General features: G+C 46.0%; 1 protein-coding gene across 1 annotated transcript; it reads left to right on the forward strand.

Annotated features, from left to right (window-relative positions):
• Positions 1-13,012: 13,012 nt before the first annotated feature.
• On the forward strand, positions 13,013-50,520 carry SMU1 (SMU1 DNA replication regulator and spliceosomal factor). Its single transcript, XM_073636912.1, has 12 exons — positions 13,013-13,170; positions 14,222-14,432; positions 14,756-14,908; positions 24,356-24,466; positions 25,979-26,107; positions 27,020-27,139; positions 28,269-28,385; positions 32,543-32,670; positions 41,837-41,963; positions 44,476-44,643; positions 44,823-44,975; positions 48,108-50,520. Exons 1-12 carry the CDS (start codon positions 13,145-13,147, stop codon positions 48,204-48,206), a joined length of 1,542 nt encoding a protein of 513 aa, XP_073493013.1. The 5' UTR covers positions 13,013-13,144; the 3' UTR covers positions 48,207-50,520.
• The last annotated feature ends 21,569 nt before the right edge of the window (positions 50,521-72,089 follow it).

Here is a 72,089-nt window from a genome sequence, read left to right on the forward strand (position 1 = left end):
AGTTCATGTCCAATGAACTCAGCTCACCTCATCCACGTCACTGACAGCGTGGGAGAATTCTCCAGCGCATGCGGTGAGCGTGAGAATTCTCCTACGCATGCGGTGAGCGCAGGAGAATTCTCCCACGCTGTCAGTGACGTGCATGAGGTGAGCTCATGTCCAATGAACTCAGCTCACCTCATGCACGTCACTGACAGCGTGGGAGAATTCTCCTGCGCTCAGCGCTTGAGCAGGAGAACTCCCCCACGCTGGGATGGCATTGAGATGACAGGCTGGTCGCAGCTGAGCGTTGCCATCCAGCATGCCATCCTTCATAGACACTGCAGAGCGCAGGCATGCTTGCGCTCTGCAGTGTCTCTGAAGGATGAATAGCTGGATGGCAGCGCTCAGCTGCGATCCAGCCTGTCATCTCAATGCTATCCCAGCGTGGGAGAATTCTCCTGCCCAAGCGCTGAGCGGAGGAGAATTCTCCCACGCTGTCAGTGACGTGCATGAGGTGAGCTGAGTTCATTGGACATGAACTCGGCTCATCTGGATGCCGTCACAGCCAGACACTGAGGAACGCAAGCATGCCTGCGCTTCTCAGTGTCTGCGGCATGGCAAGCTGGATGGCAGCTTTCGGCTGCGATCCAGCCTGTCATGTGAATGTAGCAGAGCTGAAGCTGTCCTGGGAACCATGGAAAGGTAAGGATGAGGTTGCTTTATTATTTTACTTTTATTGCAGAAGACATTGGCTTCAGCTGGAATGGGCGTGATGGTAAGTATGGTTTAATTTAGAACATTAAAAAATTGTGTGTTTATTTCAATTAAAGGACTTTATTCTGGGTGTTGTGTTTTTTTTAAATACTTTAGTAGAAATTCATGGCGGTCATGTCTAATATTGGCGTGACCCCATGAATTTCGGGCTTAGGGCCAGCTGATAATACCAAGCTGGCCCTAACCCCTTTATTACCCAGTGAGCCACCGCACTAGGGACCTGGATGAGTTGGGTACAGCGCCAGAAGATGGCGCTTCTATGAACGCGCCATTTTCGGGGGTGGCTGCGGACTGCAATTTGCAGCAGGGGGGGGGCCAGAAAGCTTGGGCCTCCCTGCGCTGCGGATTCCAGTCCCCAGCTGCCTAGTTGTACCTGGCTGGACACAAAAATAGGGCAAAGCCCCACGTATTTTTTTTTTAAATTATTTCATGAAATTCATGAAATAATAAAAAAAAAAGAAAAAAAAAAAGGGCTTCCCTATATTGTTGTGTCCGGCCAGGTACAAATAGGCAGCTGGTGGTTGGGGGGCAGCCCGTTCCTGCCTGCTGTACCTGGCTGGACACAAAAATAGGGCGAGGTCCCACGTCAATTTTTTTTTAATTATTTCATGAAATTCATGAAATAATAATAAAAAAAAAAAAAGGGCTTCCCTATATTGTTGTGTCCGGCCAGGTACAAATAGGCAGCTGGTGGTTGGGGGCAGCCCGTTCCTGGATGCTGTACCTGGCTGGACACAAAAATAGGGTGAAGCCCCACATCAATTTTTTTTTAATTATTTCATGAATTTCATGTGAATGTAGCAGAGCTGGAGCCATCCTGGGAACCATGGAAAGGTAAGGATGAGGTTGCTTTATTATTTTACTTTTATTGCAGAAGACATTGGCCTCAGCTGGAATGGGCATGATGGTAAGTATGGTTTAATTTAGAACATTAAAAAATTGTGTGTTTATTTAAATTAAATGACTTTATTCTGGGTGTTTGTTTTTTTTTAACTTTGACTATGGGGTTAGTAATGGGGGTGTCTTATAGATGCCTCTCCATTACTAACCTGGGCTTGATGTCAGCTGGCATTATAAGCTGACATCAACCCCAGCCCTATTACCCCACTGCCACCCCTACAGGGCAGTGGGAAGAGCGAGACTAAGTGCCAGAATTGGCGCATTCTATGGATGCGCCATTTCTGGGGCGGCTGACGGCTGGTATTTCTAGCCTGGGAGGGGGCCAATATTCATGGCACCCTTCCTGGGCTATTAATATCAGCCCCCAGCTGTCTGTCTAGCCTTTGCTAGCTATTAAAATAGGGGGGACCCCACATCATTTTTTTGGGGGTCCCCCATTTTAATAGCTGGTAAAGGCTAGGTATTTAGCTGGGTGCTGATATTAGTAGCCTGGGAAGCTCCGTGGGTATTACCCCCTTCCCAGGCTTCAAACATCTGCCCCAGCCGTCTGCTTAACCTCCGCTAGAGACTAAAATTACGGGGAACCCTACGCCAATTTTTTTTTAATAAATCCTTTATTTTAACACTAAATGACAAGTACAGTAACCAACACTGTCACTGTACTTATTATATATGTGACTGACATGTTTCTATGTATCTAATCTATGTGTGATGCTCTATTCTTTCTGTTCTGAATTGTCGGGTACCGGTGTATGCCGCTGATGAATTGCCGGCTTTTCATGTTTCACTGTGAGCACTGTTCCCATCGATTTGGGCAATCACTGTAATGCCACAACCACCATGGCTGTGACATTACAGTGAGTGGCAGACAATCCCTGCATGATTGGTGCTCTAAATAGCGAAAAACATGCAGGACTGGGACCCGAGCACCCGCCCGAGCATCTTGAAAGTACTCGGCGAGCTCCGAGCATCTCGAGTACTGAGATACTCGGGCGAGTACCGAGCAGTGGTGAGCATGCTCGCTCATCACTAATAGAGGATAATGCTTCCAGTCACTTAGCCACCACCACCACCACCCTGTCTTCCACACGGTCAAGTCTCAGTAGCCGTGAGTCTGGACCGCATATTCCTCACCCTGATCCTCCTTCCTCCCACCGTGCCAAGTACCCAGAGACAACGGATCCCACACTTGGACGCTCTGAAGAGCTGTTCACTTTTCCATTTATAGATTAGGGCCTCTCGCCCGGTCCACTTGAAGCGGGCAAGAGGAGATCGAGTGTAGCGATGCCCAAATATTTGAGCAGCCACGGCCACACGAAGGCGACGGTGGGAAAGTGTCACAAGAGGTGGACAATGATGAGACACAATTGCCAGAAAGTCAGTAGGAGGACCAGGGTGCGGAAGTGGAAGACGAGGTGGTGGATGATATAGTAACTGACCCAACCTGGCAGGAGGACATGCAGAGAGAGGACAGCAGCACACAGGGAAAGGGAGGCAGAGCACCCCAACAGGCAGGAAGAAGCAGTGTGGTGGCCGCAGACAGAAGGCAGGCAACCGTTCCCCGTAACACCAACACGAAGGAAGTTGCCAGTACAACTGTTAGATCTTCCCGAGTCTGGTTGTTTCTTAAAGACTCTGCCGATAACCTCAAAAAGGCCATTTACACCACCTGCCAGGCCAGCATCAGCAGGGGTGGCAAAACGACCAGCCTGACCACCACCAGCATGATCAGGCACATGGCAGCAAAGCACCCGACTTTGTGGGCTGAACCCCAGGGTCCAGGAACAGTGTCTGTGGGTGGCACCATTGCTTCTTCCGCTGTTGTGCATGCAAGCCAATCCCCTGTCCATGGTGCATGCGAAGACGCCTCCTGTCCTGCACCTGTCGTTGCACACTCTCAAGTAGCAGCATCAGGAAGCACGTCCATGTCCTTGTCCCAGCGCAGCGTTCAGTTGTCCATACCCCAGTCCTTGGAACGCAAGCGCAAATATGCAGCCAACGCCCCACAGTGCACACTATTAAATTCTCACATTTCACGACTGCTTGTGCTCGAAATGTTGCCTTTTAGGCTCGTGGAGACAGAAGCATTCCGCAACCTGATGGCGGCGGCAGTCCCTCGGTACTCGGTCCCCAGCTGCCACTATTTCTCCCGGTGTGCCCGCATTACACAAGCACGTGTCCCAAAACATTAGCCGTGCTCTCAACAACGCAGTTACCGGTAAAGTCCACCTAACCACGGACACGTGGACAAGTTCTTGTGGGCAGGGACGGTACATCTCACTGATGTCACACTAGGTTAACATAGTGGAAGGCGGGACCCAGTCGGACCTTGGGACGGAACACGTCCTCCCGATGCCAAGGATTGCGGGCCCTAGGTCAATCAGGGTTGCCCCCACGGTCTACAGCTCCTACACCTCATCCTCCTCAGCCTCCTCCTCCTCTTCAGCCTCCATCTCCGAAATGACCACATCAGTCACAAGCTGCAAGCACTGCAGCACTGCCTCGGCTAAGCGGCATCAGGCTGTGCTGAAGCTAATATGCTTAGGTGAAAAACCGCACAATGCTGAAGAGTTGTGGAAAGCTCTGAAAGAGCAGGCAGATCTGTGGCTCACACCGCTGAACCTACAGCCAGGCATGGTCGTATGTGACAATGGCCGGAACCTGGTGGCGGCTCTGAGGCGAGGCGAGCTCACACACGTACCATGCCAGGCCCATGTGCTTAACCTCGTGGTTCAGCGGTTTCTCAAATCCTACCTGGAGCTGCTGGATCTGCTTGTTAAAGTACGCCGCCTGTGTGCCTATTTTAGGAAGTCAGCTACTGCTTCTGCAGCCCTTGCAGTGTTTCAGCAGCGTTTGCAGCTTCCGGCTCACAGACTGGTGTGTGATGTTCCCACTCATTGGAGCTCTACACTGCAGATGTTGGGAAGGATTTGTGAGCAGAAGAGGGCAGTTGTTGAGTACCAGCATCAACAAACCCGTCGGTATTCAGTTCAGACTCCACACATAAGACCTCAGGAGTGGACATGGATGTCAGACATATGTACCATCCTCCAAAACAGTGAGGACTCCACCAAGAGGGTGAGCGGCGATGACGCCATAATTAGCGTCACCATCCTGCTTCTCTGTCTTTTGAAACGCTCTCTGCTCACAATCAAAGAGGATGAATTGCAGGCGGAGCACGATGAGATGGAGCAAGAAACCATACAGGGTGATTACACACAGCCAAGCCTCATCTCATCACAACGTGATATCTCTTATTCCTGAGGTGGACAGGTCTACAAAAATTGGGCTGTACCAGAAGGCCCTTGTTGCGGAACTATTAAAAAAATTCCCATCTGAAAATGCTGGCGGCAGAGGGCACACTTCGTTGGACAACCAAGGAGTACAGGCGAGAGAGACACAACTTCAATCCAGCAGAGGCAGGGGAACACTGTCAAAGTTCTGGGAGAGTTTTCTCAGACCCTCCCATCGCACAGGCCATGAGGCGAAGGGGTACTCTCACAAGGAGTGCAAAGTTTGGGAAGATGCTGAGGGAGTACCTAGCCGATCGTACTAACGTCCTCCGTGATTCCTCTGTGCCTTATAATTATTGGGTATCCAAGCTGGATACGTGGAATGAACTGGATCTCTATGCCTTGGAGGTCCTGGCCTGCCCTGCCGCCAGCGTTTTATCAGAGCGGGTTTTTAGTGCCGCTGGTGTAATTATAACTGATAAGCGCATTCACCTGTCAACTGAAAATGCTGACAGGCTGACTCTTATAAAAATGAACAAGGGCTGGATTGGGCCAGACTTCTCAACACCACCGAATGATAGCAGCGTAACATAAACTCAAATCCAGTTTCTTTTCTTGGGAGGTGTATTCCGATGCACCTTTTCACACCCACACATGGGTATACGCTTTCTGATTCCATGGAAAAAAAAAATTATACAGTATGTTCATGTATACCCCCAGGGGTAAATGTTTGTCAGCCCATACACTTAGTGCATGGGCATTACAAGTATAGGAGGCCCGCTCCTTTCTAATGGGAACATTTTTTTATGAGGCCCTCCTCCACGTCTCTTCCAAGGGGCATTGAAGTGCCTCCAAATTTTTGGCAGCCCTTGCATTCACTGCATAGGCCAACACTATGGGAGACTCTCTCCTTTCTAATGGGAACTTGTAGTCACTGTGGCCCTGCTCTGTGTGCCTTTAAATTCTTAGAGGGGTTTTTCCTAAAATTGGTCAGGCGTTGGACTCACTGCATACCCTATAACTCTATAGTAGACCCTCTCCTTTCTAATGGGAACATGTCGTACCTTGTTACTGTGGCCCTGCTCTATGTGTCTTTAAATTCTTAGTGGGGTTTTTCCTAAAATTGGTCAGCCGTTGCACTCACTGTATACCCTATAACTGTATAGCAGACCCTCTCCTTTCTAATGGGAATATGTCGTTCATTGTTACTATGGCCCGGCTCTATGTGTCTTTAAATTCTTAGTGGGGTTTTTCCCAAATTTGGCAGCCCTTGCAGTCACAGCATGGGCATTACCACTATAGGAGACCCGCTCCTTTATAATGGGAACTTTTTTTTACTGAGACCCTCCTCTATGTCTCTTCAAAGGGTTATTGGCTTGCGTCCAAATTTTTGGCAGCCCTTTCAGTCACTGGATACGCAATAACAGTATAGGAGACCCACTTGTTAATAATGGGAACAACAAAGCATAGCCGGCTGATGGCTCTCTAACAACAGCTAGGGCCGACTGCTGGCCTTTTAAGAATAGTAAGGGCTGTCTGATGTCCCTATAAAAATAGGCTTTATGACTTTCAGAGTCCCTCCATTATAAAAAAAAACAGGATGTGTCTGATGATGTGTCACACACCACATTGCAAGATAAGGTTGTAAAATGTTAAAATGACATTTCCCGGTGAATGCATTTGTCTTAAAAAAAAAACGTAAAAAAAAACAATAGAATCTTTCTTTAGTATAAAAAACAGCGTCACCAATTTAACAACAATGTAATCACATTGTTCAGCTCATGCACCTGCTCCTCCATCTCCAAAATGACCACATCAGTCACAAGCTGACAGCACTGCAGCACTGCCTTGGCCAAGCGGCAACAGGCTGTGCTGAAGATAACATGCTTAATTGACAAACCGCCCAGCGCTGCAGAGTTGTTGAAAGCTGTAACACAGCAGCCTGATCTGTGGCTCTCACCGCTGAACATACAGCCAGGCATGGTCGTGTGTGACAATGGGCGAAACCTGCTGACAGAGAAATGACAGCCGGGGTAGATACGGTTTCCCTCTATGCCAGTCCTTTCATCGAGCTAAAGAATATGGCTGTGGTGAAATACAACTCACACTGAGAAGCTGTTTCAGATTGAAAAACATTGTGCCCACCAGAGGATTTGATTCTGAGGGCTAACCTTTTTCCCCCGCTCAAGAGCCCCATAGCAGCTGCAAAGTTAGCGCTATCATGAACTCTCCTGAGGTAGAAGCCAAGCCTGCCAAGAAGCAGTCCTGGCTAAGAAAAGTGTGTGGAAAGGTTCCGGGACACTCTATGGTTGCTTTTTTACTGAGGAGGAAACACACGCAAACACAGGGAGAACATACAAAGTCCTTGCAGATGTTGTCCTTGCTGGGATTTGAACCCAGGATCCCAGCGCTGCAAGTCTTCAGTGCTAACCACTGATCCAATGTGCTGCCGTTCACCCTCTAATATCTAACAGGCTGGAGAAACTTGCACCTACCGCCACTCTATCTTCAGCTCCTTTGTGAGAAAATGTATTTGGGCAGCCACTCAGTCTACCAAATAAAATTCATAAGAAGGAAATTGCGGATGGCTTCGCTACTGGTACTGGAGGCAGTGCTAATACCATGGCGTCGTACCATAGTTTGCTGGAAATGTTCCAGGCTGGTAGGAGGCAAGCAAATTCCCACAGAAAAGTACCAGCAGTAATGTTCAGGGACCCACGCTTGTAGAAGACGGAGACAACACCGGGAGAAATAGTGACGGCTGGGGACCGAGTATGGACACGAGGCATGAGGCATGTGGTTGTGAAAAGCTTCCGCCTCCACGAGCCTAAAAGGCCACATTTCAAGTGAAAGCAGCTTTACAGGACTTCCTGTGAGAAATGACATAGGGTTTCCCTCTATGCCAGTCCTTTCACTAAGCTAAATACAACTGTCAGCAAAAAAAGTTGTGGACTGGCTCCGTACCGTCCCTGGCCACATTCACCTGTCCACATGTTTGTGGTTAGGCGGTCCTTCTCAGTAAGTGCACTGGGGAGGGCACGGGTAATGTTGTGGGACCCGTGCTTGTGGAAGGCGGAGGCGATACCGGGAAATATAGTGGCGGCTGGGGACCGAGTATGGACACCCGGCCGCCGCCGGCACGAGGTTGTGAAAAGCTTCCGCCTCCATGAGCTTAAAAGGCCATATTTGAAGTGCAAAAAGATGCCCAGAAATCTGGCAGTTTAGTGTTGCGGCATGTGGGTGGGTTGGTGGCGGGCTGCATACTTGCACTTGCATTCCAAGTAACAGAAAACTAAGCAGATGGTGGCCTCTATCATCATCATGGCCTCACCTTGGCACTATGAACTCTCCTGAAGGAGAAGCCAGGGTCCGCCGGAGGAGTCTCCGGTTCTCTGGTGGGCCCGTCCAACCCTGCCGAAAAGCAGCCCTGGCTAAGAAAAGTGTGGGGGAAGCATCCCGGACACTCTATGGCTGCTTTTTTAATGTGCATCGGCCATGCTTATGCATGTTATTTCTCAAACCGCATTGTCCAACTCTGTATTCAAGAAATTAAATGCGCAAAGAAAGATGTGTGTGCGTCAAAGCACCACCGACAAGGGCGAGTTGATGTTGGACGGGCTGACATTGCTTCTGCAACAAGCTGCATTACAGGACTTCCTGTGAGAAATGACATGCTGGGTGGATACGGTTTCCCTCTAGGCCAGTCCTTTCACCGAGCTAAATACAACTGTCAGCAAAAAAAGTTGTGGACTGGCTCCGTACCGTCCCTGGCCACATTCAACTGTCCACGTGTTTGTGGTTAGGCGGTCCTTCCCAGTAAGTGCAATGGGGAGGACACGGGTAATGTTCTGGGACCCGTGCTTGTGGAAGGTGGAGGCGATACCGGGAAATATAGTGGCGGCTGGGGACCAAGTATGGACACCCGGCCGCCACTGGCATGAGGTTGTGAAAAGCTTCCGCCTCCACAAGCCTAAAAGGCCACATTTCAAGTGCAAGCAGCTGTCAAAAATTTGGCAGTATAGTATTGCAGCCTGTGGGTGGGTGGCTGGCCGCATGCATACTTGCGCTTGCATTCCAAGGAGTGGGGTAGGGACAACTGAACGCTGCAGTGGGACAAGGACGTGGACGGTGATTGTTGCAAGTCTGCAACGACAGGTTCATGGCGGGAGGCATCTTCTCATGCGCCAAGGATCACTTATGATGGGCCCACTTTTAGGCAGTGACCTGGGAGTCAGAGATGCTTCCAGAGGTCTTCCCCATGCTGTTCCCATGTCTTTTCAGCACTGTATGCATGTGTCTGATGATGTGTCACACACCACATGGCCAGATAAAGGTTGTAAAATGTTAAAATGACATTTCCTGGTGAATGCATTTGTCTTGGTTGAAAGCAATGCAAAAGTGCAAAAACGCATCAAAAACGCTACGTGTGAACATAGCCCAAGGTGTGGAGGAGTATTTTTGTTTTTGGTTATTTATTTTGCCTTATATACAAGTAATTACCCTGGAAAGGATGTTCCTTAATATTTCCCAGGAAAATCCATTTTGGTTTCGTTTTTGTATGTTTTATTGTGAGTCCGTAAAAGTGGCGTAATACTCTGACAACGTTGTTGACAGCAGTGATCTGGGAGTCAGAGGTGCTTCCAGGGGTCTTCCCCATGCTGTTCCCATGTCATTTGAGCACTGCTCCCATCGATTTGGGCAATTTTTAGGCCCTCAGCAGACCGGCGGGGGGAAGCCGCCTGAAGAATGCTCGAGTTTCCCATAGACTTACATTGGGCTCGTTGCTCGGGTCGAGCACCCGAGTATTCCAATTTGCTCGACCCGAGTATTTTAGTGCTTGCTCATCACTAGTAACGACCCGCTAAACACAGCGATCAGATGATTTACAGGAATCAGTAAATGACGTAAAGAATGGCCTCATTTATATTTTTTCTCTATTAAACCCAATAATAAAAATAAAAAAAAAATCTAACACTGAGGCCGTGTTCACACGTAGTGAAAATGCTGTTTTTCTACAATTTTTTTCTGTATGTTTTCTGCAGGTGTCCGCATCACATGACGCTATAACAATCTTCTCGGATTATTGCGTGTTTGCGGCGTTTCTTTTATGCATTTTTTGGTGCAAACGTGAATCCGCGTTTTTGATGCTTTTCTAATAGTTCAGAAAAGCTTGGTTTCGGTACTTAAAAATGCAGCTGTTTTTTTTTCCTTGCCAGTCTCCACATAGAAGTTAATAGAGAACAAAAGCACCAAAACCGCAGATTTCAGCAGCCTGTTTAGACGCACAGAGGGCAGAGATTTCATGGAATCACATCCACTTTGCTTAGACATTTAGACTGTGTTCACATGTAGCGTAAATGCTGAGTATTTTCTGCTGCTTTTTTGCACAGAAATTCTACTGCGTTTAACTGTCCAAGCAAAGTGGATGTGATTTCATGAAAACTGCGCCCCCTGTGGTCTAAAGACGCAGTTGAATTGTGCAGTTTTTGTGCTTTTTATTCTCTACATCAGGGGTCCTCAAACTACTGCCCGCGGGCCACATGCAGCCCGCGGAGGATTTTTATCCGGCCCGCCAGGCTGTGGGCGGAGAGCGGTGTCAGCGCCCGCTCCCTCCTGCTTGCTCAGGGCCCCGGCAGCCGGATACTTACCTCTCCCCGTGCCTCCGCAGATCCGCTGTCTTCCTGCTGTACGCTCCATGTGACGTCTCAGGTCAGAGGGTGCGGTGACGTCTTTCCACAGCGCCGTCACAGGCAGCACAGAGCGGGAAGACGCCGGCGACACTGGAGTACGGACCCGAGCAGTGGCAGCAGGTGAGAAGTGAGGTTTTTGGGGCTTTTTTATGTATGGAGGCATGGGGCATAATATTAGGGGTGACATCCTGCATGGGGCATAATATGGGGGGGGTGACATCCTGCATGGGGCATTATATGGGGGAGTGACAAGCTGCATGGGGCATTATAAAGAGAGGGGGGTGATATCCTGCATGGTGCATTATAAAGACAGGGGAGTGATATCCTGAATGGGGCATTATATGGGGGGGGTGATATCCTGAATGGGGCATTATAATGACAGGGGAGTGATATCCTGCATGGGGCATTATATGGGGGGGTGACATACTGAATGGGGCATTATATGAGGGGGTGACATGCTGCATGGGGCATTATATGGGGGTGACATCCAGCATGGGGCATTATATGGGGGGGTGACATCCTGAATGGTGCATTATAAAGACAGGGGAGTGATATCCTGCATGGGGCATTATATGGGGGATGACATCCAGCATGGGGCATTACATGGGGGGTGACATCCTGAATGGGGCATTATAAAGACAGGGGAGTGATATCCTGCATGGGGCATTATATGGGGGGGTGACATCCTGAATGGGGCATTATATGGGGGGTTACATGCTGCATGGGGCATTATATGGGGGGTGACATCCAGCATGGGGCGTTATATGGGGGGTGACATCCTGAATGGGGTATTATAAAGACAGGGGAGTGATATCCTGCATGGGGCATTATATGGGGGGGTGACATCCTGCATGGGGCATTATATGGGAGGTGACATATTGCATGGGGCATTATATGGGGGGGTGACATCCTGCATGGGGCATTATAAAGACAGGTGAGTGATATCTTGCATGGGCCATTATATGGTGTGAGAAAGGGACATCCTGCATGGGGCATTATATGGGGGGAACAGCCTGCATAGGGCATTATAAGAGGAAAACAGTCTGCCTATTGAGGACCTATGCTGCCTATTGGGGACATTTACCTGCCCATTGAGGACGTATGCTGCCTATTGGGGACATTTACCTCCCCATTGAGGACCTATGCTGCCTATTGTGGACATTTACCTGCCTATTGGGGACATTTACCTGCCTATTGGGGAGCTATGCTGCCTATTGTGGACATTTACCTGCCTATTGGGGACATTTACCTGCCTATTGAGGACCGATGCTGCCTATTGGGTACAGTTACCTACCTATTGAAATACCGGTTGATTTAACTTTACTTGTTCTTCATTTTAAATATTGTATTTGTTCCTGTATTGTTTTTTTACTTCAAAATAAGATATGTGCAGTGTGCATAGGAATTTGTTTATAGTTTTTTTTTTTTTAAAAATTATATTCCGGCCCTCCAATGGTCTGAGGGACAGTGAACTGGCCCCCTGTTTAAAAAGTTTGAAGACCCCTGCTCTACATGCTTCTATGTGGAGCCTAAAAATCTGCAGATACTTTTTGAAGCACAGACTCAAAGTTTTTCTGTGCAATAAAAAACACGTTATAAAAAGCAACTTCCCATCTGCACCAGAAATGCATCAAATAAGGGGGAGAAGATTGTTATGCTATAGTTTGGTGCGGACACCTGCTGAAAATAAAAAACACAGTATCTCTGCAACGTGTGAGCACGGCCTTACAGACACAAAAAAGCCAGATGTTGTATAGTGAAGCTACATAAAGATGAGAAAGTTCTGGCGGCTCCGACTGTGAATGAGGGAACAAAAAATAATCCTCAGGTCCCAACTAGAGATGAGCAGGACGCACAGGTGACGTACCGCCAGCCCTGGGCGATCAAAAGCTGCATCAGGGACGGAGGGTTTGAGATTCAGGGCCTCCCGTCCAGCCACCAGGTACCACTGATCTGGACGCTGGACCAGAGACCCAGGAATCCATCCGCTCATCTCTAGTCCCAACTGTCCAGGATACAGCGGACAGTCCTGGATTTGGGCCTACACCCTGCAGTCTCGGGTGTCTGCTGAATGTCCCTCACTGCCACCGCCCCTCTGATAACTCCTCCTGCCAGGGGAGAAAGAAATGGTAAATTGGCGCAGATTGGGCTGTGTCTTTCAGAGTCAGGACTCGGGTATGCTCGTATGGGGTCAATTAGATTTTAATAAATAACATCTGCTTTGGATTTTGGCTCTCCAGCCTGTGTACTAATATGGCAAAGCAGCGAAGTGTACAAGGTTTGTAAGAGCAGCCATTGCTGGAAACCTCACACATACTGCAGAAAGCAGGGAAAGCGCCGGCTTCTCTCTCGCAGACAGTGCTTCTGTCTGTCCTTTATGCGCGCTCCCCTTATACGTCGCTCCCTCTAGCGGTCCCGCAGCGCAATTACAGGAAGGCACCGGAAGTGACGTATAACGCCAGAGACGGCGTACACAATGTGACGTCGTTGTTGTGAGCCCGGGCCTACGTTGTTGCTGCTGCAAGGACTGTTACATCCGTCGACTTCACCAGGAAAGGTTTCAAGATGTCTATCGAGATCGAGTCTTCCGAGTAAGTATGGCATTGCCTGGTGCAGAGTGTGCCGCCTCCAGCTGCGTGCTCTGCCGTGTCTCACCTCTGAGCATGGTGCCCGGCGGGCCGCCATTGCCGCCTCATGACCGGTGATGGATACAAGACCCTGCACTGCAGCCTCTGCAGACTATGGTGACCGGGAAGAAAACTGATTTAGCTGAAATCAAGATTTCTCTTCCTTGTGACAACGAGAAGGCGCCATTACTGTTTCTAGAGAGATGTCACCTATGTCTTGTGACCCTGAACTCCAGGCCTGCCTTGTATAGCCCCATCACTGTGCACATCTCACCCGGGAGTCTGAGAACCTACAGCTGTTTTCCTTAGTATAACATGTAGGTTATGCCTTAAAGGGGTCCAGAAGACCCCAGTCACCGGGCGCAGTTTGTTTAAAAATAAAAAACTTGCGGTTTACTCACTTTATCCGGGTTCTGTGTCTCAGCCATTCCTGATGTGTGATATTGGCTGCAGCGCTGACGTCATGTCAGCAGGCAGTGGAGCAACCAATCAGTGAGTTTAGCGGCATTGATTGCCACGTGATGTCGGAGCCACAGCCAATATCAGGAGCAGAGACTCGGCACTGGACCCGGTGAAGGTGAGTAAAGCATCTTCTTGTTTTTTTTATAACAAGTTGTAGCCAGGGAACAGCCCCTTGAAGGGGACCTAACAATTGATAATCTGTAAGATCATCGCTTGTTTTCAGCTTATTGTTGTACTGCTGGGTGGTGGAACCCCACTAATCTCGTATTGAGGACCTATCCAAAAGATAATTATTAGGTCTTGGACTAACGTTTTAAAGGCATTCTTCAGGCAAAGATCATGTCCTGCGTTCTGTGTAGTGCAGGACATGACATGGAGTTCGCTTTTTGGCGTTGCGTAGTGTGCAGTGTCTCAGATATAATTTACAAGACTTCACGTCTAACTACTGGAGGTTCCTTCTCAGCCACAAGCTGTATGATCACCAGTATCTCCCCTTATTGTGTGCACTCACACGTAATTCTGCTGAGGTGATAATACATCTTTCTTTCCTTAGTGTCATCCGTCTGATCATGCAATATCTGAAAGAGAACAGCTTACACCGTACATTGGCAACATTACAAGAGGAGACTACCGTGTCCTTAAACACAGTGGACAGTATAGAGAGCTTTGTTGCAGACATTAACAGTGGCCATTGGGATACAGTATTGCAGGCTATCCAGTCGCTTAAACTGCCAGACAAGACACTTATTGATCTATATGAACAGGTAAGGAGGTTTTTTTTGTATTGGAGATATTTCCCGCCTCAAATAATTTTTACTGCAAATAGTAAAACCTCTCATGAAGAGGTATTTGGCACTAGACTGCTGAGCCCATTGATTGGCTGCATTACTCTCCAATAAATCAAGGGACAATTGCTAAACAGCAAGAGTAGAATTGTTGTATAGTACAAGAAGCTAAATCTTTTCAAAAAAGTTGTCCGCCATATACAGAGTTCAGTAAGAGTTCGGTATTTAGGGTGTCACTAGCACCATTCACTTGCTTGCTGTACATTGATGTGTATAACTCTTATATTTTATTCTCATCGCAGGTTGTTCTGGAATTGATTGAGCTCCGTGAGCTGGGAGCTGCGAGATCTCTTCTGAGACAGACTGACCCCATGATCATGTTGAAGCAGACCCAGCCTGAAAGATACATACATCTTGAGAACCTCTTGGCTAGATCTTATTTTGATCCCCGTGAGGTAAGATTGATAGTGTTCTATTATAAAATCAGTGCCTTATGTTTTATAAGGAATAGTTAACTGAACAGATTATGTCTAGTCCAGTTGTGGCATAAGGAAAAAAAAATGAACCAGCCCTAGGTGGTAGCTTTGTCCTGTTTTGAAAAAAAAAAAAAAATATATACAGTACAGACCAAAAGTTTGGACACACCTTCTCATTTAAAGATTTTTCTGTATTTTCATGACTATGAAAATTGTACATTCACACTGAAGGCATCAAAACTATGAATTAACACATGTGGAATTATATACTTAACAAAAAAGTGTGAAACAACTGAAAATATGTCTTATATTCTAGGTTCTTCAAAGTAGCCACCTTTTTCTTTGATGACTGCTTTGCTCACTCTTGGCATTCTCTTGATGAGCTTCAAGAGGTAGTCACCAAAAATGGTTTTCACTTCACAGGTGTGCCCTGTCAGGTTTAATAAATGGGATTTCTTGCCTTATAAATGGGGTTGGGACCATCAGTTGTGTTGTGCAGAAGTCTGTTGGATACACAGCTGATAGTCCTACTGAATAGACTGTTAGAATTTGTATTATGGCAAGAAAATAGCAGCTAAGTAAAGAAAAACGAGTGGCCATCATTACTTTAAGAAATGAAGGTCAGTCAGTGTGAAAAATTGGGAAAACTTTGAAAGTGTCCCCAAGTGCAGTTGCAAAAACCATCAAGCGCTAAAAAGAAACTGGCTCACATGAGGACCGCCCCAGGAATGGAAGACCAAGAGTCACCTCTGCTTCTAAGGATAAGTTTATCCGAGTCACCAGCCTCAGAAATCGCAGGTTAACAGCAGCTCAGATTAGAGACCAGGTCAATGCCACACAGAGTTCTAGCAGCAGACACATCTCTACAACAACTGTTAAGAGGAGACTTTGTGCAGCAGGCCTTCATGGTAAAATAGCTGCTAGGAAACCACTGCTAAGGACAGGCAACAAGCAGAAGACACTTGTTTGGGCTAAAGAACACAAGGAATGGACATTAGACCAGTGGATATCTGTGCTTTAGTCTGATAAGTCCAAATTTGAGATCTTTGGTTCCAACCACCGTGTCTTTGTGCGGCGCAGAAAAGGTGAACGGATGGACTCTACATGCCTGGTTCCCACCGTGTAGCATGGAGGAGGAGGTGTGATGGTGTGGGGGTGCTTTGCTGGTGACACTGTTGGGGATTTATTCAAAACTAAAGGCATACTGAACCAGCATGGCTACCACAGCATCTTGCAGCGGCATGCTATTCCATCCGGTTTGCGTTTAGTTGGACCATCATTTATTTTTCAACAGGACAATGACCCCAAACACACCTCCAGGCTGTGTAAGGGCTATTTGACCAAGATGGAGAGTGATGGGGAGTTACACCAGATGACCTGGCCTCCACAGTCACCAGACCTGAACCCAATCGAGATGGTTTGGGGTGAGCTGGACCGCAGAGTGAAGGCAAAAGGGCCAACAAGTGCTAAGCATCTCTGGGAATTCCTTCAAGATTGTTGGAAGACCATTTACGGTGACTACCCCTTGAAGCTCATCAAGAGAATGCCAAGAGTGTGAAAAGCAGTCATCAAAGCAAAAGGTGGCTACTTTGAAGAATCTAGAATATAAGACATATTTTCAGTTGTTTCACACTTTTTTGTTAAGTATATAATGCCACATGTGCTAATTCATAGATTTGATGCCTTCAGTGTGAATGTGCAATTTTCATAGTCATGAAAATACAGAAAAATCTTTAAATGAGAAGGTGTGTCCAAACTTTTGGTCTGTACTGTATATATATAGCTCAAAAAAATAAAGGGAACACTTAAACAACAGAATATAACTCCAAATAAAACAAATTTCTGTGAAATCAAACTGTCCACTTAGGAAGCAACACTGATTGACAATCAATTTCACATGCTGTTGTGCAAATGGAATAGACAATAGATGGAAATTATTGGCAATTATCAAGACACCCTCAATAAAGGAGTGGTTCTGCAGGTGGGGACCACAGACCACATCTCGGTACCAATGCTTTCTGGCTGATGTTTTGGTCACTTTTGAATGTTGGTTGTGCTTTCACACTCGTGGTAGCATGAGACGGACTCTACAACCCACAGAATTTGCTCAGGTAGTGCAGCTCATCCAGGATGGCACATGAAGGTTTGCTGTGTCTGTCAGCATAGTGTCCAGAGGCTGGAGGCGCTTCCAGGAGACATGCCAGTACACCAGGAGATGTGGAGGGGGCCGTAGGAGGGCAACAACCCAGCAGCAGGACCGCTACCTCCGCCTATGTGCAAGGAGGAACAGGAGGAGCACTGGGCAGAGCCCTGCAAAATCACCTCCAGCAGGCCACAAATGTGCGTGTTTTGTCCACAAACTGTTAGAAACTTCATGAGGGTGATATGAGGGCCCGACGTCCACAGATGGGGGTTGTGCTCACAGCCCAACACCGTGCAGGACACTTGGCATTTGCCACAGAACACCAGGATTGGCAAAGTCACCACTGGCACCCTGTGCTCTTCACAGTTGAAAGCAGGTTCACACTGAGCACATGTGACAGAGTCCGGAGACGCCGTGGAGAGCGATCTGCTGCCTGCAACATCCTTCAGCATGACCGGTTTGGCAGTGGGTCAGTAATGGTGTGGGGTGGCATTTCTTTGAAGGGCCGCACAGCCCTCCATGTGCTCTCCAGAGGTAGCCTGATTGCCATTAGGTGCCGAGATGAGATCTTCAGACCCCTTGTGAGACCATATGCTGGTGTGGTTGGCCCTGGGTTCCTCCTAATGCAGGACAATGCCAGACCTCATGTGGCTGGAGTGTGTCAGCAGTTCCTGCAAGATGAAGGCATTGAAGCTATGGACTGGCCAGCCCATTCCCCAGACCTGAATCCGATTGAGCACATCTGGTACATTATTTCTCGCTCCATCCACCAACGTCACGTTGCACCACAGACTGTCCAGGAGTTGGCGAATGCTTTAGTCCAGGTCTGGGAGGAGATCCCACAGGAGACCATCCAAAACCTCATCAGGAGCATGCCCAGGCATTGTAGGGAGGTCATACAGGCACGTGGAGGCCACACACAATACTGAGCATCATTTTGACTTGTTTTAAGAACATTACATCAAAGTTGGATCAGCCTGTAGTGTGTTTTTCCACGTAAATTTTGGGGGTGACTCCAAATCCAGGCCTCCATTGGTTAATAAATTTGATTTCCATTAATGATTTTATTTTCGTGACTATGAAAATTGTACAGTCACACTGAAGGCATCACAACTATGAATTAACACATGTGGAATTATATACCTAACAAAAAGTGTGAAACAACTGAAAATATGTCTTATATTCTAGGTTCTTCAAAGTAGCCACCTTTTGCTTTGCTGACTGCTTTGCACACTCTTGGCATTCTCTTGATGAGCTTCAAGAGGTAGTCACCGGAAATGGTTTTCACTTCACTGGTGTGCCCTGTCAGGTTTAACCCCTCTTAAAGCCCATGACGTACTAATACGCGTCTGTGCCCTGGGACTGAAGAGTCTGACCTGTATTAGTACGTCATTGCGATCGGGCACGCACACAGGCTGCGATCGCAGTCGATCGCAGCATTGCGGTGGCTAAGGGGAGGTGATCGCAATACTCACCTCCTCTTCCGGCCTCCAGCGCTATCTGCCGCGGCTTCCCGGGTGTTGCCATGACGACCCGATGTCGTCATGACAACATCCGGGTCACCAGACAGCAGGAAGAGTTTTTGGTCATGCGCAGTACATGACCAAACAATCTTCTCACTGTGCAGCGCTGACAGCCTGCATGGCACAGGGATGGTGCTCCATCCCTATGCTATGCAGGCGATCAGAATAAAAAAAGTGAAAGTCCCAGAGTGGGACAAAGTAAAAAAGTAAAAAAAAAACTCAAAGTGAAAAAAAATAAATAAAAAAAAATTGTAAAAATATTTAAAAAAAAATAAATAATAATCCACCAAAAATAAAAATATAATGTAGCCATCAATAAATATTATTATAAAAAAAACAATAAAAGTACACATATTTGGTATCGCCGCGTCCAGAACGACCTGACCTATAAAATTGTCCCACTAGTTAACCCCTTCAGTGCACACGGTAAAAAAAAAAAAAACGAAGCAAAAAACAATGCTTTATCATCATACCGCCAAACAAAAAATGGAATAACACGCGATCAAAAAGACGAATAAAAATGGTACCGCTGAAAACGTCATCTTGTCCCGCAAAAAAACAAGCCGCCATACAGCTCCATCATCCGAAAAATCAAAAAGTTATAGCTCTCAGAATAAAGCGATGCAAAAAAATTATTTTTTTCTATAAAATAGCTTTTATTGTGTAAAAGCGCCAAAACATAGAAAAACAATATAAATGTGGTACCGCTGTAAACGTACTGACCCGAAGAATAAAGCTACCTTATCAATTTTACCACACGCGGAGTAGAATAAAAAAGTAAAAAAAAAAAAAAAAAAACAATTCCTGAATTGTTAGTTTTTGTTTATTCTGCCTCCCAAAAGCTGGAATAGTAAGCGATCAAAAAATGTCACATGCCTGAAAATGGCATCAATAAAAACATCAACTCATCCCGCAAAAAAAAAGCCGTCACATGACTCTGTCGGCCAAAATATGGAAATATTATAGCTCTCAAAATATGGCGATGCAAAAACTAGATTTTACAAAATGTGTCTTTTAGTGTGTGACAGCTGTCAATCATAAAAATCCCATATGATTCTGGTATCGCTGTAATCGCACCGACCCGAAGAATAAGGTCGTCTATCACTTATACCGCACTAGGAACGGCGTAAAAAATAAACGTTGGGGTTAGGGTTGTTTTTTGGCAACTAGTGTTGAACGCAAGTGCTCGCTACTTGAGTTTGCATTGGGTGCTCAGGTATGCATTGAGTATCGCGGGTGCTCGAGTCTCATCCCCATATGCTTCGCGGCCAAAAAAACCTTGCGGGATTGCCTGCCATGCACGAGCGATCCCCCGCATGTTTTTTTTTTTGGGGTGTCTAATAACCGTGAAACATGCGGGCGGGGACTCGAGCATTTCACTTGAGCACCCGTGATACATGGTGCATACCTGAGTACCCGATGCAAACTCAAGTAGCGAGCACTTGCGCTCAAGACTAATGACAACTTATTCAATATGATGACCTAATGTTATCAAATTCTGTGTCGTACCTCTGGGTTCAAAATGTTCACTATACCACTTGATAAAATCCTTGAGGGTGTAGTTTCCAAAATGGGGTCACTTGTGGGGGGTTTCAACTATTTAGGCACATCAGGGGCTCTCCAAACGCGACATGGCGCCCGCTCTCGATTCCAGCCGATTTTTGCCTTCAAAAAGTCACACAGTGCTCCTTCCCTTCTGAACTCTGCCGTGCGCCCAAACACTGTATTTTCCCCACATATGGGGTATTGGCGTACTCAGGAGAAATTGCACAAAAGTTTTTGAGGTCCATTTTCTCCTCTTACCCTTGTGAAAATAAAAAAAATTGGGGCTAAAACATCATTTTTGTGGAAAAAGTTTGACTCTTTTTTTTTTATTTTCACGGCTCCATGTTATAAACTTCTGTAAAGGACTTGGGGGTTCAAGGTGCTCACCACACATCTAGATAAGTTCCCTGAGGGGTCTAGTTTACAAAATGGTGTCACTTGTGGGGGGGTTCCACTGTTTAGGCACATCAGGGGCACATCCGCTAATTATTCAAGCAAATTTTACAATCAAAAAGTCAAATGGCTCTCCTTCTCTTCTGAACCCTGCCGTGCGCCCAAACAGTGCTTTTCCCCCACATATGGGGTATCTGCTTACTCGGGAGAAATTGCACAACAAACTGCATAGTGCAATTTCTTCTGTTAACCTTATGAAAATGCAAAAGTGGGGGCTGAAAAAATATTTTTGTTGGAAAAATGTGAACATTTTATTTTTACGGCTCCATGTTATAAACTTCTGTGAAGCACCTGGGGGTTCAAGGTGCTCACCACACATCTAGATAAGTTCCATGATGGGTCTAGTTTCCAAAATGGTGTCACTTGTGGGGGGTTTCCACTGTTTAGGCACATCAGGGGCTCCCCAAATGCAACATGGCGTCCGCTAATTATTCAAGCAAATTTTACAATCAAAAAGTCAAATGGCGCTCCTTCCCTTCCGAGCCATGCCGTGCGCCCAAACAGTGCTTTTCCCCCACATATGGGGTATCTGCTTACTCAGGAGAAATTGCACAACAAATTTTGGGGTCCATTTTTTCCTGTTACCCCTGCGAAAATAAAAAAAAATTGGGTCTAAAGTAACATTTTTGTGAAAAAAGTTAATGTTAATTTTTTTCTTCCACATTCCAAAAATTCCTGTGAAGCACCTGAAGGGTTAGTAAAGCTCTTGAATGTGGTTTTGAGCACTTTGAGGGGTGCAGTTTTTAGAATGGTGTCACTTTTGGGTATTTTCTGTCATAAAGACCCCTCAAAGTGACTTTAAATATGATGTGGTCCCTAAAAAAAATGGTTTTGTAAATTTTGTTGGAAAAATGAGAAATCGCTGGTCAACTTTTAACTCTTATAGCTCCCCAATAAAAAAAAAAAATTTGGTTCCAAAATTGTGCTGATGTAAAGTAGACATGTGGGAAATGTTATTTATTAACTCTTTTGTGTGACATATCGCTCTGATTTAAGGGCATAAAAATTCAAATTTTGAAAATTGCAAAATTTTCACCCAATTTCCGTTTTTTTCACAAATAAACGCAAGTGATAGCGAAGAAATTTTACCACAATCATGAAGTACAATATGTCACGTAAAAACAATCTCAGAATCAGGGGGATCCGTTGAAGCGTTCCAGAGTAATTACCTCATAAAGTGACAGTGGTCAGAATTGCAATAATTGGCCTGCTCATTAACGTGCAAACTACCTTGGGTTGTAAAGGGGTTAATAAGTGGGATTTCTTGCCTTATAAATGGTGTTGGGACCATCAATTGTGTTGTGCAGAAGTCTGGTGGATACACAGCTGATAGTCCTACTGAATAGACTGTTAGCTGCTTTTTTATTGCCATAATACAAATTCTAAGTAAAGAAAAACGAGTGGCCATCATTACTTTAAGAAATGAAGGTCAGCCAGTCTGAAAAATTGGGAAAACTTTGATAGTGTCCCCAAGTGCAGTTGCAAAAACCATCAAGCGCTACAAAGAAACTGGCTCACATGAGGACCGCCCCAGGAAAGGAAGACCAAGTTTATCCGAGTCACCAGCCTCAGAAATCGCAGGTTAACAGCAGCTCAGATTAGAGACCAGGTCAATGCCACACAGAGTTCTAGAAGCAGACACATCTCTTCAACAACTGTTAAGAGGAGACTTTGTGCAGCAGGCCTTCATGGTAAAATAGCTGCTATGAAACCACTGCTAAGGACAGGCAACAAGCAGAAGAGACTAGTTTGGGCTAAAGAACACAAGGAATGGACATTAGACCAGTGGAAATCTGTGCTTTGGTCTGATGAGTCCAAATTTGAGATCTTTGGTTCCAACCACCGTGTCTTTGTGTGATGCAGAAAAGGTGAACGGATGGACTCTACATGCCTGGTTCCCACCGTGAAGCATGGAGGAGGAGGTGTGATGGTGTGGGGGTGCTTTGCTGGTGACACTGTTGCGGATTTATTCAAAATTGAAGGCATACTGAACCAGCATGGCTACCACAGCATCTTGCAGCGGCATGCTATTCCATCCGGTTTGCGTTTAGTTGGACCATCATTTATTTTTCAACAGGACAATGACCTCAAACACACCTCCAGGCTGTGTAAGGGCTATTTGACCAAGACGGAGAGTGATGGGGTGCTATGCCAGATGACCTGGCCTCCACAGCCACCAGACCTGAACCCAATCGAGATGGTTTGGGGTGAGCTGGACCACAGAGTGAAGGCAAAAGGGCCAACAAGTGCTAAGCATCTCTGTGAACTTCAAGATTGTTGGAAGACCATTTCCGGTGACTACCTCTTGAAGCTCATCAAGAGAATGCCAAGAGTGTGCAAAGCAGTCATCAAAGCAAAAGGTGGCTACTTTGAAGAACCTAGAATATCAGAAATATTTTCAGTTCTTTCACACTTTTTTGTTAAGTATATAATTCCACATGTGTTAATTCATAGTTTTGATGCCTTCAGTGTTAATGTACAATTTTCATAGTCATGAAAATACAGAAAAATCTTTAAATGAGAAGGTGTGTCCAAACTTTTGGTCTGTACTGTATATGTGTGTGTTTGTGTTGCCATTTTCTCAGACCAGTAACTTTATTTTTCCATCCGTGAAGCCTTATTAGGGCTTGTTTTTTATTGTCTGGGCTGATTGCATTTTGATTGCTGTTTACTGAATTTTTGGGGGCAGTACGGCGAATGAAAAGCTGCATTTCTTTCTTTTTTATTTATTTTGAAATTAAATGTTTTTTTTTGTTTTTTTTTTTCAATTGCTATATTTTTAATGGGCAAAAAGGAGGTAATTTAAAATTGTTAGGTTTATTTTTTTTCTTTACATCTTTTAAACCTACATATATTATTTTATTTTTTTCACTTTATTTTTAGTCCCCCTTAGGGGAACTTGCAATTGTTTGAACGATTATACTTCCTACTACAGTATTGCAGTATACAGCAAAGTTGTGGTTCTCCTAATGCAGTGTCTCCTGTGGCCGAGCTTTAAAGAAGGGCCAAAATGGAAGTGATGGGGACTTTCATCAGGCCCCCGACTCCTATGGTATCCCATGAGTTCTCTGTGATCACAGGGGTGAGAAGGTGGGCAGAGATTTACAGCAGCATTTAAAGGGGTATTTCCATCTTCAAGATTATATCCCCTTATGTAGTAGGTGTAATGATACCAGTATTAGCAAATACCTTCAATTAAAAATGTAGTATAGTTCTTCTGATTAGCTATGTTGCTTACCCCATATGCAGGCCATTGCAGTAGCTTGGGTATCCATTGTTACGACCACTCATATAGTGACAGCTGTTAGTGGTCGTAACCATGGATACCTAAGCTACTGCAATGCCTGCACATGGGGTAAGCAACATGGCTAATCAGAAGAACTACACTATATTTCTAATTGAAAGTATTTGCTAATACGGTTTTCATTACACCTACTGCATATTGGGATAGGATCTTTGAGATGGGAATACCCCTTTAAATGCATAAACTGCTCCGGTCGCAGCATATGCCAGCTATGCTACTCAGCCAGCATCTGCTTGGTATGATGGTGGCTCAGCTGCTGATCAAGATTCTTAAATGTCTTAGTGATCTCTAATGAAAATATATGTAATAAGTCGTTAAAGAGTTGACATTTTTCTAACTGTGTCAAATGAATAATAAAGACTTAAAAAAAAGGAGAGTGCATTTTTTTGCAAAAAAAATGTTGAATTTTGCTCCTTATGCATTTTCTGAACTTGGATGAATTTTTATGATTCCTACAGGCATATCCAGATGGCAGCAGCAAAGAGAAAAGAAGAGCAGCGATAGCCCAAGCTCTTGCAGGTGAAGTGAGTGTGGTACCTCCATCTCGTCTCATGGCTTTGCTGGGGCAGGTAAGCAAATAATAACTAGAGGCAATTTTTTATTTATTTATTTTTTTCATTTTTTCAGTTGGACCCACAATGGTCACAGAAATAACTTGAATCTGACAAAAGTAATAATAAATTAAAAATCTATGAAAATTAACAAATGAAAGTCAGACATTGCTTTTCAACCCTGCTTCCACAGAATTTAAAAAAAAATTAAACTCATGAAATAGGCCTGGACAGAAATGATGGTACCTCTGAAAATAACAGATAATGTGACAAAAGGGACTTGTTAAATCAAGTTGTGTCCACTAATTAGTATCACAGATGTCTACAATCTTGTAATCAGTCAGTGGGCCTGTATATAGGTCTACAGATACTCAATGTGCTGTTTGGTGACATGGTGTGTACCACACGCAACATGGACCAGAGGAAGCAAAGGAAAGAGTTGTCTCAGGAGATTAGAAAGAAAATTATAGAAAAGCATGTTAAACGTAAAGGTTATAAGACCATCTCCAAGACGGCCAAGGAGAACACCATTGTTGAAAAAAAATATATAAAAAAGCCAGACTGGAATTTGCCAAACTACATGTTGACAAGCGACAAAGCTTCTGGGAGAATGTCCTATGGACAGATGAGACAAAAATGGAAGTTTTTGGCAAGGCACATCAGCTCTATGTTCACAGATGGAAAAATGAAGCATATGAAGGAAAGAACACTGTCCCTACTGTGAAACATGGAGGAGGCTCTGTTCTGTTCTGGGGCTGCTTTGCTGCATCTGGCACAGGGTGTCTTGAATCTGTGCAGGGTATAATGAAATCTCAAGACTATCAATGGATTCTAGAGAGAAATGTGCTGCCCAGTGTCAGAAAGCTTGGTCTCAGTCGCAGGTCATGGGTCTTGCAACAGGATAATGACCCAAGAATGGCTAAGAGGAAAACATTGGACTATTCTGAAGTGGCCTTCTATGAGCCCTGACCTAAATCCTATTGAGCATCTTTGGAAAGAGCTGAAACATGCCATCTGGAAAAGGCAAACTTCAAACACGAGACAACTGGAGCAGTTTACTCATGAGGAGTGGGCCAAAATACCTGTCGAGAGGTGCAGAAGTCTCATTGACAGTTACAGGAATCGTTTGATTGCAGTGATTGTCTCAAAAGGTTGTTCAACAAAATATTAAGTTAAGGGTACAATCATTTCTGTCCAGGCCTATTTCATGAGTTTAATTTTTTTTTAAATTCTGTGAAATCAGGGTTGAAAAGCAATGTCTGACTTTCATTTGTTCATTTTCAAAGATTTTTAATTTATTACTTTTGTCAGATTCAAGTTATTTCTGTGACCATTGTGGGTTTTTCTTTCATTAAACGAGGGGTACCAACAATTTTGACCACATGTGTACATCCAGAAGTATTTGGACACCTGATGATCACCTCTGTGTCTTAAGCCAGGAGAAGAAAGGGTGTTATATCTGTTTTGTGTAGTACTTCAGGCATATAGACGGCAAAGGAAGTCTTGTTTCACAAATTCTCTCTTTTCCAGGCTTTAAAATGGCAGCAGCATCAGGGACTGTTACCTCCAGGAATGACCATTGATTTGTTCCGTGGTAAAGCGGCTGTGAAGGATGTAGAGGAAGAAAAATTCCCTACACAACTGAGCAGACACATAAAGGTAAAGCAATGAATGTATATTGTAATGCTGCTCTTTTTGTGCTTTGCAATGTCCCCACTGTGTGTTATGAGTCGACTGTGTTTCTCATGACCTGACTGTATTGTGTCTCCAAGTCTCTTGAACATAGAAAAACTGCAGCTGACAAAAGTGAATATAAAAACAGCATATACACTCGTGCTTGAAAGTTTGTGTATCCGTCAGAATTTTCCATATTTCTGCATAAATATGACCTAAAAATAATCTGATTTTCACACAAGTCCTAAAAGTAGATAAAGAGAACTAAATCAAACCATTGAGTCAAGATTGCCAGATGGATCTGGCAGTCTTGGAGGCCAGCGCAACATTGGTGAATTGCCCTAAGACAGTGGAGTCCTTATCCAAGGATATGCGGGGAAGCATGTGGACTACTGCCTGGTCATCTGCGATGTCACCAGTGGAAATCACTATGAACATTTTTAATGTATAGATAAAACTTAGATAATGTGTCTGCTCCTGTTAATACATTTGTGTTCTGTTCTCTCACTTATGAATACTGAGGCTAGTATTTTGCACTATCCTTTTTTATTACCTTGTATATTGTCTGAATATTTAAAAAAAAAAAAAAAAAAAACACTCATTCCTTGCCTAAACCTATGATGAAAAATTTTCCCTGTTACAATATGCCTTTTTATTGTCCGATTTACTAATACTGAATGGCTGGAACAGTCTATTATTCCACCTATAATTAATAAATCCACTTTACATGCTATAAGTAATGTACTGCAGCTTTCTTCAATGGAAAATATGTATAGTATTGTTTGTATGTATGTTTGTGTGTGTATATGTGTGCATAGATAGATCAATCAAGTCCAAAATGGGTTGTCATTGGTTTACAAATTTATTGAAATTTGCCTTTTACTCTCGTCTTTACAGTTTGGTCAGAAATCGCATGTTGAATGTGCCCGCTTTTCACCTGATGGTCAGTATTTGGTGACTGGGTCAGTGGATGGATTTATTGAGGTGTGGAACTTCACAACGGGAAAAATAAGAAAGGCAAGTATATAAAAATAAGTTTTGCTTTATTAAAATAAGGAAATAAGGGTTCTGTTCACATGATTGTGATTGAAATAGTCTATGTGAGGGGGACATATCTAGTTGTGGCCCCTGTACAGCTGAACAGACATAGATGACTGCTCAGGCAGTGGCTTTCACAGTAGAACTTCTGCATTCCCCTCTAGACAGCTACCAAATGCAGATGTGTTCACCAGATTACCTGATAGTGAATTGTGATTCATTAGTCCATTGTTACATCCAGGGCTGTGGAGTTGGAGTCGTGGAATCGGAGTTGTTATAAAATGGACCGACTCCTAAAATATATAATAAATTGGGTACAGTAGTTCAATGCAGTTTGTGGGGAATATTTTTTCATAAGAACTTGGGAAAGCTATGAAATGTCCTATTCCTGATCTAAGGGTCTAGACTTCTAGCTGAGATGAATCTGCGCTACAGTAAATTTATCACTTAAACATGAGCCATGTATGAGGGAGTCGGAGTCAGTGTCATGGAAATTGAGGAGTCGGAGGTTTGGCTTACCGACTCCACAGCCCTGGTTACATCACCGACCACCAAGGCCAGCCCCTGCAAGACTATAGTAAAGTGAACGTAAAAGCACGTAAAAGTATATTTTAATCAATAGATCTTGTAATAAAAAGGAGTTCCACAATTGGATGTGTTTAAAAAATGTTCCTGTTCTGAGATAATCTTATAAATGTGTCCCTGCTGTGTACTGTGTAATGGCTGTGTACTGTGTAATGGCTGTGTCTGACCGTGCAGGAACATGGTCTGATCATACCACATCTCCTGGGCAGGGAGGGAGAAAAAGAGTATACAGACAGAACAACACTGAATAAAATGTACTTTGTTCTTGGGACAACCCCTTTTAAAGCAGACTCCTATAACACAGGCCTAGACCGATCAGTGTGACAGGAGCTGAAGATTGGAGGAGCGGCTCCGTATTTTTTTTATGCATTTATTGTAAAATTTCTATTTCCAGCCAGAAATTCATTCATTTTTAGGAGCCCTTAATACACTGCTGCCGGGGATAAACTTCTACATTGTGGCTTTCAGATGATAAAAGCTGATCATGTAATACTCATAGTTTTCTGTTACACTGTCTTTTTAGGATTTGAAGTATCAAGCACAAGATAACTTCATGATGATGGATGATGCTGTATTGTGCATGTGCTTTAGTAGAGATACTGAAATGTTAGCGACAGGAGCACAAGATGGTAAAATTAAGGTACAATTATTTTATATTAATTATGTGAGCTTCCATTTTTTCTTCACATATATTTGCATTATATAATGTAGAGATATGAAGGGAAACTGACCGTAACTAAAGTTTCTATGAATTCCATATATCAACTTTTTACCTTTTTTCTTTTTCTTGATGGTTCAATGACTGAAGAACACTTGGATGGTTGAATAACAGCAGTCTGAGTCCGGCTTCAGTGACATCTTTTATATTTGAGCATAACGGAATCTACATTACTTTGCAAAAGTTTAGGCAGGTGTGAAAAAATGCTACAAAGTAAGAATGCTTTGAAAAATAGAAGTGTTTTAATAGTTTTTGGATTTTGTTATTTGATAAAAAAAAGTGATTGAACAAAAGAGAAATCTAAACCATATCAGTATTTGGTGCGACTACCCTTTCCCTTCAAAACAGCATACATTTTTGTGGTTATGCTTGTATGCAGTTTTTAAAACAGCAATGAGGAATAAGTACATGGTATATAGAGGCGAAAAAAACACAGGCATTGAATCCGTGCACACCCAAAGTATGAATTAATTATATCAAATTTTATTAAGCCTATATTTGAAAGAACAAAGCAGCTACACAAAACAATTACTAAAAACCTTTAAAATATCTTGGCAAGTGCAAAGGTAGAGTTGCCCATTGCAACTTGCAGCAGGCATGTATATAGATATATTAAATGCAGGTCAGGTCGGCTATAGAAAATCGCATTATACATGAAATATGGCCTAAATACAGATATTAACAGTACACATAGTGTTGGGAAGTCACTAAGCAAACGTATGCATCATAATAGGTCTATGCAAGAGATCACAATAACATCAAGATAGGTAAGTATTCATATTAAAAAGAAGGTTGAACTGTATGCAACAATAAGAGAGACCAATGAGGTTTACCTGCTGCAAGAGAGAGACCCTACACGTATCGCTGCCGGCTGGCAGCTGTGTCAGGGATAAGGCACAAGTGCAACTGAACTCCCTTTTATATGGAGGCAGAGCAGAAGACCGTTGTTGTAAATTGTAAAAGTAGATTATCTACCTAGCATGTCATACCACAACCTGTGGAGGTGCTTTCCGCCTGTCATTGCCGGAGGAGCGCACGCCCAGCTCGACCAAATCCAGCGTGCGTTCCACCGTCCTATAGCAGTGGAACGCAAGCGGCGTCACTTCCGTCAGGATATGACGTGCGAATCGAGTAGTCACAGTGTTCAATGCACACCGTCGGCCAAGAGTATCGGAACACAGAAGATGCCACTTCCGGTCGGAAGTGGCGTGTATACCACGTGTGCATTCTACCATCGTGGAACGCAAGCCGCAATTCAATGTAACGCCGCCAATCACAATTTAAAGGCACAGTATATTACAGAACATGGGTAGAAGAGGAAACGGGGGTAAGGTAAAAAAGGTGCCAATGGGCATGTATTATGATAATCACAAAGTCAAGGGACACATATGGGCTTCACAGTGCCCATGTGATGGTACGCAAGCGCTAAACGGTTAGATTGCTATATGTTATCGGATGGTGGAACGCACGCTGGATTTGGTTGAGCTGGGCGTGCTCTCCTTCGGCAATGAGGCGGAACGCACCTCTATAGGTTTTGGTACCACATGCTAGGTAGACCAGCTGTTGTAAATTGTAAAAGTAGATTGTCTTCTGCTCTGCCTCCATGTAAAAGGGAGCTCAGTTGCACTTATGCCTTACCCGGGCTGATCTGTATTTACAGAGGTGGATCGCTGATGTTTTGGGGATATGTGAGCTACAAAGGCACAGGAAACTTGGTAAAAGTTGAAGGAAAGATGAATGCAGCACGTTATCAGCAAATACTGGAGGCAAATTTGCACTCATCAGCCCGGAAGCTGCGCATGGGACGTACTTGGACGTTCCAACATGACAACGATCGAAAACACAAGACCAAGTTGACCTGTCATTGGCTATAGCAGAACAAAGTGAAGGTTCTGGAGTGGCCATCTCAGTCTCCTGACCTCAATATCATTTAGCCACTCTGGGGAGATCTCAAGCGCGCAGTTCATGCTAGACAGCCCAGGAATTTACAGGAACTGGAGGCTTTTTGCCAAGAAGAATGGGCAGCTTTACCATCTGAGAAAATAAAAAACCTCATCCACAACTACCACAAAAGACTTCAAGCTGTCATTGATGGTAGAGGGGGCAATACACACGATATTAAGAACTGGGGTATGTGAACTTTTGATGAGGGTCATTTGGATGATTTTGGTTGTCATTAAGATTTAAAAAGAGAAAACACATTAGTTTGACAATAAATGGCTTCACCCAACCAATAACCATGAGTGGAGAGAGAGTTTTTTTTTTATCATTCATATTCTCTGAACTGGCCTAGAAAGGAAAAATTCTGCCGGGGTATGTAAACTTTTGAGCACAACTGTATATACATGCCTGGTGCAATGGGCAATTCTACCCTTGCACTTGCCAAGATATTTTAAATGTTTTTAGTAATTGTTTTGTGTAGCTGCTTTTGTTCTTTCAAATATATGCTTTATAAAATTTGATATAATTAGTTCATACTTCAGGTGTGCACGGATTCAATACCTGTGGCATTTTTGTCTCTATATACCATGTACTTCTCTTGCAAGGCAGCCTGTAGCACCCCTCCCTGTTTCATTATAAAGCTGTGCCTAGTACACCCCCTTTTTTGTCTGAGGAATAAGTAAATAGCTCCCCCACAGCAGGCAAAAATCTCGCGAGTGACACCCTGCGACATTGGCCCCGACCGGTTCTGGAACCGATCGGAGCGGATTAACCCCTTAAATACCTCTGTAAATCGGAACAGCAGTATCAAAGTGGTTAAAAGACCCTCTTTGACCGCATCAGTCCCCCCCCCCCCCACACACACCCACGATCGTAATTGCAGGGCCGATGGTTGCTATGGTACCCCGAAGTCATCTGATGACCCCAGGGTATGGTGGACTGTTAGACCCGCTTATAGCTGGATCTAACAGGCAGGGTCAGTGAGATACTGACAGGTCTCATGCACTGCAGTACGTGATCACAGTAAAAAATATTCATGTTCCACAATGGAACAAAATGAAAAAGTAAAAAGAAAGTTAAATAAAATTTATTATAGCAAAAAATCGCCATTAAAAACAGTGTTTGCGATAAAATAAAAATAAATAAAATTGGTATTGCCGCATTCCGAACAACCCGAAATATAACTCGAACTATTAATTCCGAACCGCAAACACCATAAAAAAAATTATGAAAAACATGCCAAAAATTTAGCTTTTCATTATACTGACACACAAATTGAATAAATAGCGATCAAAAAGTTATATGTAAAAAAAAAAAAAAAAAAAAAGGTACAAAATTGGCTCATTCGGCAGAAAAATAAGTTACAGCTCTCAGAATATGGTGATGAAAAAACTGTTATACAAAAAAAAAAACACTTAGTGTGTGATAGTAGCAAAACATAAAAGAACCTTATAAATCGCATGTCATTGTAATCGTATGTATGGTTATATATAAACAAAAATATTACTGCAACACTTTTGTTTTTGCTTTCATTTTTCTATGTACACAAAAGGCCTTTTTCCCTCAAATATCGTTCACAGATTTGTCTAAATCTGTTAGTGAGCTCTTCTCCTTTGCAGGTGTGACATATACAGATGCTGACCAGACGGCAGAATTAGTGCACAGGTGTGCCTTAGGCCGGCCACAATAAAAGCACAGTCTAAATGTGCAGATTTACAGTATTGGAGGAGGGTCAGAAAACCAGTCAGTATCCGGTGTAACCCCCATTTGCATCACGCAGTGCATCACATCTCCTTCGTATAGAGTTGATCAGGTTGTTGATTGTGGCCTGTGCAATGTTGCTCTACTCCACTTCAATAGCTATGTGAAGTTCTTGCATGGCCAGCATACTCATCGGACATGTCACCCATTGAGCATGTTTGGGATGCTCTGGATCGGCTTATACGACAGTGTGATCAAGTTCCTGCCAATATCCAGCAACTTCACACAGCCATCTAAATGCCCATCTCACAGCTTCAACCCACATTTTACATACTTATGGAGGTCTGCAGGGAAGTGAGTGTAACATAGAAGTTCAAAGTTTGATAATCATGTGGGATGATGATACAAGAGAAAGTTACTCTATTTTGCTTTCTCAGGTGTGGAAAATTCAGAGCGGACAGTGTTTGAGGAGGTTTGAACGTGCTCACAGTAAAGGTGTCACTTGCCTTAGTTTCTCAAAAGACAGTAGTCAGATCCTCAGTGCTTCGTTTGACCAGACTATCAGGTAAGCTACTGTTTTCCAGCTTTCAAACCCCCAACATCACTATTCCAAGATTATGCTTATAACTGTTTGAGTAGTCCTAAAACATGTCCAAGAAAATTTGAAAAGGCTAGAAGCTGAAGAAATTAAAGAATGCTTCCACGCTTTACAAGATTGCAAACGTTTCGGCCCTCCCATTATTTATTTTGGGTACCCATGACATGACATGACATGCTGACAGATCAATAACAGACCAGTAACTTTTCTTCACTGCAGCTAAGGATTGCTGTGGTTATTGGTGCATTATTGTCTAGATATCCCTCCTACCACTGAGTACCACTATCCACCTGCACTGCTGACCATAACTTTTAGAAAGTAATTATGTAGTGAAATTTATTGTACTGAAGAACTTTTGTTTTTTTACTAATTTGTCGCAGATCCATTGAAAACTTTGTCGTATCCAGTTGAACTTCTTGAGGACCAAGAATGGTTTTATGGCTACATTTCTATTATAGACTATTTTTATTCTTTAAAAGGGCAAAATGTGTAAAAAAGTAATTCTGGCTTAGTGTTGGACTCAGCCACCCGTGTACGATTGCCACTCCCAGCAACTTTACCCCTTCACGACCTATGACGTATCCATACATCATAGGTCATGTCCATGCAGGCTCCAGCGCTGAGCCCGTATGTTTTCAGGCACATGACAGCTGATCTGATAAGCTGTCATGTGCCCCTAACAGCCACAGATGGAATAGCGATCCACCCGCGGCTGTTAACATGTTAAATGCCGCTGTCCAACTCAGTCAGCGGCATTTAACATGGCCGCACGGGAAGCGCGTCATTAGACCGGCCCATCACGGGTTGGCATGACAACCCGGGGTCTGCAAGAGACCCCTGTGGTTGTCATAGCCGGTCTGCTATGAGCACCACCCAGCGGTTGGCGTTCATACCAGATGAGCATTTCTGCAACACATAGAAGGGCTGAAGCCTTGCCATGTGCAGCACAAGCAATCAGAAGATTGCAGATTCTAGTCTCTCATGGAGACTATTGAAGCAATTAAAAAGTGTAAAAAAAAAAAAAAAAAAAAAAATTTTTATAAATATTACAAAATATAAAAGTTCAAATCACCCCCCCCCCCCTCTTTTGCAGCATTCAAAATAAAACAATAAAGAAAAAGAAAAATACAAGTTTGGTATCGCCACTTTCAGAATCACCCTATCAATATAAACCAAGAATGAATCCAATTGGTAAACGGCGTTACGAGAAGAAAAATCAAAACACCAGAATTCGTTTTTTGGTCGCCGCATCATTGCAATAATGGGCGATCAAAACATCATCTCTATCCCAAAATGGTATCAATAAAAATATCAGCTCGGCGCGCAAAAAAATAAGCCCTCACCCGGCCTCAGATCCCGAAAAAGAGGGATTTTTGGTACTCACCGTAAAATCTCTTTCTTGGAGCCTTCATTGGGCGACACAGGATCATGGGTGTATGCTGCTGTCGCTAGGAGGTTGACACTAGGCAAAAAAAGGAAAATAGCTCCTCCTCCGCAGTATACACCCGCCTACAGGCACCAAGCTCACCAGTTAGTGGCTAGAGCAGTAGGAGAAGCATAAAATAACCAACTATGCAATGCCCAACCGGGCGCAACCATTAAAACTAAATGAGATGCCCAACAGAGCCAACTGGACATATGTCCAAAAACAGGGAGGGTGCTGTATCCCCCAATGAAGGCTCCAAGAAAGAGATTTTACGGTGAGTACTAAAAATCCATCTTTCTCTATCGCTTCATTGGGGGACACAGGACCATGGGACGTCCCAAAGCAGTCCCTTGGGTGGGAGAACAGAAGATAGTCACAGACTAGGTCAGACTGCGGCAACTGCCGCCTGCAGGACCTTCCGTCCAAGACTGGCATCAGCCGAAGAATAAGTGTGGACCTTGTAAAACCTTGAAAAGGTGTGAAGAGAAGACCACGTTGCGGCCTTACAGATTTGAGAGGCCGCAGCCTGATGGCGGACCACCCAAGAGGTCCCCACCGCCCTGGTGGAGTGAGCCCTTACTCCGGGAGGGGGAGGTTTGCCCGAGATGCGATGTGCCTCCAAGATGGTCGAATGTATCCAACGGGCGATGGTTGACTTGGAAGCAGGGAGACCCTTGTGATGCCCCTCAGGGATGACAAAAAGGGCATCCGAGCGCCGAAGGGAGGCCGTTCTAGAAAGGTACACACGTAGAGCTCTGACCAGGTCCAGTTTGTGCAGGGACTTCTCCCGTGGATGCACTGGAGCAGGGCAAAAGGAAGGCAAAACGATGTCCTCATTAATGTGAAAAGCGGAAACCACCTTTGGCAAAAAGGAAGGCACCGGCCTGAGCACTACTTTTTCCTGATGGAATACCAGAAAAGGCGACCGACAAGAGAGGGCTGCGAGTTCTGCGACCCTTCTAATAGAGGTAACAGCCACCAGAAAAGCCATCTTCCAGGAAAGGAGAGAGGCTGGAATGTCCTGAATGGGTTCAAACGGAGGCTGTTGTAGGACGTTTAGGACCATATTAAGGTCCCATGGTTCCACTGGAGGGCGATAGGAGGGCGCCAGGTGGGCCACCCCTTGTAGAAACATCCTGACCTGAGGACGGCTAGCTAAGTTACGTTGGAATAGAATGGACAAGGCCGAAACTTGGCCCTTGAGAGTGCTGAGAGAGAGTCCCGCCTCTAGGCCAGACTGAAGAAATGCCAAAATGACTGGCAAAGAAAAAGACATAGGGATCAGCTGATCCTGTTCGCAGTGACGAAAAAAGGCTCTCCAAGTCCTGTGGTATATGCGCGAGGTAGCGGGTTTTCTGGCGTTAATTAGGGTCTGAATGACATTGTCAGTAAAGCCCGCCGTCTTCAACACCGCGGCCTCAACGGCCATACCATGACATTCAGAGAACGAGAACTCTGATGAAGAATAGGACCCTGAGAGAGGAGGTCCGGACGGTCTGGTAGTCTCCAGGGGGAGTCGACAAGCAGATTTACCAGATCTGCGTACCAGACGCGTCTGGGCCAATCTGGAGCTGCTAGGAGAACTGGTACTCCCTCTGTCTTGACCTTTTTGATGACTCGAGGGATCAAAGGTAGAGGTGGAAAGAGATAGGGCAGTTGGAACTGTGACCATGATATGACTAGCGCATCCTGGGCGATTGCTAGCGGATCTCGGGACCGAGCTACAAAGGACGGAATCCTTGTGGTTTAACCGGGATGCCATGAGGTCGACGTCCGGCGTGCCCCACTGTAGGCAGATTTGGTGAAACACCTCGGTATGGAGAGACCATTCTCCTGAGGCGAGGCCCTGCCGACTGAGGAAGTCGGCCACCCAGTTGTCGACCCCTGGAATGTGGACTGCTGAGATTGCTGGGACCGTCTTCTCGGCCCAAAGAAGCACTCTTGCCACCTCTTTTAAAACGGGCTTGCTGCGCGTTCCTCCCCGTGGCATTGTCCGATTTGTACACGGACTGGGAACCCTGCCAGGATCTTCTGCCACTGACGCAACGCCAGGTAAATCGCCCTTATCTACCGAATGTTGATGGGAAGGGAGACTTCGTGGGGACTCCACCGGCCCTGGACCGTGTGTTGTAGAAAAACTGCCCCCCAACCGATGAGACTGGCATCTGTCATGACTACCTGCCAGCGAAGCGGAAGGAATGATCTCCCGGGTCTGAAGGAAGAAGGGCGGGACCACCAGGTTAGCGACCATCTTACTTGACAAGGTAACCTGATGCGTCGATCTAGAGATGACGGATTCTTGTCCCAAGCTGAGAGAAGGGCTAGTTGAAGAGACCGGGTATGGAACTGGGCAAACGGAACTGCCTCCATGGCTGCTCCACATCCTCTCCGACTTGGGTCGAAGAGGATGTGGATTCCTTGTCGTAGAGAGTTTATCTTTTCCCTCGGGAGAAGGAGTCGGGCACGGGTCGTGTCGAACTGCATCCCTAGGAAGGTTAAGCGTTGGGATGGGACCAGGGAGGATTTGTCTGTGTTGATCAGCCAGCCTAACCGGGAGAGTGTGTTCAAGGTGATCTGGAGACTGTGGAGACAGTCCCTTAAAGTGGGGCCTTTGATTAACAGGTCGTCGAGGTAGGGGATGATTACAATTCCCCTTGTTTGAAGAATGGCCATAACTGTTGCCATCACCTTTGTGAAAACCCTCGGGGCTGTGGCGAGGCCGAAGGGGAGGGCAGTGAACTGGTAATGCGCATTCCTGAAGGAAAAGCGAAGGAACTTCTGATGTGACGCGCAGATTGGGATGTGAGGGTATGCATCCTGAATGTCCACTGAACATAGATATTCCCCGGCCTCCATCGAGGCGATTACCAACCTGAGGGACTCCATCCTGAACTGTTGGATGCGTACATGTCGGTTTAGCTGTTTGAGGTCCAGAATCGGACGCAGTGAGCCGTCCTTTTTTGGGACTACGAAGAGATTTGAGTAAAAAACGGAAAACCTTTCCTGAACGGGAATCGGGACTATGACTCCTGAGCGCAGAAGGGAGGTGATGGCTTGAAGGAAACCGGGAAGCAGAGATGGTTGTGGGGGCCGGGACCTGAGAAAACGTGATCGTGGGCTGGAGTCTAACTCGATTTTGTAGCCGGAAGTCACAATTTCTTTGACCCAGGCATCTTCTATTGCCAGGAGCCAAGAATCTGTGAACAGAAGGAGACGGCCGCCCACCCTGGGAGAAGTCCCAGGTGGGAGTGACCCGTCATGTTGAGGAAAACCTGTTGGATCGTGATCGTGATCCAGAGGACTTGGAGGAGCGACTCTTTGGGCGCCAGTTAGGCGTGGGCCTAAAAGAGGGCTTACGATTGTCCCGCTGTGCTGGAGTACGGTCCTGATGAGAGGAGGGGTTCGGTTGAGCGAACTGACGAAAGGACCGGAACTGAAGAGGGCGTCTCCTAGGAAAAAGGCGTCTGGGCTGGGGGAGAGAGGTGCTCTTACCCCCAGTAGCATCAGAGATGATCTGGTCTAGCTTGGATCCAAAGAGCCTGGAACCTTGAAAATGAAGATTAGTTAGAGATCTTTTGGAAGCCGGGTCGGCGTTCCCGGCTTTAAGCCAAAGAATTCTACGTAAGGCAACGATATTATTGGAGACCCGTGCTGAGCATGCAGCGGAGTCGAGGGACGCCGTAAGTAGATATTTTTCAGCGTGGCCGATTTGATCAGCTAAGTCAGCCAGATCATCCGGCGAGGCCCCTGCTAGGATTCCCTGTCTGAGCTGTTTGGCCCACGCGGACACTGCTTTTGATACCCAAGTTGAGGCGAAGGAAGGGCAAAGGGAGGTGCCCGCGGCCTCAAAGGCTGACTTAGTGAGAGCCTCAACCTGTCTATCCGTGGTATCCTTAAGGGAGGAACCATCCGGAAGAGACAGTACCGTCTTGGTGGAAAGGCGAGAGACGGGAGGGTCCACAGATGGGGACTCCGTCCATTTGCTGACAAGGTCATGGTTAAAGGGGTATAGGACGTTTAACTATTTCTTTCCTGTAAAGCGCTTTTCTGGATGCTCCCACTGCTTTTGAAAAACACTGTCTGTGCAGGACGCTTAATCTTTTTGAAGGAAACTGAGTAGTCCCGGGAAGGGCTCTCGTCTTCTGGAACATGCAGAGTCTGACAGCCGTTATAAAGGCTGTCTATCATGTCCTGGATCTTGGAATACTGGTCTGTATCGGAACCAGAGTCTGAATTTGAAGCCGGGGCGACCTCCGGGGAAGAGGTGTGAGACGCAGGGAGCATCTTGGAGTCTGGAGAACTGGAGAATGAACTTTGTGTGAGTCTGTTTCTGAGAACGTGCCGTCCGTCTGCCCCTGTGAGGAGGGGGCAGGGGTGCCTGCGAATCGTCTGTGGGGACGTTCGGAGCGCTGGTGGCCGTGGATAACATAGGCAAACGTTCTGGCAAGCGTTCTAAGACCTGCACCAGAGATTGAGAAACCTTGGTGAGGTCAGAGACAGACTGTGACATAGCAACAGCCCACCCTGGAGGGGAGGGGGTTACCACGTCCTGATCGGTGGGGGGATCTTGGGGTGCCAGCATGGCGGGAGGTTTGCAGGTCGAGCAGAAGGCCGTAGTGAGACCCGCGGGCCACTTACTACGCCTGTGCTCTTTGCGGTACTATGTGACAATGTGAGAGGGACGGACTGAGAGCTCCCTGGGTTTGGGCATATGTGCCTGACCAGGGATACTGTAGAGGAGGGCGCTGTGGGCAGGGAAGGGTGGGGGTCTGTGTCAGGACAGAGCCTACCCGATCCTGCAGAGAAGCGGTCCCGTGTCCCCCTGAAAGGCTCCGAAGGTGAGGCTGGAGCGGGTCACAGTAGGTGCCGACGGAGTAGGGAGCTGCGTGCGACAGAGTGATGGCGTCGGTGTAGGGAGAGGAGCAGAGGATGCTGCATTGATGACGGAGCGCGTCTGAGGCTCTGATATGCGGATGGGGAGGGGGGCGGGCTTGAGAGGCCCCCCGTTGATAGGTCCGCGGAAGGCTCGAGGGCGTGACGGAAGCGTCACTATGCTCCTCGGCCCTGGTTGGTCAAATAGGAGGGGGCGCATATCTGTCGGAGCGGGACCGCCCACCGGACACGCCCCCCCCAACGGAGAAAAGGGCGGCATATTTGCCGCGCATAATGAAGAAGGAGGAAGTGGCCCAGGGAAGCGCTGTTAAGCGCCATGTTTGGTGAGGGGTTGGGGGAGGAAGGCAGGTAACGCCGGGGGACTGGGACCTACAGCTGAAAGGGAGGTACCTGTCTTAGCGGGTCCGGGAATCGTCCCTTCCTTTCTCCTTCTGAGGATGGTCTTGGGATGCCTTCCTGGATAGGGGGGGATCCTGGCTTTTCCTCCTTCCCGCACTGTCCGGTCCTGGACAGTGCAGGAGACAGTGTCAACCCCAGAAGACTGGGGGAAGGTCACTCGCAGGGACCACCGTCTCCCTCCCAGGCCGCTTCGAGGAAGGGGCTGGGGTGGGGAACAGGCTAGGACTGGCCACCGAAATCACCCTGAGACACCCTAAGGTGACAGGGAATAAGTCCTGCCCAGCGGGTCCGATGTGGGGGTAGCCACATTGCTCTCTCGGTCGCTAGTGGGTTAACAGGGGACGCAGTGTTCCCTGTAGCCTGAAGAGCTGTATCTGAAAGAGAAAAAACAAAGGTTAATAAACACAACAGGGTTGGATCTGTGAAGATCCAGGTCTACCTCCTACAGACACGAAGCTTAAACTGGTGAGCTTGGTGCCTGTAGGCGGGTGTATACTGCGGAGGAGGAGCTATTTTCCTTTTTTTGCCTAGTGTCAACCTCCTAGCGACAGCAGCATACACCCATGGTCCTGTGTCCCCCAATGAAGTGATAGAGAAATATAGATGCTTCGAGTCTCTGAAATAAAAATGAACATACACGTTTGGTATCTACAAACTCATAATGACATGGAGAATCATAATGGCAGGTCAGTTTTAGCATTTAGTGAACATGGTAAAAACAAAACTATTGTGGAATTGCACTTTTTTTTGCAATTTCACCACACTTGAATTTTTTTTCCCGTTTTCCAGTACACAATATGGTAAAACCAATGGTGTCGTTCAGAAGTACAACTCGTCCCACAAAAAAACAAGCCCTCACATGGCCATATTGACGAAAAAATAAAAAAGGTTATGGCTCTGGGAAGAAGGGGAGCAAAAAATGAAAACCGAAAAACTCAAGATCATGAAGTGGTTAAAGGGGTTTTCTGGCCAAAACAAACCTTTGCCCAGGAGACTGGATGTTTAAAAAGCAAAACAAAAACAAACTCTGATAGGCTATGTGCACACGATGCAGAAATGAAGCAGAAAATTTCTGCATCTCCCTGGCAGAAAAAACGCAGATTGTGCATGCGTTTTTCCTGCGGAATACATGCGGATTCACATGCGTTTCCGCATTTGGATTGACAATTCCAGGCGATTTTAGCATCACCTGGAAAGTGCTTGACAACTAGGTCACACTATATAAATCCATGCAAACAGCAATGATTTATATAGTGTGACCCGAGAGAGTGGTAAAAATAAAAAATAAATATATACTTTACCCTCCGATGGCCCGCGCTGTCTTGTTTCGCTCGGTCCCGGCTGCCGGCAACTTTGAATTGAAAGACTTGGCGACGTCAGCGTCACGTGACCCCTCACATGACTCTGACATCAGCGCAGGTCCTTCAACTCACTGCAAAGTGCCGGGAACCAAGCAGGAGCGGTGCGCGGGCCGACAGAAGGTAAGTATATATTTTATTTTTTACTTTGTTCTTTTTTCAGATTTTTTAATGGTACCTGGGTGTGGATGAGACTCTCCTCTCCTCTACACCCGGGTACCATCCACACATTAGAACACGTGGATTACGCATCTACATATACTGTAATGCGTAATCCATGCGGTCTAATGCTAGTCAATGGCGGCGAAAACGCCGCGTTTCCGCAAAATTAATGGACATGCTGCGGATTTTTGAGCGCAGCATAAACGCTGCGGAAAAATCCGCAGCACATGCGGATTATCATTGGGGGACATGGCAGGCCTTCTACCATACGTTTCTGCAGCGTTTTTGCCGCTGCGGAAACTCTTAAAAAACGCATCGTGGGCAGACAGCCTTAAACTCTTCTACCGGCACCCACCTGGATCCAGCTCTGTGGTCTGCACAGAGGCAGGAAGTGGTGTTGTCACCTTTCCACCATCTGCCATACCGCTGTGGCCTGTGATTGACTGCAGTGGTCAAGTTATTTGTGCGATGCTTAAAGTTTTAAAAGTTGCCTGCTTTGGGTCCAGGCGGCTGCCAGTAGGTGAGTATAACTGAATTTCATTTTCACATATATTTTGTTCTCTGGATAAAGTTGTATTTTGCCCAGACAACCCCTTTCAAGGCTTTGGTACTGATCTTCTCTTTTGAAAACACGTCGACCACCACTTATCATGATACAGAAGGGTTGCAGCAGTGAATGGAGTCATTTTCAGTCCTGGAGTTTTGCCTTTCTTGGTTGTCAATACAGCCTGCGATACTTAGCCGCATGAAATGCATTTAATTGCTTCTTCTATAGCTAAAGTTACACTTTAAAGAATTAGACAGTTTTTTTTTTTTTTTTTTGGAAGTGCAATAACTACTTTAATGCAAGCGCTGTTGACTCTTTTAATAATTTATTTTGAAACTTTCTTTTCAGAATCCATGGATTAAAATCTGGGAAAACCCTAAAGGAATTCCGAGGCCATTCCTCATTTGTGAATGAGGCTACGTTTTCACAGGATGGTCACTACATTTTAAGTGCTTCCTCTGATGGCACTGTGAAGGTATAGTAAGAATCAGATTATTGGATGTCAGACTGGTAATTTAATAAATAGTGTAATATGTACTAGCGTCCTCAGGATTACAGGTCATTGCTGTACGTTCACAGCCTTTTCAAGACATACATAATAACCATCTGACCAATATAGTGTAGGTCCCTCTGGTATCACCAAACGACTCTTATTCATGAAGACATTGGCACTTTTTCAAGGACCTGCTGCTAATGTCTTAGTGCCAGATACTACAGGACACCTCTTAGGTGAAACACTACAGAAGACCCTATGTTTGGCTGCTATTTTTAATCTACAATGCCTAACCAATCTCTAGGACCCATCTTTTTTACAAAGATGTGATCCAAACTTCCTTGCTGCGGATCCCAGCTTGTTCAACTACCAGCATTGCTGAAAAAGTACACTGCTCAAAAAAATAAAAGGAACGCTGAAATAACACATCCTAGATCTGAATGCATGAAATATTCTCATTGAATACTTGGTTCTGTACAAAGTTGAATGTGCTGACAACAAAATCACACAAAAATCATCAATGGAAATCAAATTTATTAACCAATGGAGGCCTGGATTTGGAGTCATCCCCAAAATTAAAGTGGAAAAACACACTACAGGCTGATCCAACTTTGATGTAATGTCCTTAAAACAGGTCAAAATGAGGCTCAGTATTGTGTGTGGCCTCCACGTGCCTGTATGACCTCCCTACAACACCTGGACATGTTCCTGATGAGGTTGCGGATGGTCTCCTGAGGGATCTCTTCCCAGACCTGGACTAAAGCATCCGCCAACTCCTGGACAGTCTGTGGTGCAACGTGACGTTGGTGGATGGAGTGAGACATGATGTCCCAGATGTACTCAATGGAATTCAGGTCTGGGGAACGGGCTGGCCAGTCCATAGCTTCAATGCCTTCATCTTGCAGGAACTGCTGACACACTCCAGCCACATGAGGTCTGGCATTGTCCTGCATTAGGAGCAACCCATGGCCAACCGCACCAGCATATGGTCTCACAAGGGGTCTGAGGATCTCATCTCGGTACCTAATGGCAGTCAGGCTACCTCTTGCGAGCACATGGAGGGCTGTGCGGCCTGCCAAAGAAATGCCACACCACACCATTACTGACCCACTGCCAAATCGGTCATGCTGAAGGATGTTGCAGGCAGCAGGTCACTCTCCACGGCGTCTCCAGACTAACACGTCTGTCATATGTGCTCAGTGTGAACCTGCTTTCATCTGTGAAGAGCACAGGGCGCCAGTGGTGACTTTGCCAATCCTGGTGTTCTGTGGCAAATGCCAAGCATCCCGCACGGTGTTGGGCTGTGAGCACAACCCCCATCTGTGGACGTCAGGCCCTCATACCACCCTCATGGAGTCGGTTTCTAACTGTTTGTGCAGACACATGCACATTTGTGGCCTGCTGGAGGTCATTTTGCAGGGCTCTGGCAGTGCTCCTCCTGTTCCTCCTTGCACAAAGGCGGACGTAGCGGTCCTGCTGCTGGGTTGTTGCCCTCCTACGGCCCCCTCCAGGTCTCCTGGTGTACTGGCCTGTCTCCTGGTAGCGCTTCCAGCCTCTGGACACTACGCTGACAGACACAGCAAACCTTATTGCCACAGCTCGCATTGATGTGCCATCCTGGATGAACTGCACTACCTGAGCAACTTCTGTGGGTTGTAGAGTCCGTCTCATGCTACCACGAGTGTGAAAGCACAACCAACATTCAAAAGTGACCAAAACATCATCCAGAAAGCATTGGTACTGAGATGTGGTCTGTGGTCCCCACCTGCAGAATCACTCCTTTATTGAGGGTGTCTTGATAATTGCCAATAATTTCCATCTATTGTCTATTCCATTTGCACAACAGTATGTGAAATGTGAAATTGATTGTCAATCAGTGTTGCTTCCTAAGTGGACAGTTTGATTTCACAGAAGTTTGATTTACTTGGAGTTATATTCTGTTGTTTAAGTGTTCCCTTTATTTTTTTGAGCAGTGTATTATTACCGGCTTGGGGCTATGAACTCCAAACATAGCAAAATACAGTGCACTGTATGTGTTCTGGCACGTTGCTGTCAATGCTAGCATTATGGGTTTTTTAGCTATTTGTGTAACTACTCATAGTAGGGAATAGTGTCCCTTGGTCGCCTGTGACCTTTTGGTCCTGGTTCAACCATTGTCCTGCCTTGGACTAAATTTCGTAGGCACTCGCAACTGCACACTGTGCTCTCCCCAAAAAACCCGTCATTTAGAAGATTCTCTCAATCAATTGTCTTTCCACTCCAATTTTGCTTTTATTAAAGTCACTTTCTTATGCTTGTCCATTTTTCCTGTTTCCATCATTTCAAGAACTGACTGTTCATTTGATGCCTAATATATCCATTGACAGATGCCTTTGTAATGGGATAGCCAATAATATTCACTTTTTATTTCAGGCTCTAATTGGTGTTGTCAGCTCATGCTATATTAATCAATTGTCTTGGATGATGCTTGATTATGCTTTTTGTGTTAATCCAGGTTTGGAATGTAAAGACCACAGAATGTGCCAATACATTTAAGTCTCTTGGCAGCACTGCTGGAACGGACATTACCGTAAACAGTGTTATCCTGCTGCCGAAAAATCCAGAGCACTTTGTTGTGTGTAACCGATCAAACACCGTGGTTATTATGAACATGCAAGGACAGGTAAAAAGAGTCTAAGTGCTAGAACATGTGTTCGATGGGGAGCTGCTTTTGTGTAAAGAAAGAATAGTAGACATTTGGTTACCAACTAAGCTCTGGAAACAGTGGGTTATGTTGTTCATGGTTGCTAAGTGAATGCTTTGTGTAACCGAATAGTGACTTTTCTATTTAATGCCACATAGATTGTAAGAAGCTTCAGCTCCGGTAAGCGAGAAGGTGGTGATTTTGTGTGCTGCACTTTATCGCCCAGAGGAGAGTGGATCTACTGTGTTGGAGAGGATTTTGTGCTCTACTGTTTCAGCACAGTCACCGGCAAACTGGAGAGAACTTTAACTGTAAGTGAAGACACACTTATGCCCAAGATTTTTTGTAAAATATGTATCTTTGTACCGTGTTAGCCAGTAGATAGAAAAATATTGAGATTTGAGAGTCCTCAGTGGTTGATGCATTTCAATGGCGAATTGAAAAGATTTCAAGACTACTTAGACCTTTTCATTAGGCATACAAGCCTCTATGCCTGATGAAGAGGCATGAGTAGTCTCAAAAGCTTGCAATTTATTACCATCTTGTAAAATATGGGTACTATCAACCATTTATTTGTACACGTCTCACAGTGAGCAAAGATTTAGACAGGGTATTTCTTCTACTTTTTTTTTTTTTATCATTATGAAAATCTCTCCCATTCCTGTTATAAGCTACAGAGAATGTCACACCTTGTGCCACTATTATGCCAACATTTCACTAAGAGCTATGTGGATGTTCATCAAAAGCCAATTGCAAATGTGAAAGACTTTGCAGTCCTGCATCTTTTACGATTTTTGTGCGAGAAGCAGAAAATCTAAAGTAGTTTCCCATCTAAACATGTGGTTATTAACTTTCTTTCTGTTTAAAGTAGGAGAGAGAGACCTACCTTGATCTCTTCTATGCCTGCTGTTATCCCCGTCTCTCCTTCTTTGCCATTTCCAGAGGGATATGTTTCTCATGCTAGGCAGCAGATTGTGCAGTGTTAGATAAGTGATTTCTTTGAAAATGGGAAGTAATTTCAATAGGTCCTTCCACTTTGTAATTGAAGTCCTGGGAGGCTGGTAAGAGCAGGCAATATATATGAAAGGTCGTTTTTTACATTAGTAATCCCACCCACAGGACCAGCTATCCCTGGTAGCATGGAAATGGTACTTCACGGAACTGGCAAGATAGTAAAAATGAATGTAAGTTCAACCAAGCTGTGTTATCATAGGAAGAGCATTTGGGTACTCTACATTTAAAGGGATTGTGTCATTTAAAAAAAAACATATTTTTTTTAACAATTGAAAAAATGTAAATTATTAATAAAGTTTTAATGGTGCAAAAATTATGTTTTTTAATTGATATTTTCAACTTTTATACACTGTTGACATTTGCCATGAAAACCTAGGGTAGTGCTAGCTCACATTACAACTGCAGTAAATGTGGGCAGGATCTGCTCATATGTGTGTGATGTCTCTTACCCTCCCTTACCTTTCTGAATGTTTGCAAAAGGATAAGTGAGGATGAAGTTTAGGATCACAATACAAAGACATTTTGTTAGTGACTGCAATTTCTTTTTTTTTTTTATTTTTACTCACTTATATAGCGCCATTAATTCCACGGCGCTTTACTGACATTATCGGCACGGTCCCCATTGGGGCTCACAATCTACATTCCCTATCAGTATGTCTTTGGAGTGTGGGAGGAAACCAGATAACCTGGAGGAAACCCACGCAAACACAAGGAGAACATACTAACTCCATGCAGATGTTGTCCTTGGTGGGAGTTGAACTCAGGACCCCAGTGCTGCAAGACTGCAGTGCTAACCACTGAGCCACCATGCTGCCTTACTGAAATGTGATTTTAACATGTTGACCGTGTCACCAAGGACCACTGGCAGTGCCAATTCATTTTTTTTTTGCTAGCTGAAGTGAAAATTTAAATAGTGCCCCTACACCCACAGTTCATTATAAACATGCATTGAATAAATGCAATTCCTCCATTTTGTGAGCGGGGGTGTTATTTACGACGTTCATTGAAAGATAAAATAAGCTATCATCATGAAGTCAGTATGATTAAGGCGATAACTTGCCTTGATTATTTATTTTTTTAAATGTTCTTTTACGTTTTTATTTGATGGTTATTTTTCCGTTGATGGAAATATATTAGGGCTTGTTTTTTTGCTTGGTGAGCTGACATTTTTATTGATACCATCAGGGAACATACAATATTTTAAAGACTTGTTTAGGGAGGTAAAGTGTATGGGGGGAAAAAAAAAAAAAAACCTCCTTTCTTGCATATTTTTTTATTTTGTTTGACATTTACAATAAGAGTTCATTAATGTTATATTTTGATACACCAGACATTTACGGATATGGCAATGCCATCTGTTTTATTTTTTACTTTCAAAACAAGTTTTATTGAACCGTTTTCTTAGCAATACAGAATATAAACTTTCTTCAGCAAGTTAAATTTTTCCACACAGGGAAAATATTCTTCATATCAGTTTACATTCAATCAGAAGGCATAGTATATCAGAATAACAACTTATACGAAATTTTAGGTAATGAGAACTAGGGAGTTGGGGTGCGGTTGGGAAAAGAATGGGGGGGGGGTTAGGGTTAGAGTCAGTTGGGAATTTCCTCTTTGAAGAAAATAGTCTTTTTACTATTTTATTTGTCTAGCTTAATTTTGATTCAGACCTGCAATAAAAGATATTAGATGGCTTGTATATATAATATGATACATATACCATTTGTTTATTTTTTAAATGTTTTTTTTTTTTATTGGGGGGGGGGCGAGTGGGGAGTAGAGTGATCCAAATGTAACTTTTTTTTATTTTTTTAATATTTTACTTTATTTCTTACGGGGTCCGCACTGATCTCTGCTCGCTCATTCTTTACTCGCCCTATGCATTGACAGTGCACTCTGTTGCCGACTAATTACTTCTGATCGGAGGTGGAAAGAGAGCGCATTGTCACTGTGCACTGAGACAAACACTGCACAGTGACAAGAATCTACTGAGCATCTATCAGAATTGACAACAGACGCATGCTCAGTAGAGTAGGGACTTACCCAGCCCCTGAAACGGAGGTCACTGATGACACTTCGTTTAGAGGCTGTGGCACTGACCTAAGCCTCTGCCCCCTGATGACACTATAAAACATCAGATGCCATGCAGAACAATTTCACTTATGTATGGTATACTATGATTATAGAACATTAGTCATATATATTCGCATAACATATACCATCACTTATTCTCCTGTATACTGTATGTGGTATGTACATCATTGTTATATGCTGGATTATATGGGACTGGTATAATAGTATCCAATGTTCTGTTAAGTATGACAGTCACACGATATGTTTTATAATATATAGTGCAAAATAAAACCCACAGTGTAAATTTTGGCAATATTTTATGTTTTAATGAAAAAAATTGTTCTTTTCTTCTCTAGGTGCATGAGAAAGATGTCATTGGAATTGCCCATCATCCTCACCAGAATTTGATTGGTACCTACAGTGAAGATGGCCTTTTAAAACTCTGGAAACCATAATAAGAAAACCATTTGACCTTGTGGAAAGAGACTTCTTAGATGATAATAGTTTGAATAGTTTTTGCAAGTTTTTTTTCTTTTATTTTTTTCCCCAAAGGCAATATACAGCTAAAGCGAATATTACTGTCGTATTTTATGTCCAAATATACATGACTTTTTTTTTTACTTCTGATTGGAAATACTTTGCAATACAAATGATCAATTTGGTAAAGTACTCACTTCATTTTAAAATGGAAATATATCCAATTCCAGCTTGGCAGTTTCCTTGTCTTCTGATTGATGCGTGTCTGCCCCAAATGAGCAACATAGTAGATGCATGCGTAGTATGAGTCTCATCTCTTTATTTTTGGATATATTAAATATTTCCTGTATCGTCCAATTTAGGTTGGGTTAGAAAACGTTTGTGGTGAGGTGCTGGCCTACACTTGCTATTTTGCAGGTTAGAGAACTTGTCAGTCAGGCTATTAATTCTGATCAGAGCACAGTCCGTGTTTCATACACACATCAAACCCGCATTCGACAGAATCTTACATACAAATGCTGGTTTTACATATCCGTGAAACCTGAATCTTGCTCGGATAGGAATGACGACCCTACAGCCAGGTTCTCTGACTTGAGCGAACGGCTTCAGGTCAGGAAATGTGGTTGGGCAAGTTATTCCGTTCTAAACATGGTCTGCGTTTCACGGACATTTGAAACCTGCCTTAGGATTTAACATATGCACAAAGTTATTTCTTGTAAAGTCTTGGTTTTATAGTTGGTATGTGCTGTTCAAGACAGCACTTCTAATAATGGTTGTGCTTGTTATTGCTGCTTTGACTTTTTTTTTTTTTTAAACCTTTAACACCAGGGAAGACTTGCTAATCAAGACTCCAGGACCAGCGGTAACTTTGTCTCACTTAGCCGCTTCTGCTTGGTGTGTCTGCAGCTTTTACCAGTCTCCTGTCTTTTTTTTTTCCCTCACAGGTGCCAGGAATTTGATTCAGATTAGCGGCTTTGTTTTGGGAAGGGGATGGCAGAAAGTCTCCCCTCCTGAATCCACTATCTTTTTTTCCTCCAGTTTACTTTTCTGGGGAAAATAGTATAGGGAAAATCCAGAGAGGGAGAACATGGCAGTTAGCATGTCTGACTGTAGAGAATAGAGCATACACCAATCTGCTGTCCCTTTAGTTATATATTGCAGCTGATGTTATTCACAATTATACATTTTCTTGAGGCCAGGCTGAGTCCTTACCTATTCCAGTCATCTAATACCCACTCATTCTGCCCTACTTCATGGATGGTTGCAGCAGACCATGAGAATGAGAATAGGCCTTCTCCTTGTCATAGTAGGTTGGAAAGCTGACCAGGATTTTTGAATCCATAATTATGGCGATAAAGTGCCTTTCTTCCCTTACAGAAACTTTATAATCCTCCATCCACATTCCAGGTTAACTCTGAGTTAGGGTTAGTTCACACAAATGTATCTTCTGAGTGCGGTCTGTGGAGAAAAAAAGACCTCACACAGACAGCACTCAGACCAGTATTAACCTGTATACTAAGGCTTTCAATCTACTTTTAACACGGAACTCAAGTCCTTGTGAAGAAAGATCACAGTATGCTCTAGTCTGGTGCGACTTACGTGACCATACTAATGCATGTAAATAGCAGACAGCCCCTGCAACTGTCCATTAGGTGGACACGCACATGGAGCCAATCATGTCCAAAATTTGCGGATGTGACGGGTCTGATAAATTCTGCGGCCACGTGAACTTAATCAGTAGACTTCTCACGTCGTGACAGATACCTGAAACTACCTAGAACATCTCCATCACTCCTGGTCAAACCGCTCTCACTCCTAGCACCAAACTCGCTGTTTCTCCTGTTCATGTGACAGTCCTCATGTAACAAGACCTCTCCTACCGATTCTAATTTAAAGCCCAATCCCTGAACATATTTCGTGAATGAGGGACATGGCCAACATGCTACAGTTTGAAGACAACCTCTTCAGAAGGAATTTCCAACAGGTCAGACAGTTTCCAAACTACTTTAGAAAACAATAGGAGCCTAGCAGAGGAAACATCTGTACAAGGTGTGTTTTACAAGCTCAAATCCTTGGCTATCATTCGTCATTTCTCAGCTGACCCTATATCCAAATGGGTTTACTTTCCCACTCGACTATAGTATTCTTGCGCCACAAGAAAGGAACTACAGAAATCAGGATGAGAAGAATAGTGGATCACCATAGGAGATATGAGGGAAGGAGGAAATCTACAAATATAAACAGAACTATGTTCATAAAATGTACCCATGTTTTTAAAGATATTTTTTTTTTCAGTACAGATCATTTTGAAACCTTTTTTATACATTTAATAACATTACAAAACTGGCCCCCACAGGATACGTCCCTTGGCCCTGGCTGTGCCCCCTATGTGGCCTGGCCCCAGCATTAAGCCGCATCCACAGTGAGAGAAGAGGAAAAAAACAAACAGATCCCTCTTAGCTACCTGCTCTCCCGGCGCCGCACAGCATCCTCTTGAGATCCAGTGCGCTCATGTTAAAATGGCCGCGCACCTACCACAGGCCGGCGGCTGATGTGAGTGTGCCCGTCACAGGCACTGCATGACAATGACGTCATACGCCAGCAATGCCACTGTCATCGCCGCTGGCCTCTGCTAGGTCGGCAGCCTCGTTAAGTATTACAGTGTGGCAATACATTTCAACTGAGTGTGGGTGTGAGGACGCATATTCAGTTGAAACCAGCAGGGTGGGCCCCTTCTACGTCCTGCTCGGGGGCCGCCAGAGAATTCTCCAATGTTTCGTAGAGGCTGTCCGACCCGGTTTACATGTGTCAGTATCGTGCAAGATGACTCAAGCCATTTTACAATAAAGGGTAGTTTCGAGACCACCTCCCTTATATGACTGGCATATTGTGAGATTGGAGTTGGTCTGCAACTCCCTGACAGCCACAAATTGACAGCTGTTGAAATTGTCAAAATGTAGTTCAGCTTGTGTTTCTTTATGAAGCTTTTTAAGAATTGCGTTCAACCAGTGTCTGGAACAGATCTAAAGAGGGAACCTTACCCTGAAGAGGATAATATGAGGGATTGGATGGAATAATACTTATATTTTTGTCATGAATCTTATATGTCCTGGAGTGAAGTTAAAGTCAATAAAGCATTCTGTTCTGTAAACATGGTATCATTGTCTGTCACTTGTATCATCTTGGTGGTGTTATCACTTGAGGTATATTGCTGTTCAGAAAAGAAGTGTGTGTTTTTTACAGGCAAGAGTCTAGTAAATATATTCACATCCTTAATGACATGAAAAAGGTTGAAATTCTGTGTAGGAACATAATTGAGACCTTTCACAAGAATGTCAATTTGTAGAGCCGAAAGAAAGAAAATAACACTCTGCAAATTATTTTCTAGTAGAAGTAACGGTGTCTTCTTTTCCTCATTGGATATCGCCTCCAGTCTTCTGTTCCTTGTTCTCCTGCAACCCCTCCTCCCAGTGGGTTTTTTGAAGAGGACGAACCACATTTATATCTATTGTGTGCACTAGAGCCAGAGGTATCGGTTCCGCTATCAGTGGCAATATACTCCGATGATGAAAAGAAGACTGATTTATTTTTCTGAAAACCACGTTGCCCATGGCTAGGACGACTTTTCAATATAGATCTGAATGGCTCACCTGGATTGCCTTTAGACCAAGTATAAACTCTGTTGTTCTTGTAGTCCAGTGAGTCTCTAAAACTAAAATAAAATGTAAATTTCATAGTGACAAATTCTTATAGTGAATTCAGATTATCATTTTTTTTCATTAATTGATTGTAGCCAGGGGTATCAACAGGTTTGGTCAATTCCCCTTTGACCTCGCCTATATAATTTTTTAATGCATTAAGTGTGATTTCCTCATAGGAAACTATCAGGTTCATCAGCTTCAAAGAACATTGTGTCAAAATTTAATTCCACTCACTTAAGAATTGGTCTTAAGATATGTGGGGGACTTTTTTATGCGTAACCCCCTAGGAATCGTACTTTTTTCCACATATTTTTTAATGGTGTGGTCCCACCACGTGCTTAGTTCTTGAAGAAAATGACATATTGTTTAACCCTTTCGCACCAGAGCCTGTTTTTGCTTTCGTGACCAGACCAATTTTTTCAATTCTGACCACTGTCACTTTATGAGGTAATAACTCTGGAACACTTCAACAGATCCCAGTGAACTGAGACTGTTTTTTCATGACATTCTACTTCATGATAGTGGTAAAATTTCTTCGATATGACTTGCGGTACTTTGTGAAAAAATCGGAAACTTGGCGAAAATTTAGCAAATTTCAAACTTTTCATGCCCTTAAATCAGAGAGATATGTCACACAAAATAGTTAATAAATAACATTTCTCACATGTCTACTTTACATCAGCACAATTTTGGAACCAAATTATTTTTTTTTGTCAGGAAGTTATAACTGTTAAAAGTTGACCAGCGATTTTCTCATTTTTCCAACAAAATTTACAAAACCGTTTTTTTAGGGGCCACACCTTATTTGAAGTGACTTTGAGGGGTCTATATGACAGAAAATACCCAAAAGTGACACCATTCTAAAAACTGCACCCCTCAAGGTGCTCAAAACCACATTCAAGAAGTTTATTAACCCTTTAGGTGCTTCACAGGAATTTTTGGAATGTGGAAGAAAGCGATGAACATTTAGTTTTTTTTTTTCACAAAAATGTTACTTTAGACCCACTTTTTTTTATTTTCGCAAGGGTAACAGGAAAAAATGGACTACAAAATTTGTTGTGCAATTTCTCCTGAGCACGCCGATACCCCATATGTGGGAGAAAAGCATTGTTGGGGTGCACGGAAGGGAAGGAGCACCATTAGACTTTTTTAATGTAAAATTTGCGTGAAAAATTAGCCATGTCGTGTTTGGGGAGCACCTGATGTGCCTAAACAGTGGAAACCCCCCCACAAGTGACACCATTTTAGAAACTAGACCCCTCAGGGAACTTATCTACATGTGTGGTGAGCACCTTGAACCCCCCAGGTGCTTCACAGAAGTCTATAACGTAGAGCCGTGAAAATAAAAAAAGCTAACTTTTTCCACAAAAATGATCTTTTAGCCCCAATTTTTATATTTTCACAAGGGTAAGAGGAGAAAATGGACCCCAAAAATTGTTGTGCAATTTATCCTGAGTATGCCAATACCCCATATGTGGTGGAAAATTACTTTTCAGGCACAATGCAAAGCTCATAAGGGACCCACTGGGAGAGCCCCTGCAGTCCCAGAACAGCAGAAACCCCTCCATAAGTGACCCCATTTTACAAACTACACTTCAAAATGAATTCATCTAGGGGTGCAGTGATCATATTGACACCACATGTGACTCATAGAAATGTATACCATTGAGCAGTGAAGAAAAAATAATATTTTTACCACAAAAAAATTGTTTTAGCCTCAGATTTTACATTTTCACACAGGGCAATGGGTAAAAATTGTGCCGAAATGTGTCGCACAATTTCTTCTAAACGTGCCAATACCCCATATGTGGCTGTACAGTACCGCTTAGCCTTATGGTGAGACCCGGGAGGGACCGAGCGCCATTTGACTCTTGGAGAACAAATTATTGTAGAATAGTTTGCTGACTCAATATACAGAGCCCATAAGTGCTAGAAGAGCAGAATCCCCCCTCAAGTGACCGCATTTTGGAAATTATACCCCTTTGGGAATTTACCTACAGGTGTAGGGACAATTTTTGACTTCATGGGTGTTTTCCAGAAACAAGCAGCAATGGATGTTGCTGAGTGAAAATTTCAACTGCCGTTGTAGTGACCAGTACGTTGTGCCCAGCTCATGCTTCTGGAGACATGCACCTGTAAATTAGGTAGGCTCTCATCGCTACAGGAATGCCAAACGTGGACCCTAAATGTAGTTTAGGCACATTGTGGGGCTCAAAAGGAAGGCGGGCATTTGGATTTGGGAGCACATAATTTTCGGAATTTCTTTTGGGGGGCAAGGGCCATTTCGCTTTTTCAGAGCCTTTGTGCAACCAGTAACGTGGAAGCCCCTTATATTTTCTTTAACAGATGATGGTACTGAGTGGGGAATTGCTTTTTTTGAGGATTGAGTTGAAGCTTTTATTGGGAACATTTTACATAATGTTTATCCAGCGCTCTAGGCTGAGCACTTACATCGGGGCTTCCATCTAAATCTCCAAGTAATGTAATTCAGATGAAACCCCCGAGGGATCCATTCACTATAATGAGGCAGCAGAGTTACTGCCTCCTGACGAAGCCATTTTCCGGGCAAAACGCGCGTCAAGGCTGCCTCACATCCCCAGCATTCCTGTCTACGCCGCCATAGATTGTACTAGCATGACTCAAGGTAATGGAGATTCTATGTTGCTAACTCTGAATTGATGATGTAACATATATATGTCTATGTTGCACTTATAGCCTTAGTTCAATTAATTCACTTATAAAGTGCAGCAATTGAGACTATAGCCCATTATAATGCATTCTAATCTCCAATACCCGGTTACTTATCCCCTATAGGGAGAGCTATCGCGTATTATACTACTTTACTCTATTGATGGAATCCCTCTGGGGGATATTGATTAAAAATCTTCTGGTTGGGTCGATGCTAGGATATTTACTAATTAAGCCCTGAGATATACACACATGTTACCTCGGTCTTTTCCTAATTCTTTTCTATGATCTGGCTGGCAGCAAATATTAACACCCATCATTCATTGAATGCAGTATGATGGATGTAAGTCTCTGCAGGGATTTTTCTACTTTACCCTGCCTTTTTATCTCTAGCTGCCCCCTCCCCCGACACCTTTCCCCTATTTATATTGTATGAAACATTTTTGTGTATTATATGTGACTCGCCCCCTGGGCCGAGGGGCACCCGGAACCGGGGTTCTGGGGGTTGTAGTATCTGTGGCGGTGACCCGGTCCCGTGGCTCAGGGTGGTCAGGCCAATGGCGGTATTTTGTGGGTTTTAAGTTAATTGTCCGACTACGCCACCCGTTTATTGCGGTCAGGGTGTACCGCCTCTGCGAGGCAGTCCGCTGAGGCTGGTGTGGTGTGCGCAGCAAAACATGAGATAACTCCCCATGGGAGGAGTATGGCCTCAGGGCAGGGAATGTGGATGATGGGAGTGATGGTGCGCCGGCGTCCCAGCACTAGCAGTGCTGGTGCGGCGATGAGCAGGAACGACTCAGAGTCTTTGCAGTGCAGTTCAGGGTCTTTACTGGTGATATTAAGGCTGACCCTCCCGGGAATACTGGCTAGCATATGGGGCCTGGTCAGTCTGCGAGCAAACAGGAGTTCCCCTGGCCAGGTGGAGTTGTAGGCCTCTCCGTCTATCTGCACTCTTTCTGGCTACCTTGCTGTAAGCGGGTAGAAGTAGCCCACGTCCCTGAGTATACCGTGTGGTGCTCACCCGTATGGCTGGTGACTTGGGGCCTTCTGTTAGCCTCCGCTCCTGGATGGCGGTGCTGGTCCCTTCCTTGTGACTGAGCCTCCGGGCTTCTATGGCCAGAGGACCTGGAATCCCCTGCCGGCTGGTTTCTGCTGCTGGGTGGATATCAGTCCCCACAGCCTCGGACTCCGGTGTCCGGTTATCAGATTCTTCTGCCAGGGCGAGCTATATCTCTGCTTAGCTTCCAGCCCCTGGTCTTCTGCTCCTAGCTCCTACAGAGCTCCTGCTGTAACTTTCCCTCTCCAGGCTCTAACTCAACTCATCCCGCCCCAGACCCAGTTTATAAGGGCAGATTCCTCCCCTCCCAGGTCTGGGCGGGAGGTGTTGCATGCTTAGGGCTCCTGACCAGAGAAACCTCCCACTTACTCTCAGACGTAATATTTCTATTACTGTGGCAACCAGACCCCTGTGGTGCCACATTCCCCCCTAGTGAATTTTAGTACTCCGGGACTAAACACATTTTTAAGAAAACACAAATACAGGGTATAAACAATAATACAACAACATATATAGTACAGACCAAAAGTTTGGACACACCTTCTCATTTAAAGATTTTTCTGTATTTTCCTGACTATGAAAATTGTACATTCACACTGAAGGCATCAAAACTATGAATTAACACATGTGGAATTATATACTTAACAAAAAAAGTGTGAAACAACTGAAAATATGTCTTATATTTTAGGTTCTTCAAAGTAGCCACCTTTTGCTTTGATGACTGCTTTGATCACTCTTGGCATTCTCTTGATGAGCTTCAAGAGGTAGTCACCGAAAATGGTTTTCACTTCACAGGTGTGCCCTGTCAGGTTTAATAAGTGGGATTTCTTGCCTTATAAATGGGGTTGGGACCATCAGTTGTGTTGTGCAGAAGTCTGGTGGATATACAGCTGATAGTCCTACTGAATAGACTGTTAGAATTTGTATTATGGCAAGAAAAAAGCAGCTAAGTAAAGAAAAATGGAACATCCAAGAAAGGAGGGAGAGGAATATTATAGAAATAATACCAATATATAGAAAGAGCATCGCCCTCAATAATAAGCAGCCAGAGATATAGCTGTTGTTACAAAATACAGTATCTTTATTAGTTAAAATACAACATATAATGTATAACCGTAAAGGACAAAAAGGAGTGACTAGGATGAAAGACCCCAATGGGGGTTAAGATGGAGAAAACCCCATAAGAGTGAGAGGGAAACCTTAGCCCAGTTGCAGGTGTAACTCCATAATGAATGACCAGGTATAATACATAGTCAGGCAATGTGGTATGGGTCCAGCTAGGCTATAAATCTGAGTTAAATAGAATAATATAGCAGATAAGGTATCTGAGATGATCTGCTAGTAATAATCAGAATAGCCGCACATTACCTTGTGACATAATGATGACCGGGTAACGGGAGTCTGCAAGAGGGAATGAATAGCGCGCCTCAAAAAGAAAAATGAGTGGCCATCGTTACTTTAAGAAATGAAGGTCAGTCAGTGCGAAAAATTGGGAAAACTTTGAAAGTGTCCCCAAGTGTAGTTGCAAAAAGCATCAAGCGCTACAAAGAAACTGGCTCACATGAGGACTGCCCCAGGAAAGGAAGACCAAGAGTCACCTCTGCTTCTGAGAATAAGTTTATCTGAGTCACCAGCCTCAGAAATCGCAGGTTAACAGCAGCTCAGATTAGAGACCAGGTCAATACCACACAGAGTTCTAGCAGCAGACACATCTCTTCAACAACTGTTAAGAGGAGACTTTGTGCAGCAGGCCTTCATGGTAAAATAGCTGCTAGGAAACCACTGCTAAGGACAGGCAACAAGCAGAAGAGACTTGTTTGGGCTAAAGAATACAAGGAATGGACATTAGACCAGTGGAAATCTGTGCTTTGGTCTGATGAGTCCAAATTTAAGTTCTTTGGTTCCAACCACTGTGTCTGCGATGAGGAAAGGTGAACGGATGGACTCTACATACCTGGTTCCCACCGTGAAGCATGGAGGAGGAGGTGTGATGGTGTGGAGGTGCTTTGCTGGTGACAATGTTGGGGATTTATTCAAAATTGAAGGCATACTGAACCAGCATGGCTACCACAGCATCTTGCAGCAGCATGCTATTCCATCCGGCTTGCGTTTAGTTGGACCATCATTTATTTTTCAACAGGACAATGACCCCAAACACACCACCAGGCTGTGTAAGGGCTATTTGACCCAGAAGGAGAGTGATGGGGTGCTACGCCAGATGACCTGGCCTCCACAGTCACCAGACCTGAACCCAATCGAGATGGTTTGGGGTGAGCTGGACCGCAGAGAGAAGGCAAAAAGGCCAACAAGTGCTAAGCATCTCTGGGAACTCCTTCAAGATTGTTGGAAGACCATTTCCGGTGACTAGCTCTTGAAGCTCATCAAGAGAATGCCAAGAGTGTGCAAAGCAGTCATCAAAGCAAAAGGTGGCTACTTTGAAGAACCTAGAATATAAGACATATTTTCAGTTCTTTCACACTTTTTTGTTAAGTATATAATTCCACATGTGTTAATTCATAGTTTTGATGCCTTCAGTGTGAATGTACAATTTTCATAGTCAGGAAAATACAGAAAAATCTTTAAATGAGAAGGTGTGTCCAAACTTTTGGTCTGTACTGTATACAAGAAGCTTTAGTCTTTAGAGGTCACGGCGTGTCCATGACCGAGTGTCCATATCACCCAACAAGGTGAAGTCTTGGCACAGAGTAGGGGACCTGTCCAAAGCAAACCCCAAGCGTTGGCCTTGGGCGTGGCTGCAAGGCTGAGACTAGCTACTTTGGGCCACAAGGAGGCCACGCCAGACAGGTTTTCTCTTCTGCGGCCATCTTCACAAGAGGCACCAAGGTGCAACTATCTACAATGTAGTTCCGGTTACTCAGCGTCCATAACCTGTCAGTCCAAATAAACCTGAAGGGTAACTAGAGAAACATAATTAGTAACCAGGCAACAAACATAAACCATTTTCAACATTTACGTATGTACAGGTAAATATATATTACAGTTTAGATTCTCCAGCAAGCGGGCATTTGTCCTCTAGTGCTCCTGGTGGACCTACGTAACCCACTATCTGGTTCTGCACTACAGGGTGTAGGAGGTGTTGCGGGTAGGTCTGGCAGCTTTCTGCGTACTCTTTGGCTTACTAGGGGCACGGCAGACTCACTACTAGCAGAGGGTTGATTCTCCTGGGCTGCTGGTATGGGTTCTTCTGCCTCCTGGGCCGGCTGCTCTTCTGACACTACCTGTTCTTCTGTAGGCTCTTCTGGGGCTGGCTGGAAAAAGGTGAGGACGGGTACCACGACCGCGTTGTTAATCTGAGTCCAGGACCGGGGAAAGTCTCCGAGTACGGTACTGATAATTTCTTCCCTTTCCTCTGCGGGTTGAGGGTTTTCTTGATCTTCTTCAGGGCTTTGCAGCTGCTCGGGACACTTCTTCAGGTAGTCTCTGGAGACAACGGCTGTGGTCTCTCCTCCGTCCTTAGTGATGATACATACTTTTGGGTTCTCATGACTTGAGGGCAGTACGGTGTACGGGTCCTTCTCCAACTGGTCGTCCAACTTGTGGAGCCGCCTCTTTCTCTTCAAGACCTGCTCTCCAGGCACCAGGGGAACAGCGGGAGCATACTGGTTATAAGCCTTCTCTTGCTTGTGACAGACTCCGCTCGACGCTCTCCTGCACTTTCCGATACTGCTGCTGCCGTTCTGTATCCCAGTCTGCCTCTGGCGAGGTGTACTCAGGTGTCAGGACTCCCATATCCAGGTCAATAGGCAGCTTACCAGGTCTTGCTCTCATTAGGTAAGCCGGGGTACAGTTGGTGGAGCCTACGGGGATGTGATTGTACAAGTCCACCAAATCAGGCAGTGTTTCAGGCCACAGACTGCGTTCTTCCAGGGGCAATGTTTTTAGCAAGTCTATCACCACCTGGTTCATTTTCTCACATAGTCCGTTGGTCTGAGGGTGATAGGGCGTTATTCTTATATTTTTGCAGCCATACAGGTTGCAGAACTCCTGGAAGACCTCCGCTTCGAAGGCTGGTCCTTGGTCCGTCAACACTTGCTCCGGATACCCGTGTGGACGGCAGAAGTGCTGCTGGAAGGCTCTAGCTGCTGTTTGAGCCGTTAAGTCCTTGACAGGGACCACCACCAGGAACCGGGAGTAGTGATCTACGATGGTGAGGGCGTAGACGTACCCAGATCTGCTTGGAGCCAGTTTCACATGGTCCAGGGCTACCAGTTCCAGTGGCTGCCTGGTGATGATGGACTTCAGGGGAGTCTTCTGGCTGGCATGGTCCTTTTTTCTTAGGTTGCACGGGCCACAGTCTCTGCACCACCTCTCGATGGCTCCTCTCATGCCTATCCAGTAGAACCGTTCACGCAACAAGAACTCCAGCTTTTTCCATCCGAAGTGTCCTGCTCCGTTGTGGTATGCCTCCAGAACCATAGCCGCGTCTCGTCTTGGGACCACTACCTGCCAGGTCAGTTCATGTGTTCGAGAGTTGACCATTCTCCGGCACAGCTTCTCCCTGTAGAGGAACAGCTTACTTTTCTCCTTCCACAGTTGCTTGGTCTCCTCCGGAGTGTCTGGGTCAAGACGGGCATTAGCCTGTGTTAGCATTTCCTTCACCAGATGGACTGCGGGATCACTGTCTTGTGTCTCCGCCCAGCTGTAGTGGGGTAAGGGATTGAACGTAGCAGAGCGCCTGTCCTTCACACGGTGGGAATACAGGGTAATCCCATGATGGTGGAATGCAGGGAGTTCGACTTCTTCCAGATCTTCTGGATCTTCCCCTACATCCGGTAAGTTTGGCATTCTGGACAGGGCATCCGCGTTGGCATTTGAGCGTCCCGCCTGGTATTTGATGGTGAATTCGTAGTTGGACAGGCGGGCCATCCATCTCTGCTTCAGGGCACCAAGTCTTGCAGTGTCCAGGTGTGTCATCGGGTTGTTATCCGTGTACACGGTGAACTTGGACGAGGCAAGGTAATGCTTGAAACGTTCGGTCATTGCCCACACCACTGCCAGGAACTCTAGCTTGAATGAGCTATAATTCTCAGGGTTTCTCTCTGTGGGCCGTAGTTTTCGGCTGGCGGAAGTGATTACCCGTTCTTTCCCCTGCTGGATCTGGGACAGTACGGCTCCTAGCCCGATGTTTCTTGCGTCTGTGTGGAGGATAAAGGGCTGGCTGTAGTCAGGGTACGCCAGGATTTCATCCCCCGTGAGGGCCATCTTCAGCTGGCAGAAGGACTCCTCTTCCAACTTTTCCCACCTAAAGGGCGGCTTCTGGTTTTTGGCCTTCCTGGATTGACCTATCAGGAGGTCCTGCATAGGAGCTTGCATTTTGGTGAAACCGGGAATGAATCTTCAGTAGTAGCCTAACAACCCGAGAAACTGCCACACTTCCTTTATGCTGGAGGGTCTTGGCCAGTCTTTAATCACAGTGATCTTATCGGGGTCGGGAGCCACTCCGTCAGCACTCACCACGTGTCCCAGGTACTGCAACTTTGGTTTCAGCAGGTGACACTTGGAGGGTTTCACCTTGAGGCCGTAGCTTGCCAGGGCGTCAAACACTTCTGCCAGGTGTTTCAGATGGTCCTCGTAGGTTTTGGAATAGACGATGACATCGTCCAGGTATAACAGGACCGTCTCGAAATTCCGGTGTCCCAGACAGCATTCCATCAACCGCTGGAAGGTTCCTGGTGCGTTGCAGAGCCAGAACGGCATACAGTTGAATTCGCTGAGGCCCATCGGGGTGGTGAATGCAGTCTTCTCCTTGTCTGCCTCTGCAACAGGAACCTGCCAGTACCCGCTAGTAAGATCCAAAGTGGAGAAGAAGTTAGCAGATTTTAATGCAGCTAAAGATTCTTCTGTCCTAGGTAACGGGTACGCATCTTTGTGTGTGATATGGTTGACCCTTCTGTAGTCTACACACATTCTCATGGTGTTGTCCTTCTTTTTCACTAGAACTAGTGGAGCTGCCCAGGGGCTACAGCTGTCCCTGATTACCCCAGCCTCCTTCATGTCCCGCAACATCCCTTTTGCATGCTGATAGTGTGCAGGGGGTACAGGTCGGTATCTTTCCTTTGTGGGCGGATGGTCTCCTGTGGGGATGTGATGTTCTACCCCCTTTACTCGCCCGAAGTCTAGCGGGTGTTTACTAAAGACTCTTTCGTACTCCTGAACGACCCGGTAGACTCCCTGTTTTTGGTGTGAGGGAGTGGAGTCAGTACCCAAATGCAGTTGCTGACACCAGTCCTCCATTTGTTTCTTAGAGCCGTTACCTTCCTCTGGTTGAGATGGAGGCAAGGGTTCCACGGCCCTTACAGAATTTTGGTTTATGGTGAACAATTTGGCTAGCGTGGCATACCGGGGCAGGTATACTTCTCTCTCCCCGATATTTATGATGCGGACGGGCACCCTCCCATGGCGTACATCGACCACCCCCCGTGCTGTCAAAATGGTGGGCCTACTGTCTGAGTAGACGGGTTCTACCATTGCTTGGTAGCCTCTACCTCTTAGACCAATAGCTGCCCGGCACCAGATCATCATCTCACTTTTCGGGGGCATGGCAATAGGGAACGGGTCACACATTCTCACGCTACCTATCTCACCACCAGATAGTTCCACTTGTTGCCGCTTCATCAGTGCCCGGATCTCTTTTTGGAGCACATGCTGCTGGCTGGAACTGGCGTTCTTGGCAACCTGCTGTAAAATGAGAATCACCTCTGCAAGACAATTTTCAATCACGTTAGTTCCCAAGGTTATTCTAGGGTGACTCTCATGACGGTCTATGTCCACAATAATCAGTCCTTGTGCCGCCAGTTCGACTTTACCGACCTTAATGGTCACCTCCTTGAATCCCACCTGTGGCACGGGCTGACCATTGCTGGCGATGATACTCAGGTCGTCATCTGGGTAGCGGGTTATGTCCGAGTCATTCCAGTACCCCTTAAAGAGCACGTACGGGATGGTAGTCACCTGTGACCCAGTGTCCAGTAGGGCACTCATAGGAATGCCATCCAGTGCCACAGGCAAGACCGGACGTCCCCCTACGTATTTATTACGCCAGTTCGATGGGCCTGATGATCTTACACCTGGGGGTTGGCCCTCTACCCCAGGTTGTGCCCGTTTAAATGACAGTACCTTGCCATATGTCTGGGTTGATTGCAGCGGCGGCAGATGGGTTGTCCATCCCCGTTGTATCTGTCGCTGGGTCTTCCTCTGGACGTTGGGATCCACCTCTGTCGGCGCCACGGGACGTCCTCCAGTCCGGATGCCAGCTGGATCTTCCCTGGAGGAGAGACCTGTAAAGACTGCACAGTCCTGGTTAGCACGGCTACACTTTTCGTTAACTCTTGGACCTGATGGTGCAGGTCTGTAGCCGGGTTGTTATCCAAAGCCTGCGCATCAGCTCCTACAGACTCTGTAGACAAGGGCGCCGCCTCCTGGTGATAGGTAATAGCAGGGCGCCGGTGGGTTACAGCGCTACCCGGTGCCGGTTCTCTGAGCACCCGGATGGCCCTGTCTTTGAACTTTGCAAAGTCTAAACCAGGGTTCTGCAAGGCCATTGCACGTAACTGGGTTCGGTGGGCGTTGGACAGCAGACCCTCAATGAATTGCTCAGTTAACAGTTCATCTGCATTCCGCACACTGTCAGGGTCTGCCTGTTTAATGGCTCCCAGGGCCTCTTGCAAATTCAAAGCATAGTCTCTTATACTGTCTTGGGCCCGCTGCTTGCACCCATAGAATTTCATTTTGATCTCTGCTGAGGTACGGATATCAAAAGTGTCCCTCAGACGGGTTAAGATTTCTTTTACAGTCTCCTTGTCCCGGACTGACCAGGACTTTACTTCACGTTGGGCTGCCCCGGTTAGCTGGCCTACCAATATGCTCACTTTTTGTCCTTCTGTCAGGGGGTATACCTTAAACAGGCTGTACAGTCTCTCTTTAAAGTCGCTTAGGGTATGCGACTCCCCTGAGTACTGGGGTAGCCAGGCCGCTCCGAGGATATAGGGCATTGTAAATGGCATTACTGCGGCAGCGGCCGCGCTGGTGGTAGAGGGTCCCTCCGTATCCGTCATCTTCCTCCCCCCTAGTTAAGTGTGGCCTACCTTCCGTTGCTTCTTCTCCGTAGGCCGCGGCTCCGCAGACGATCGTCAGGGTGGAGGACCTTGCGTCGCGCTCTGGTGACGTCAGCGTCGCTCTCTCTCCCTTCCAGGACCTTGCGCAGCGTCGATGCGTGGGGCGGAGCTTCAGGTCTCATGCGCTTTCGGCGTCCACGCCCCTCTTCTTCCCGCGCGGCGTCCTGAAGATGGCGTCCGATGGCGGGAAAACAGCTGCGGATGGCTGGAAACGGCTCCGGATGGCGGGAACCGACTGAAGATGGCGGGAGACGGCTCCGGATGGCAGGGACCTTCACCACGGCAGGTATGACAGTCTTTTGAAGGCGCGCCGTACCCGGTGGTTGCGGGCACGAAATCCTGCCTACTACGCCAAAGCTGACTCACCCCCTGGGCCGAGGGTCACCCGGAACCGGGCTTCTGGGGGTTGTAGTATCCGTGGCGGTGACCCGGTCCCCTGGCTCAGGGTGGTCAGGCCAATGGCGGTATTTTGTGAGTTTTAAGTTAATTGTCCGACTACGCCACCCGTGGATTGCGGTCAGGGTGTACCGCCGCTGCGAGGCAGTCCGCTGAGGCTGGTGTCGTGTGCGCAGCAAAAGATGGGATAACTCCCCACGGGAGGAGTATGGCCTCAGGGCAGGGAATGTGGATGATGGGAGTGATGGTGCGCGGGCGTCCCAGCACTAGTAGTGCTGGTGCGTCGATGAGGAGGAACGACTCAGAGTCTTTGCAGTGCAGTTCAGGGTCTTTACTGGTGATATTAAGGCTGACCCTCCCGGGAGTACTGGCTAGCATAAGGGGCCTGGTCAGTCTGCGAGCAAACAGGAGTTCCCCTGGCCAGGTGGAGTTGTAGGCCTCCCCGTCTATCTGCACTCTTTCTGGCTACCTTGCTGTAAGCGGGTAGAAGTAGCCCACGTCCCTGAGTATACCGTGTGGTGCTCACCCATATGGCTGGTGACTTGGGGCCTTCTGTTAGCCTCCGCTCCTGGATGGCGGTGCTGGTCCCTTCCTTGTGACTGAGCCTCCGGGCTTCTATGGCCAGAGGACCTGGAATCCCCTGCCGGCTGGTTTCTGCTGCTGGGTGGATATCAGTCCCCACAGCCTCGGACTCCGGTGTCCGGTTATCAGATTCTTCTGCCAGGGCGAGCTATATCTCTGCTTAGCTTCCTGCCCCTGGTCTTCTGCTCCTAGCTCCTACAGAGCTTCTGCTGTAACTTTCCCTCTCCAGGCTCTGACTCAACTCATCCCGCCCCAGACCCAGTTTATAAGGGCAGATTCCTCCCCTCCCAGGGCTGGGCGGGAGGTGTTGCATGCTTAGGGCTCCTGACCAGAGAAACCTCCCACTTGCTCTCAGACGTAATATTTCTATTACTGTGGCAACCAGACCCCTGGGGTGCCACACATGAATTTTTCTTCAATAAAATATATATTTCTATGATTAAAATCCCTTTTGTGTTATTTTGGAGATAACTTTTGGGTTTATTGAGGTATTCACCCCTATTTAGTGGTTTCTCTTTTTACGTATAAACTCCCTCTCCAAATACGTTTTTTTTCTGTTGGTTTTGCTAGTTCTATAGGGATTACGGACGATGTATTGCATGGTCGGCTGATAGGTTTTTCTTTTTTTTTTTTTACTCTGGATTCAGTCTGGCCTCTGTTTAGCGGTGTCCTTTTTTTCAGAAGTGCGCAAAACTGTGGCCAACCACACTTTTATGCACGCCTTAAAAAACTGACACCGTGGGATCATAGGTCAGACGACGTCCACGGTGCCTCCATCTGCCTCATTACAGGGAATCTTCCGCCAGAGGTTCCGTTTGAATCAATTATTTCAGAGATTTACACGGAAACCCCGGTGCAAGCGCTCAGCGCAGGGCACAAGATACTGCATTGTTTTGGGAAGAGAATGAACAAATTAGCAGCAGGTGAAGAATTGGTTTTATTTATTTTTTACGCCGTTCCTCATGCGGTGTAAGTGATGAGATTACTTTATTTTTCAGGTCAGTGCGATTACAGAGATACCAGATTTATATCGGGTTTTTATGATTGACAGCTGTCGCACACTAAAAGACGCTTTTTTTTTTCAAAATCTAGTTTTTGCATTGCCATATTTTGAGAGCTATAATTTTTCCATATTTCGGCCGACAGTCGTGTGACGGCTTGTTTTTTGTGGGACGAGTTGATGTTTTTATTGGTACCATTTTTGGGTACGTGACATTTTTTGATCGCTTTCTATTCCGTTTTTTGGGAGGTAAAATGAACAAAAACCAGCAATTCAGGATTTGTTTTGAGGGTTTTTTTTAATGCCGGTCCGCGTGTGGTAAAATTGATAAGGCAGCTGTATTCTTCTGGTCAGTACGTTTACAGCGATACTACACTTATATAGTTTTTTTATGTTTTGGCGCTTTTACACAATAAAAACTATTCTATATAAAAAAGAATTGTTTTTGCATCGCTTTGTTCTGAGAACTATAACTTTTTTATTTTTCGGATGATGGATCTGTATGGTGGCTTTTTTTTGTGGAACAAGATGACGTTTTCAGCGGTACCATTTTTATTTACATTTGGCTTTTTGATCGCGTTTTATTCCACTTTTTGTTTGACAATATGATGAAAAGGCATAGTTTTTTGCTCAATTTTTTTTTTTTTTTTTTAACGGTGTGCACAGAAGGGGTTAATTAGTGTGACAATTTTATAGATCGGGTTGTTCCGGACGCGGCAATACCAAATATGTGTACTTTTTTTGTTTTTGCATGAATATACGGATTTATTGGTTTAATTTTTTTTTTTTTTGTGATTTTTTTCTTTTTAACAGTTTGAAAACATTTTTAGACTTTTTTTTTTTTTTTTTTTTATACTTAGTCCCTGTATGAGACTTCAGTTTTTATTTTTGTGATCATTGGTCAGAGCTCCTGCTAGACTCAGCTGCTGGCAGACCCGGAGGTGGTCATGTGACCTCCAGCTGCCATGGCAATGCCAGGTCCTATCAGCTATCACAGGGGCCGTCGGAAAGGTGAGTGGACGACCCCCTCTCCTCTCACTATCTCCTAAATGCCGCGACCGCTACGGATCGCTGCATCTAGAAGATAGCAAAGGGTTAACATCATTGGGACCTGATCCAATCAGGTCCCGATTATGTTGCCCTGTCAGAGCTACTGCTTTGCACTTCATCCGCAGCACTTGCAGGACCCTGGGTGCCCTGAGCGCTGCGGGACCACCGACCGTTTATAAACGTCGGCACTGCACAGAGCCCAGGCAGCGCCGACGTTTATGTACAGTGGGCGGTCTGGAAGCGGTTAAAACTTCACGTTTATTCTTACGTTAAAAAGGTGCATATATAAGGCAGGCCACGAATGTGAACAGGACCAACATGTTTCGGCCGAAACACGTTGGTCCTGTTCACATCCGTGGCTCGTCTTATGTATGCACCTTTTTAACTTAAGAATAAATGTGAATTTTTAACAATAGAAAAAGACATATTTCACTGGAAATCTTTTTTTTCATTTTGTATGCATATCCTCACAGGCCAGGGTTTTTCTGTGTGATTGTCCATCTGACTGATGTCATATCCACATAACAGGTGAGCTGACTTTCCTTCCCCTCCACCTCTGTTTTTTGCAATTATATGGAAATGTTATTACTAATAAGGTGGAATCTTCTCTTCATCGAAAAAACACTGCAGGCATCACCATCAGTTCTCACTCCAAACACACTATAAATGCCATCCCTAAAGGTGAATTCATTAGAGCTAGGAGGATCTGCTCAAGTGACAAGAGTTTTAATAGGGAAGGTTCCGTAATTAATAAGAGACTTGTGGACAGAGGATATAAAAAATCCAATATTAGACATGCTTTTGAACATGTCAAAAATATTCCACATCATGATCTATTGTACAAATCTGGAAATCACAATAAGTCTAAATCAACTGCTTATAGTCCGCAGTTCAACATCATTAGGAATATCATTTTAAAGTATTTATCTGTTGTTAACCAGGACAATATCCTCCGTACCATCATTGAAGGAGGGTGTACATGTGTAGCTAGGAAAGGTCGCTCCCTTGGTGATATGTTATCAGCATAGGGGGATTATAATGAGGGCAATCTGGGCTACCGCCCGGGGCTCCGGGGGGTCCATGGCCAGATTGCCCTCATTATAATATGTGCGGCGCCATGGCACATACCGGCAGTCAGAGGCGGGGGGCCCCCGGACCGCTCCCCCAGCAGCGGCGCACTGCCGCTGCTTCTTCTTCAGCCGGGCCAGCACTGCATCTGTTAACTTCCCTGTGTGCTGGCCCGGCCGCGTCACAGCTAGGAGACACACGTAGGCCGCACATAGCCATCTATACACAGAGGGAGGCCGCACGGTGCCATCTGTACACAGTGGGAGGCCGCACGTAGCCATCTATGCACAGCGGGAGGCCGCACGTAGCCATCTATACACAGCAGGGGGCCTCACGGTGCCATCTATACACAGCGAGAGGCTGGTGGCTACTTTGAAGAACCTAGAATATAAGACATATTTTCAGTTGTTTCACACTTTTTTGTTAAGTATATAATTCCACATGTGTTAATTCATAGTTTTGATGCCTTCAGTGTGAATGTACAATTTTCAAAGTCATGAAAATACAGAAAAATCTTTAAATGAGAAGGTGTGTCCAAACTTTTGGTCTGTACTGTAGATGCCTATGACGCGCCCCCTGGGACAGTGCTGTTAGGGATACCCGGAGCCGGATCAGATGGGGGTTGTAGTCTCCGAGTGGCTGTGACCCGGTCCGTGCCCAGGGTGTCAAGCTCAGTGTGTGGCAGTCCTTATAGATGTTACTAGATGTTCTTTTGTGTCGACTACGCCACCCGTTGAATTGCGGTCAATACGGCCGCCGCTGCAGCAGGGTCCGCTGAGGCTGGTGATGTATGTGCAGCTCAGGTAGTATAACCCCCAACGGGAGGGGTATAGCCTCAGGGGGTCAGTTGCAGAGGATGGGGGTTGTGGTGGTGCAGTGAGGATGGAAATGAGACTCAGAGTCGGGCTGTGCAGTTCAGGGTTTGTTTACTTACTGCAGTTGTTCTGGTCACTCCGGCCTTGAGTGACCACCCGAGCCGTGCTGCGTCCACCAGGTCCTGGACTCGGCCAACCCCCAGGTGATTCTGGAGCGTGGTCCTGAGCTCCCTTTCTGTCCTGTCCTCTTCTCTGGCCTTCCCCACCAGGGATCCACCTATGTCCGGCTCCCTCGGGCCTCTTGGTGGTAAACCCTTGTCTCTGGGTTCCCTGACCCTATTCCTGGTCTGCCTTCCGGGTGGATTTAGTGGGTGATCGTGGCAGATCAGTCCTGCCCACGACCTCCGGTTCCTGGCTAAGGTGTGCTGTAGCCTCTGCCAGCTTGGGATCCGGTACCCTGTTGCCAACTCTTCACCCTCTGGTCTAATTTGGGCTCTTGGAGTTCCTTCTTTCTCCCCCTCTGGGTCTTTCTTTCTCCTCTCTCTCTCTGGGCCTTGGAGCTGCTCTCCTCCTCTGCTCTCTTCCTCTGACTCTGCAAAAAGACTGACCCTGATCTAAGATGGTTCCCACCTTATATACTCCCTCTATGTGTGAGCTCAGGTGACCAGCACCCAATGAGCTCCTAGCTTTACCCAGGCTGCTCCCCCTATCTGCCCCTACACTACTGGGATGTTCCACCCCCCTCCCACTCCAGCCAGGAACAGACACTGTCGTACCTGCACATTTCTCTAGTGGGAGTACCATCGGTCTGTTCCCCGGAAATGGGATGTGTGTAGTGCATGCAGCTAACTGAGCTCAGTTCCACACTCCATCCTTACCCGGGAGTGGAATACCATACCTCTGGCTGAGGTGCAATACCCCTGTAGCAGCCGAATCCTCAGGGTGCTACATTCCCCCCTGGTAAATCACAGCACGTCCTCGGGCTGTAAGATATAAACAAAAACATCCAAAACATACAATTTTTTTCATAAACATAAACATATAAAACATATAAAACATCATCAGCAGCAATAAACTTTTCATATAAACATTCTTGTTTCTGGTTCCTCCGGTCACGGTGCAACTTGTGACCGGGTAAAGTGCGACAGTCTCTTTAAGAAAATGGTTTTCCTATAAAACCAGTAGGGGGCGCTTTAGGAAGCGCAACTATATACAAGGGGATATGGCCGCTCTCAGTCCTCGGCCAGGTATTAGGGAGGATTGACCGCTCTCAGTCCTCGGTCAGTGGGAATAGGGACACACGGGGTTAACAGTTCAATTGGCTGGTCCCAACGGGGACTATATTTTAACTAGAACAGTTCTTATACCCCGACGGGCAACTTTATACAGTCTCTTCACTACCGTACTCAACGACGGCGTCCTCCTGCTCTTTCTTGTTGGTTGGTTTCAGTTTCAGACCCGTCCGGATCCTCTTGCTCCTCCTCACACCGCAGCTCCTCCTCCGTCAGGCGATGCACATGGAGGGCGTAGGGTCCTTTGTCACACTTGTGCCGGGTGAAGGTGACCTCGTCCCCTACATACAGGTCACGACCTCTGTGTCCCTCCGGCAGATGGCTTTCTACGTCTCTGCGGGTTACAAAGACGTCGCCGGGGGTCTGATGGTCTCTAATAAAGCCCCATCCGTGCTGCATGTTGAATTTTATCACAGTCCCGATGGTACGGGGACCATGCGCTGCACGGGGGTTTCTCCTGGTCCGGCTCTTCTGCTCCGCGCTCCTTATTTGGGCTTGTTGTTCCCGGACCCGCCTCTCTCTCCGCTCCCTCTCAAAGACCTCGAGCTGCTGGCGGCAGCACTCTGCACGCTCCGCTGCGGCTGCCCGAGTCTCCTGAGTGAACCCCATGAGGTCTTCTCCGGTGGGATCCCACTCAAACTGGGTCTCTTCTAGCGGGGGCGAGATCCTCTTCATGGGCTTTGGAGCCGGGATCAGGGGTTCGCACATGGCCCTTGCTTTTTGCAGCTCCAGCTGGATGTATTCCTGGGGCCATACGAAGGGCTGCCCATCCGGGCACGTATGCTGGGCGAACAGGTCCTCACCCAGGTGCGGTACTTTAGGTGTTATGGGCGCCGTGGTGGTAGCGGCGCCCGGGTTAACCAGGCCTTGCGACCAGGCCTGGGGCACCTTGAAAGTAAAGGGCACCGTAAGAACGGCGGCGCCCTGTGTTACTTGGCCCTGAGACCAGGCCGGGGGCTCCGCGGAGGTAGGGGGCGCTGTTGGTATTGCGGCGCCTGGGGGTACTAGGCCTTGCGACCAGGCCGATGGTACTTCCTGCTTGGCCACGCTCGGGGTCGAGGCGTGTGACGTCACAGGGGTCGCGGCTTCCGTTTGAGGCCCAGTCTGCGGCGGTGACGTTGCAGCGACGGGCATGGCAGGGGGTACTTCGGGCTCTGCGACGGGGAGCTGGGGCAGGCACGCGGTTTCCCGGCTCGGGGTAGTGACGTCCCCTTTACCTGCCTCCATTCGTTCGGCTCCCTTCTCGGCGCCGTCTCCGGCCTTCAGTCCTCCTGCGCCATCCTCAGAGGCGGTCTGTCTCCTCGTCTCGGGTGGCGTGCTCCGCTGACGAGTCTCGGTCTGCTGGGCCATCTCTCGGCTCCACTCCGCCAACGTCTCTCGTTGCACCCGGGCCAACCTCTGTGCGAGGCCCTCCAGCGCGGTCTGTGCACACTCCCGGTCTCGGGGGAGCTGTGTTAGGATCTCCAGCAGGCCTTCTGGAGTGGCGACCTGCAACAGGCTCCTGACCACTGGGTCGGTGCTGCCTGGAGTGGCGGCCCGCATCAGGCTCCTGACCACTGGGTCGGTGCTGCCTGGCTCTCCCTCCATCTCCGGGTAGGCTCTCTCTGGACTCTCTTCCAGACGTCTTGTCTCCGGGTGCGCTCTCTCCAGACTGCTCCAGGCGACACCCATCTTTGTTCTCTTGTTCTGTCTCCGCCCACATCGAGGGTGGTCCCGGGGCAACTTCAGTTCCAGGGGCAGTTCTCTCACGCTGATGGACACTTCCAGCATCACAGTCTCTGTTGATGGGCGCGGTTTCCGCTTTTGGCGCCATTCTTCGACCTGGCCCACGATGGGAGGTGGCCTTTTGCCACCCTCTGGCACGCCCATAATGGCGTCCGCTCCCCCAAGGCGGGAAATCTTCAGAAATGGCGGGAAAAAGCTGCAAATGGCGGACAACCGGCGGGAAACGACCTGTGATGGGGCCCGATGGCGGGGACCCTCCGGAACCGGCAGGAGACTTCTTTTTGAGGTAACGGTGTACTTTTCTTCAGGCACGCAGTACCCGGTTGTTGCGGGCACGTAATCCTGCCGACTA

The sequence above is a fragment of the Phyllobates terribilis genome, unplaced genomic scaffold (genome assembly GCF_046119375.1).
Source record: "Phyllobates terribilis strain yellow unplaced genomic scaffold, ASM4611937v1 Scaffold_1__5_contigs__length_1240528914, whole genome shotgun sequence".
NCBI classification, from domain to species: Eukaryota; Metazoa; Chordata; class Amphibia; order Anura; family Dendrobatidae; genus Phyllobates; species Phyllobates terribilis.

Coding starts and splice junctions, on each gene's coding strand:
- SMU1 (XM_073636912.1), top strand. CDS start 13,145: ATGTCTATCGAGATCGAGTCTTCCGA. Junction 28,386..32,542: donor CACAAGATGGTAAAATTAAG/GTACAATTATTT, acceptor TTGCTTTCTCAG/GTGTGGAAAATTCAGAGCGG. Junction 41,964..44,475: donor CCTCTGATGGCACTGTGAAG/GTATAGTAAGAA, acceptor GTGTTAATCCAG/GTTTGGAATGTAAAGACCAC.